The following is a 72,089-nucleotide window of genomic DNA, read 5'->3' as shown; positions in this document are numbered from 1 at the left end:
ATGTATGAGGATTTCAGTTTCTCCACAACTTTGACAACATTTTCTGTCTTTATGATTATAGCCATCTTAGGGGGCATGAAGTTGTATCTCATTGCAGTTTTAATTTATATTCTCTAATAATTTAATGATGTTGAGACTATTTTCATGTGCTTACTGGTCATTTGTATACCTTCTTTGGTGAAATATTTATTCACATCTGCTGTCCATTTTTTAATTGGGTAATTTGACCTCTTAGTTTTAAGATTTCTTTGTATATTCTGGATACAAGTCTCTTATTGGATATGTGATCTGCCTACATTTTCTTCCAAGTTGTAGTCCTGTCTTTTCACTGTCATGTTGGTAACTTTTTAAGTACAAAAATTATTAATTTTGATGATGTTTGACTTATCACATTTTTCTAATTTTTTTTGGTTCTTGATGTCAGATCTAAGAAATCTTTGCCTAACCCAAAGACACAAAGATTAACTCCTATACTTCTAAGCGTCTTAGGGTTTTAGGACTCATTTAGCTCTGTGATCCATTTTTACTTAATGTTTATTATATAGTTTGAATAAGGGTCTAAATTCATTGTTTGAATGTGGATATCCAATTGCACCAGTATCATTTGTGGTAAAAACTATTATTCCTCTATTAAATTGCCTTGGCACCTTTCTCAAAAATCAATTGGCCATAGTGTAAAGGTTTATTTCAGAACACTTAATTCTTTGCCATTGGTCTATGTCTATCCTTGTGCAAGTACTACACTGTCTTGATTACCATAGCTTTGTAGTAAGTTTTAAAACTGGAAAATTTTAAGTCCTCCAACTATGTTCTTTTTAAAGATTGTTTTGGCTATTTTTTTATGCTGTTTTAAGAAACATTGGTTTATCCCTTAGGCAATGCTTATCGCCTCTACCAGACTGTAAGCTTTTTTAGAGAGGGAAGTTTGTCTTACTCATTTCTGTATCCATAGCAGCTGACACATTGTACAGATTCCAAATATGTTTGTTGAAGCTGTAATATTCACATTATGCAAGATGACATTATGGCTACCCAATGAAATTTTTTAATATATGCTGATGAGATTCAATATGCTGCATTAGAAAGAGCGCTGGATCGGGAGATGGGCAACCCTGACTCTAGTCCCTGATTTATGATAGACTAGTATTTGACCTTGACAAAGTGAGGAGCTACCCTGAGTTAGTTTCTGCATCTGTAGAGATGAAGTTAGTGCTAATTGTTTTCTAGGATATCTTCTTACTCCAAGATTCTTTGTAGGTATAAGTTATCTTTACCAGAACAGTAGTCCCCCCTTACCTGAGGTTTTGCTTTCTACAATTTCAGTTGCCTGCAGTCAACTGTGGTCTGGAAGCAAATGATCCTCATTCTGACATATCGTCAGAAAGGCAATAGCAGCCTGATGCTACATTACAATGCTTATGTCATTCACGTCACTTCATCTTATGATATAGGCATTTTATCTTCTCACGTCATCACAACAAGAAGGGTGAGGACAGTACAATAAGGTATTTTGAGAGAAAGAGAGACCACTTTCGTATAACTTTTATTACAATATAGTATAATTGTGCTATTTTGTTATTAGTTGTTGTTAATCTCTTACTGTGCCTAATTTGTAAGTTAAACCTTATCATAGATATGTATGTGTCAGACCATCAAAACATCGTATATATAGGGTTTGGTGCTATTTGCAGTTTCAAGCATCCACTGGGGGTCTTGGAACATACCCCCAGGATAAAGGGAGACTATTGTAGTAGGAAGAATGATATTTTTCTAATCAATTGCTATGCGACAAGTAGTGTAATAAAAGGATAAAAGAAATGTAAAGGATGGGCGTACTCTCAAGGAATTTGTAATCCAGACAAGGTTGTGGGTTGTACATATTTAAAATAATGCTTTGTCTTCAAATTTCATAAACATCATTGTTATAGAATATTATATGTTCTTTTATGCCTTACCTTTGATATGGATGGCTTGCTTTTACATTAGCATTCAGGTATTGAATAGAATTCTGAAGAATTCCAGTTATATTTGGCAAGTCATCAGTACCTTTGTTTTAACACACTTTGAATTTTCTTATTACTCAAGCTTCATGCATCAAGCATAGGGATTTAGATATGTTAGCATTCTTTCTTCCTATGCTTTAACTTATGTGGAAGAACAATTATCTCACCTGCTGTATTTGAGACTTTGGAAATGAACATGGGTTGTTTAAATCCAGTGCATTTCCTCTGCCCTTTGGTCAGAAGTGTTGCATGCAATCTAAAAATGTTAGAGGAAGAGAGAAATGAGATGAATAACCCAAATATAGTAGCTTATTTCAGAGATCATTTACTATTACAGCAACCAAAGCAACCATTTCTCAAAAATTGCAAGTAGGCAGCTCTACTTTCATGTTCTGCATTATGATTTTTCAATGAGTATATTTTAGTCCAAGGTCCTGTGGTTCGTTAGCGTGTATTTCTGTAAGAGTTTGTGCCTGCCATCAGAAATTAATTATTTTTTAGTTAATTTTAAAAAAACTCCATGTGAGCTATTTAATTTTTCTTTTAAAAAAACTTACCCCTCTGTAGACATTCAGCCACAAGAACACTTAGAATGGACTGGAAAAACACAGGTTATAGGAATGAATCCGTTTATGTATTACCCACAAAAGGTACAGTGCAATAAGTAGAATAAACACTTTATATTCCAAGTGATTTAGATTCAACCTTAATGATAGTAATGAATGTTTCTTCTTTCTGTAAGGGAGATAGCATAGAGTAATACCCAAATTACCTGTTCAAGGAAGAGAAATTTGGTCTGTTTAATTAATTTATAGGTATTGCCATAAGGGTTTTACACCAATACCAGTTCTTTTAGTAAATTTACTTTCTTAGGTCACTAGGTGACAAGCAAAGATTCACAATCAGTTTTATTTGTGAGTGTTATGGGGAAGGGGAGGTGGACTGGGGGGAAGAGTGTAAGAGTCTGTAGCAACCAGGTAAGGCTTTGCAAGCCAAAGCAAAGGGTTTGACTCTATCCAAAGAACAAAGGAAAGCAATGGAAAGATTTTATGTAGAGGAATGATGTGCTCCAGGTGAAGATCACCTGGGCAACAGCAAGAACAATATATTTGATGGAGCATGACACAATTTCCAGGATAGTATTATTCTAACTTCCCATGTAATCTTCGAAGTCTGAAAATGGGATGGATATGAAAGGATAAGTGGCTTAGAACCAAGGCAAGTCCTAAATTCCTACCCATCAAGGCATATTGCTTTTTTCTTAAAGGACAGGGCAGGTTTCCATGTGGCCAAGCCGGGGACAGAACTTCTCACAGAATGGCAGAAGGCAGAGAAAGCATAGAGGGGTCAGAAGTAGGGTTGTGGCTGCTTTCCCCCTTACTAGATGTGATGTAGCAATAAATGTCTAAAAAGCCTAAAAACCACTGGGAAAAGAATAACATGGTATGCTTGAAGGAAAACTTCCTTAGGGAATTTTCAGAGAACTTTGAGTCCTAATAGATGATTCCATATTGAATAACCTCTGTTCCTCCTATAGAGCCTATTGTTTGGATGTCTGGTGATGTCAAACCTGATGGGCTTAGTACACAAATTAGGAAATCCCTTCATGGCCTGTCCCTGCACTTTGGAGACTTGGGGTTGGAGGGAAGGGAAGAAAGCGGAGAAGCAGCCCCACATTGGTGTACGTGCACACCCCGAAGAAAGGCTCACCCTATTCGGCCTCCTCTTCACTCCTAGAGCCTTCTGTGCTTTCAGAAGCATTGGGAAAACCAAGACCATTCTAGTAGTTCGTCACAGGGAGGGGTGTTTAAAGAAGTGGAGGATGCATTGTCACAGATATGAGTAAGCAATGCAGGAGTGGGTTAGATTAGAGATGTGCAAAGCACTTTTAAGAATGTAAAATTGGGAGGATTGGACAGACACTGCCTCCAGGACTCTCTATTTCCCTTCCTCAACCTTTTTTTTTTTTTTTTTCTGTCTTCCTTTCCTTCCATCCTGTCTCCTTTTTTTGGTTTCTCTTAAAAAGTATTCATTATAAACTCAATAGAATACTGACTCAGTTGCTGCTGATGACACAAATGATCTTGGAAAAAAAACATATAATCTTGAAGATTACCCCCAGAATGTGCCTCGTTTTTCATCCCATCCATTGCTGCTGATTAAAGTCTGACTGATGACTCGTCTCCTGGCTTCTCTGATGGGATTGATGGCTCTGAAGTGATCTTTGTATCTGCTTCTGGATTACTTCATGCTTATTTGTTACATGTGTACTTTTTTTTTTCCTTTTGAAAGGAAAGGATAATATCAAGATTTAATGGTGTTGAATCACATTATCATCCTTAACTTAAGAGGCCTGGGGTAATAAGGTGAAAGACCACAAGATGGGAAAGAATATTAATCATCTAATTTTTGAAGAAAAAAAAATCCTGTGCTTTGCATGTTTATTCAAAGTAACATGCCCCTAGATGTATCATATGGTCAATTAGAATTAGAGCTGATTTGAGGGACCAGCAGAATATTAATTCCTTGAGGTCAATACTGTATCTTTTTGTCCCAAATATTTCATGGAGGGTGCTATACTTAGGAGGCTTTCATTAAAAAGTGAGTGAGTGAGTGTCTTCATAGTGACAGACAATTTAGTACAGAGAGAGTTAAGATCAGTGTGTTTGAGTTTTAGGAGTAAAAGGTAATCATTGTTCTCTCCTTATTCTGAGGTCTGAAACAGCTGAGTATTCAGACACAGGAGACAGACGGGTAGAAATTTAAATATCAGCTTTCTCACTAATATAACTGATTTGGAGACTCTGTCTTGACCTGCAACTAAAATCTGGTTTCCTAATGCAAACCCCTATACCCTTGAATTAAAAAGACTTAATTAGTCTGTCAGAGATGTGATCACATTTTTCTCTTGAATCTTCTAACCCAACTCCTGCTTCTACTCCAGGTCTGGGCATAGACTCTGCTTCTGTAGGAGAGAAAACCTCAGATGAACTTTTTAGGAAAAGGGGATGTCCATGTGAGTGAAACCTGGGTTCACTGAGCTACAGGGACCATGTTCCTGTTCCCAATCTCTTCATTTCTGCTTCCATGGAGAAGAGTTCTGGTGAAGGAGACCTGTGATTTGTTCCTTCCCATTACGAAATACTTTCTTCTTCATGTAAACATAGGAAATAGGAATTAGGTACCCACCATTTTCCTGCTCAAAAATGTATGAAAAAGAAATCTGAAATTTCTTAATGGACTTGGAAGATACCAGAGAAAGGTCGAAATTGTGTTTTAAGGCTATGAGACGTAACCTTTAGGTTCTGAATGATTAGAAGTGGGAGCCACTTGTAACAAGCTCTGATTGTTTTTGACCTATTTTAAGAAAGTTTTTTATTCCATAGATAAAAATTTACTGAATATGTGTAGTTTCCATTCTAGGTCAGAGAGATGGACCTTTGAACAGAGGGATAACTCCTTTGATCTCTTATAGACTATATGTTAATGTAGAAAACAGAAAATAAAGAGAAAAAAAGTACATAAGTGAAGTAGTGATTAGTACAGTAAGTACTATGAAGAAACATCTGCGTAGGTGACATTTGAGCAGGAACAAGAATGAAATGAGGGAGTCAATAAGGCAAAGTTCTAGGACAGGTATGCCAAGTAGGGCTAACAAAAAGTACAAAGTAACCTGTAAGGGGAAAGTTGCTTATTTGGAATGAATAAGAATAGGTACCTTTGAAATAGAAGGAAGAGGGAGTAAGGTCTGGTATTCTGGATTTTAAAACAAAACAATAAATTCTTTTTTCCTGAAGGTCGTAGAAAATCACTAAATGGTTGGAACATAAGAGGAACATGATCGAATGTCATTTTAAAAATATCTCACTGGATGCTTGCAGTAAACTTGCCATAACAGTGTCAGAATGGAAGCAGCAAGACTCCATCAAGAGAATTCTCTAGGGGATGGGGCGCCTGGGTGGCTCAGTTGGTTAAGCGACTGCCTTCGGCTCAGGTCATGATCCTGGAGTCCCGGGATCGAGTCCCGCATCAGGCTCCCTGCTCGGCGGGGAGTCTGCTTCTCCCTCTCCTGCTCCCCCCTCTTGTGCTCTTTCTCTCTCTTACTTTCTCTCTCAAATAAATAAATAAAATCTTAAAAAAAAAAAAAAAAGAGAATTCTCTAGGGGAAAATGTGGTGTATGCAATCGAGAGGCGTTTGTGGACAATGTAGTCCTGTGATGTGCCAGTCAAAGGACTCGGTGTTTTTAAGGAGAGGATGTAGAGAAATAGCCTAAAAGCAGCAATGAAGAGCAAGTACTACACACATTCTACCTCCAGGTACTTAGAGAAGAGAGAAAAGAAAAAAGAACAGCCTCAAAGATAATAAGAATTTAAGGCAATTAATCATTGAATATTTGCCGTGCTCCCACCATGTATGTGATGACATTGTGTTTGGCTCACAAGTTACTGCTGCAAGATGGACTCATTTTCCAAATACAGTCGTAAAGTATTGGCTTGCAGAGTGATATTCAGGCATGTTGCTGGCGAGGAAAAATCAGTGTAGGTATTAGGTCTACCCCTGGCTACGTGTATGAGTTTTGGACAAATCTCTTAATTATCCTCTCCTTCCTGTGAAAGATGAATGGGCAAAGGATTGAAGCACAGAGGTTTTCAGAGTTTGATTGAGATGAAGTAGTTTTGCAGAACTGGTATTACATACTCCAGAGGTGCTTAGATGAATAAATGATAATCACTGTTACCAAAAAATTACCTCTATGGTTGTGTATATACTTAATGGGAACATAATATCACTACTAATAACTGTTTATTCAGCCACATACCGGATTCTAGAAACTGATGAAATACTTTCTATACATGAGGAACTCCTATGTGTATCAAATATTTCAGAGAAATCCAGTCATGCTGTGACTTATCTTTCTCTATTCTAGAATTAAAAGAACATCTTTGAAGTTATTTTCATGTTAATAAAAAATGCATTTCGTCATTGCAAGCATGTGCCATGAGGCATCTCAATAAGCATCATTTCGATCTGTTCTGATCCACTGCTGTCCCAATTATCGGTCTGGCTGTCAGCATGTTCAATAATTTTATAGTTAGACTAAACAGCAAGATATTGTACTGTCTGAGCTATGCATAAAAACCCCAGACAGTGCACTTGGCTACAAACTTGGGGAGTAATTCAGCATTGTCAAAATGAATGAATTACAGGCAACTGCATTGTTCTCGTCTGCTTTCAACTGTTACCCACCCAACCCCCATGAATCCCAGAGCTCACTGGCTTAAGAGAATGGCCAAGATTACTGTCTCTGATTCAAAGAAGCCACACCATCAATTAGCCCAGATGAGATGAGGATCATTCACTCTATACATATCTGTTGAGTGTTGACTACAATGAGTAGTGCCATTTTCAGCCCTTTCAATGTGTGGCAGTGATTGAGTATTCCTGGCAGAAAGCACTGACCGGGCATTGTGGAGAATTAATAGAGAATAAATAATAGTAACTGGGGGTGGAAAGCTTACTCTTTCATAGGGTGCTTTATTCTTGAATACCTCATGCCATTAGAGTAACAGAACAGTCTTTGAGTGAGCTCAGAAATATACACATAATACATATCATTTAGTGTGTGCATATGATAAATGTGTCTATAAATAGACATGTGTATATCTGTGTTAAATGTGTGTGAAAATATATATTCACACACATATATGTGTATATATACATATACACATATCATACAAATATGTGCTTTTGAAAAGAAGATCTTCGTCAAAGTTAGGTTGAACCATACAAAAATGGCAATATCCACACATTTCTGATATTGCAAATATTTTTAAGATTTAACCTAACAGTAAGCACATTTTCTTTGTAGAAAAAGAGAAAATAATTGAAAGAATTGAACATGGAGACAGTATTTAAGATCCCACCATGCAGAGGCTTTTATTTTAATTATACTTGCATAAATTGTCCTAGTCTTTATTCTATGCATTTAATGTGGTTGTGATAATACTTGATAGGCAAGATTTTATCCCACTTATTTATTACTCCTTGATTCAAACTCTGGCTCTTTTCCAACTTGTGTACATTACTAAGTTCATCTGTAGAATAAGGCTAATGGGTGAATCTAACACAGGACATTTTTGGGACTTAAAAGAGATAATCCCTGGAAAGTGCTTAGGACATGCCTGGAGCCAGGTTAGTGTTTAAAAAGAGAGTTAACTTCTAGTAATAAAGACTAGCCATTGTAATGGCTACATGGGATCTCATTATATGAATGTTTCTGTTTATTACATTCTTATTGTAGGGCATTTAGATTTTTTCCTAAGTTTCGCTCAGAGAGTAGCCAACACGCCTTGTCATTTATTGGGAGTGGTGTAAGACCTGTTCTGTATTGTCTGTAAAGGAGATATAGCTTGTGGGGATGTCTCTAAGGCATTCCACTTTTCATTCCAAAAGAATGGGAAGAATAAGAGTTTTAGTATTAGAAATTCCTAGATTCAAATTCTATCTGCCCTTCTCTTGCTTGGCGTCATTAGGAAAATCCTTTAACCCTGGCTCGGTTTGGTGTTGGTAGTTAACCCATGACACGGGTGATTCTCCTTATTAATGCCAGAGGGGCATCCTTAGGCGGCCGTGTCTTCCATTTAGGGGTAATGGAACATCGATAGGACTAAACCACACCTACTGCCCATATACTAATACTATTAGTTCTCCTGATCTGGAAGATTGACCAGTGTGCCATCTCAATTTTTACGAATAGCTGGTCACCCATGGTTTATTCTTTCTTGTGCTACAATATTAGTGATTAACATGTTTACCACTAAATGGCAGGTATCCAGGGCAGAGTGACTGCCGTGGTCAGTGGTAGAGAAGTTTAGTTGGTTAAACTTGTACGGTGCTGTCAGAGAGTGACATTCCTCAGTTACAGTTGACAAGTGCCAAGGGTATAGACTTTTTGAGGCTAAAAATATGTTTGTGTGTTTATAATTTAAGAAAGCAGTGCATGTTCATTATAAAGAAATTAGAAAGAGGTAAGCAATAATAAAAAAGCAATACAATAGAACACATAATTCCCTACCCCAGACATGAACACTGCAAGATGTATACACCTTGGTATATAATTCCTCCAGATGCAATTCCTCTCTCCCTCCCTCTTTCTCTCCCTCCTCCTTCCCCACTCTTCCCTATCTTCCCCTCATTCCCTCTCTCCCTCTTTCATATCATGCATACTTTTTGTATTTATATGTCTCACTATATAACCCATATTATGCATATTCTTCTTACACTGGATTCTGACTTAACAATAAACTGCAGATATCTTCCCAAACCAGTTAGCCTACAATTGCAGTATCATTTTTTAAAAAGATTTTACTTATTTATTTGACAGAAAGAGAGAGCATGAGTAGGCAGAGTGGTAGACAGAGGGAGAGGGAGAAGCAGGGAGCCCGATGCGGGGCTCCATCCCAGGACCTTGGGATCATGACCTGAGCTGAAGGCAGATGCTTAACTGACTGAGCCACCCAGGCACCCCACAGTATCATTTTTAATAGTTAAATACTAGTCTCTTAAATAAAGGGAGCAGAAAAGCTCCTATTGTTGGACATTTAGCCTGTCCATGAACACTTTTGGTGGGAATAGAATAATCCATTCTTATTATTAAATTTTGTGTCCAATCATATTACTAATTGCAAATATTTGTATCTTCTAGCATAGTACTTATATTTCTAGGGATCACTTATAAATGCATAGTTTATTGCATAATTCTTCATATTTCTAAAAATTGGAAATATATAATTTCAATATCCTCGGTGACTTTGACAGAACATCTGTTGGTGGATGGATAAGGCATTGTAGTTTACAAGAAATAGCTAAAAATCTATGACTCAAACTTGTTATGTGTCAGGTGTACACTTAGGGATATTAGATGCTGTATTACGAAAAGGAACATTGAATCTACTGACTCCACGCCAGGCTTCTTTGTAAAAATGCACCAATATTTTTAAATCATTATAGATTTCACAATCTGAACTGCACTTATGTTTGAATAGAAGATTACTTGAGCAACGATCCTCTGAAAACTGGCCTTTGCATTACCTGGGATTAATGGTCAGTTCCTCAGTTAATGTCTTGAGTTTTCTGGACCAAGTCAAAAGTCATCTGTACTCCTACTCACCAGTCATTAATTGGAGTAATGATGGATTTTGTGGAAGCTTCATTGCTGCCATGACAATAATTGGCACTTTTAAGAGCCATCTTGCTTGCTTGATTTTTCTTGATGGTTTACTTTTGGCTACTGATCAAGTGGCCATTTGGAGGAATTACTTGTTTTTAGCTCCATAATTAATTACCAAAATGCCATTTATTAGAATATAAACCTACAAACCCATATATTTAAATTCTTGTGTATAGCATGTGAACAAGAAACCATGTAAAATCTATACTAATTGGATCTAGGCTGTAGTTTATTCCTTATCTCTACAGATTCCAAGGCTATTTTCAGCGATGGTATTAAATCCTAACAGAAATGTGGGATTTCATGTTCAGCATATAGATTCTTGTACAAGAGGGGGTCGTATAACTACTTTCAAAGATGTATGTGTGTGTGAGATTGTTTTTTGTAGGTAGCCAGATTGTAACAATTAGCTCGGGAATAACATGAATCTTTAAAAGAGTTTCCTGTGTTTTCATTATTTAAAAACCAAAAGAGATAAAAAGAAGTTGGTTTCTTACCTAGACTCTTGTGCTAATCAAACCCTCAAACAAATGCTCAGTGGTATTGAGATGCTCTCCATTTGCCAGATAGTGTCTTTCAGGACTGAGCAGTAGTTACAGTTGTTTTTTCTTATATCTCATTTTCCTATGGCCTATTTAAATTATTACTGTTTTTTAGACTTTGGGGAAAATAAGGAATAAATTACCCGTGCCCTCTTCAAAGTTACTGTTAAACTTTTTTTTTTTTTTTTCTTTTCCTCCTCAAATTATCAACTTGGTTATGGAGCGTGGTTCTTGAGCCACATTTTCTTTTCTTTCTTTTTTTTTTTTAATTCCAGTATAGTTAACACACAGTGTTATATTACTTTCAGGTGTACAATATAGTGATTTAACAATTCCATACATTACCCAGTTGAGCCAAATTTTAAATCTGAAGACAATCTTAATGCCTCAACCTCCTATAAACTCTTCACCCTCCTGAAGAGGTCACCTGGTGATTACTTATGAGGAAATTCGTTTCAGTAATAGGTGTTGCCTGTGACTATGGAGGAGGCCAATGGTAATTACCATTCTTTATTGACGGTGTAATAAAAGTCAAAACACCATATTAAGCATTTTACATACGCTCTCCTTTAATTTTTACCAAAAAACCCCACAAGAAATAGGCATTATTTCTCTGTTTTTAGATGAAGAAAAATCAGAATTATTTAACAATTTGCTTTAGACTCAGACCTGACTCAACTCATTGCTTTGATATTTACTTGCTGGGTGAGCTTAGTCAAATTACTTCTCTGGTTCTCTATTTTTTATTGACAAAAAATAGAATATATATCACATAGGGTTCCTGTAGAGATGAAAATAAATAATATTTCTAAGGCACATATAATAATGAATAAGTAGTTATTATTCTTATTCCAAATCATGCAACTAGTTAGTTTATGGGAATGGGCTGCAAATGAAAATTCATTTTTTTCAGAGAACTCATTAATTCATCATGGAAGCTGTATAAAGAAAAAATTAAACATAGTGCACTATGAGTATTCAGGAACATAATAAGATGTATAAAGGCATGGTGATTTAAATTCATGGAGATTTTCAATAATTGATGAAGTAAATGTAATTATAATCAGATTATGGGGGCAATGAAGGTAAATTCAGTATATAAATAATTGTTTCTTTAGATGGTCTTCTGCTTCTTATGTGATCAACTTTTTCCTTTTAGATAATGGAATGATGTCTCTCAATTTCTTGGTTTTGCTAGGTACGCCTAACACAGTCCTGGGACATTAAGTGGTCATTAAATAATTATGATCAAGGGCTTTTAAAGGTATCTCTCTAAAAAAAATAGAAGTGTCTCTCTAGACCACAGAACTCCTGTGTGCAGAGAAGAGTTAATAGAATTGAGAACTACTATCCTCAGAAAGTCTTACTTGTGAAGTTAACCCTTCCCTGGCACCTAAACTTAGATTTCAGGAGAATTTCCACCATTCTCAGAATTGTGAAGAGTGTGTCACTGTGCCTAAACTGTTTGTACAAATAATGTGGTTTATGCCAAACACCTGCTTTCTTTCTGAGAGTCGGGAATTTTAGTATATGCCAGGCAGAGAGAGGGTGCCTAAGTGATCAGCCCCCAGTAAAAACCCTGGGCACTGAGGCTGTGATGAGCTTCCCTGTTAGCATTTCACAAGCATTGTCAGAATTTATTGCTAGAGGATTGAAGCACATATATTGTGCAGATCCACTAGAAGAGGATGCTTGGAAGTTGTCCCCCATTCCCCTTGGACTTGGTCCCATGTGTCTTTTCCCTTTGCTGATTTTGCTTTGTACCCTTTCCCTGTAATAAAGTATAACCATGAGTATGACTATATGCTGAGTCCCATAAGTCCTCCTAGCAAATCATCAGACCTAAGGATGGGCTTATGGATCCCCAAAACACCTTGGTTCAGGGATCACCACACCTTCCAAACATGCCACACTACCCCCCCCCCCCCCCCCCCCCCCCCCCCCGCACACATCCAGAAGCTCTAGGCAGTAAATTTGGCATGCAATGCCAGGGCATTAAAAAGGAGGGTAGGAGTGGAGTGGGGTGGGGTGAAGTGGAGTGGCGTGTGTGATAGAAAAGCCACTGAAAATAAGTTATGAGATAGAGAAGATAAATGGAGATACAAGAAAGGAGAAGGTTATAAGTGCCTTTGAATGATTAAATAATTATCTCTTCTCCCTCTAACCTGTTTCAGGGCCAATTGAGAAATAAGGCAAAGGCAGAATGTAGAAGCCAGATTACCATCTTTATGACTTATAAAGTCTGTGTTTTATGTTATAAAGGCATAATTATTGAAGTCCCAATGGGTTTGCTATTAGAATTAGACAAATTTACCTATCACATAAGATTATTTATGGCTTGTTCTGTCACCTCCTTCAGTTACTCTTATTGAACTCCTTACTAACACAAGGGAACACCGGTAATTGAGAAGCATTATCACTTAACATTGGAGGAGATGGCAAATGGAAGGACCAATAATTACTTCAAATGCTGTCCAATTACTAAGCAAGATAAAAGAGAGGTGGAGTTCAATAGTGTGGAAAATCAATGCTAGGAATTCACAACTGGTATGTGAGGGAACATACGTAGTCTCAAAATAAGTTGTTTCACAAGCTCCGAGACACTTTCAATCAGAAGTCGGAAATTTAGTCAGTTTAGAGACAAATCTGTTAGCAAACCAGAATGTTAAAGAAAGAGGCAAGGATTTTGGTATAGGTGGACCATATGGATGTCTGAAATATCCTTAGTATTTTGAAGTATTTCTACTATAGCACTAGTGAGGGTCAAGTTTGAGCTGTTGCACTAGAAATTCCAAGTAACAATGACTTGAAATAGAAGTCTGTTTTTGATCTCACATAGTGGTTTAGGCCAGGCCGGGTTGGGTCCGTGATGTTAGAAACCCAGGTTCCTCCTAACTTGTTCCATCTTTTCCTAGGATATTGTCATCCACACATGGTTGGAGATGGCTTATCACTTCACACAGATTCCTGCCAGCAGGAAAGACGTATAAATCCCTTCAATTTAAGAATATTGCCTGAAAACTGCACCTTCATTTTTCTCACATCACATTGTGATCTTAGATTCATGACCATACACATCACATCATGATCTTAGCTGAAAAGATAGGCCGAGGTGTGTGTGTATGTGTGTGTATGTGTGTGTGTGTGTGTTTCAGGAAGCCATCTATCCCGCTTTAGAAAAAAAATTGGGGTTTCATTACTATAGAAAGAAAGAATTATTATTGGAGACCACCCAGCATTTAGTTACACACCCAGCCCTTTGTCCATCTATCTGGATTCACCAATTGATCCCTTTACCATTCTAATGCACTTACCCACTTCTCTAATAAAAAATCCCCAACTCTCACCCGGAATATCTGATTTTATACAGCTCTCTTCATATTCCTGGATGTGATTGAGATTTTGGCTATGAGGTTTATAAGGCAGGAGGGAGACCTCAGTCCCACCGAGCGATCAGTGGCTCTGTAGGCGTAGAGGATTCATGTTGTGGATGCAGGCGGCAGCAGGTCCACATTTGCAGCTGCAGTTTGCTGAATTACGGCAGCTTCCCCGGCTGTGGCTGTTGGAGGACTGTGGGATCTTCTCAACATCAGCGGCATCCAGTGATAGCGGTGATGGTGTGGTTCGGGAGCCAGCAGCTGTACTAGGAACTTTCCAATTTCACAAGCAGCATCTTGATGATTAGGGATTCAGAAGCTTCTTGAAGTCGAGATGCTGTGTTCTAGTTTTAGGAATAATTTCTTAAAGCATAAGTGGGCCTCTTTTTTGCACCTTTCCAATGATCCCATAAGCCATTTATCACCCTGTAATTATTTCTGCTTAAACTGGCTAGTGTGAATTCTGTTCTTGGCAACTGAACCCTTCGGGCAACTTGGTAGACTGTCTTATAAATAAGTCATTTCACTTATCTGTTCAATGATGCAAGCAAAAGATCAAGTGCCCCCCAAGCAACTTATAGCCTCATAATAGATAGCTAATATTTATTGACAGTTTTCCATGTGTCAGGCACCTGAGAATTTTTCTAACACTATGATATTTAATGTCAGTAATCACTTATGTATTAGGAATTACTCTCCTTGTTCTGTAATGAGAAAACTGAGTTTTAGAGGAGTTAAGCAGCTCCTTGGATTTAAAAAAAACAAAAACAAACTACAGTTCAGACAGCATTTGAAATCAGATGATCTGGTGTGACAGTTAAAGCACTAGGGAGACATTTAGTAAAGTGATCAGTAAACATTGACTAGATTAATTGACATCCTGATAAAGGTGAAGTAGACGGACACACAAGGTATTAAGATGAGGTACAAACATTGAGCATGTTGACGGGTGCCATTGAACATGTTAGGCTTGGGGGGTGGGAGAGGGGCACTAGCTGAATCACATTTGCATTAAAAAAATTCATTCTGAGTGCTGGGTAGAACATGGTTCAAAGCATGAGCATGTCTCGATGGTCAGAGACCAGTTAGGTGGATATTACATGAGTGAAATGGGAACGGCCACAGCGTCAGCCTTTGCAGTGGTGGTAGGAAGGGAAAGAAATGCAAAAATGTGACTGACATTTGAGAGGAAGATTCAAGAAACAGTGATGATCAATTAAATATCGGAAGTGAGAGGAGGGAACTAGGGGAGAGTAATATCCAGTTTTCTGCTGGAAAAAGTAGTTTGATATTGATGCCATTTATTCCCTCTTCGTGGACTACAATTCAGAGATGCATCCTCTGGATCCAGGAATGACTCCTAGATAAAGGAGGAGAATTGTACTAGGAATTTAGATATCCCTGCCTTAAAAACAGAATGTTACATTTTTTTTTTTTTTCTGATCAAACAGTATTGGTGAATTCCATAGTATTGATCAAAAAAGACTGATCTCTATTCCCCTGGAGACTCACTAATCTTGTTTGGCCTTTTCCACACATCACCAATGATGAGCATTTAAGAATAATCCTTTTTTTTTTTTTTAAAGTTTTAATAACACCTTATGAAGTTGCTCTTTCATGGAGGGAATGGAATTTGCAACAGTAGCTTTGAACTGCTTTGAAGTGTATTCTTTTTGTCTTAATAATAGATTCTGAACCACAGATAAAGTCAACAGGTCATTAAGAAAGCACAAAGGAAAAAAAATAAATAAACTCCTTTCAGGATATGTAACTGTTCTTATCACTAGTTAAACTAAATATTTTAGATCACTAATAAGCCAATTAAAATAAAGCTGACTTTTTTATAATTTAAGTTGAGGTAGCATACTATATGAACTGTGGCCTGAAATTTTTAAAAATTAAAGTTCTGAAAACTCATATAGCAATAGTCAACAACATTTTCTCACTAATAAGTCCCATGGCTTGCAAGTATTTGTTTTTTAGAAGAACTGCTTTTATTAGGTAGGAATAGCTTAATTTTACTGTTCTTTTACCAAATAACACATTAGTGTCCAACAGAATGTTAATGAACACAATGATATTTTATTAGCACACTACTAATATAATTTCAGCCAAATGAAATAATTTTGATATTTTACTTAAAGAATGCAAACTTATTTTTATTATGGATCTATTGTTCTTTATTATTTATTTATTTATTTATTTATTTATTTATTTATTTTTAAAGATTTTATTTATTTATTTGACAGAGAGAGACACAGTGAGAGAGGGAACACAAGCAAGGGGAGTGGGTAAGGGAGAAGCAGGCTTCCCGCAGAGCAGGGAGCCCAATGCGGGGCTCAATCCCAGGACCCTGGGATCATGACCTGAGCTGAAGGCAGATGCTTAACGACTGAGCCACCCAGGCGCCCGGATCTATTGTTCTTGAAAATACAGGAAATCAGGGGTACTTGGGTGGCTGAGTTAAATGTCTGGCTCTTGGTGATCTCAGCTCAAGTCTTGATCTCAGGATCCTGAGTTCAAGCCCTACTTTGGGCTCCACCCTGGGTGTAGAGCCTACTTAAAAAAAAAAAAAAAAAAAAAAGAATACTGAAAATCAGGCATAAGGCCTTAGTGTGTGTGTATGGTTCATTTTTATATATTGAACAGTAAAATCGAAATATTGTTTTACTCTTTTAATGGGGAATTTGGGATTTGATATACAAAGATTCAGAAACTGTTGATTTGGAAGAGAATGAGTCTTTTAGTTTAAAAAGCAGAGAAACTTTTTAAATTTAGAAAGTAGAGAAAAAAAAAAAGAATGGTGTGTTTACATTTTGTTTGGTGTGTCTTAAAATCTCTCTTCTGAAAGAAAGGAACCCCTTCCTCCGAGGTTGACAATAATGAGACAGGAACTCGGCTTTGCACTGAGGTTGCCAGTTGTCTAAATATTCTTCTCCAAGGGCTTGTCTGCACACCTCCATGTCTGTTACCAGTCTGTCCAAAAGTCAAGGGGTAGGGCCTAGAATTACCATCTCTTAAGCCCACGTTTTGCTAATCATCATTGAGTTCCATAGGGAGGTGATCCTTGCTCTCCTGGAAACATTTCCCAACATTTAGAGCCTCAGCTAACTCCAATACCTGAAGCATAATAGGAATGGCTGTGAGTAATAATGGCTCTTCTGCATTAGGAATACTGGTGAGCACATCGCAAGGCACTGTTTGATTTGATTCTCCTAAAAGCATTGTGCGTCATATTATTACCCACATTTCATAGATAGCTTAGAGAGGTTAAGTAACTTTCCCAGAAACACGCATCTAGTAGAAGGTAGAGCCAGAATTTGGATCTAAATCTCTGAATTTAAGGCTCTTAAATAATATGCAACCCTTCTGCTTTATAGCTTCCTTTTTCTTAACTGGATAGTCACACCTCTGGTAATTGACAGCTACTACTCACATTTCCGAGGGAGTTTTTTTTATTATTCTTTACTTTTCTTTTCTTTTTTGATGTAGTGTTCCATGATTCATTGTTTGCGTATAACACCCAGTGCTCCATTCAGTACGTGCCCTATTTAATACCCATCACCAGGCTAACCCATCCCCCCACCCCCCTCCCCTCTAGAACCCTCAGTTTGTTTCTCAGAGTCCGTAGTCTCTCATGGTTCATTTCCCCCTCCGATTTCTCCCCCTTCATTTTTCCCTTCCTACTATCTTCTTCTTCTTCTTCTTTTTTTTTTTAAACATACAATGTATTATTTGTTTCAGAGGTACAGGTCTGTGATTTCTGAGTTTTTTTAGAGGCAACTCAAATTTCTGACATTTTAGGACCTTGAAATTTCACTTGGGTCTCCTCTGAAAAAAATTATAAATATATATATATATGTTTATATATATATTTCAGGTCCTCTTGCTTCTCTGAACTTCAAAGTTGCTACTGTTTTATGTGTGTGTATGTGTATGTGTGTGTGTGTGTCTTTAAGATTTGGACTTTGAGATGGTTTGCTCTTGAATTAAAAATAAAGTGTGTGTGTTTCTATGTGTTCATATATATAAATATGTGATTAGCATCCTCCAGTTCTCAGTGGTTCTATAAAGGAATTATTCCTTTCAAAAGCCATTGAGAAAATGATGATTCAGCATTACTCTTTAACTGGTTTCTATAAAGGCTGACAGTCTCTTTCAGGTAATTCATTCACAATGGCTATTAGAAATTACAAATTATTTACAACTTTGCATTCATTTATGGTTAAGAGGATTATGATACATTTATTTCCAACTCTGTGTTTAAATACATATTTTAGAAAGACACATTAACTTTGAAATACCTTTTCTGTATTCAGGTTCCGATATTTCAGTGGTCTTGTGAATCTATTGAAAGTTTTTGTTGTTGTTTTTGGTTCTGTTTGTTTTAAAATGAAATCACTCAGGCCACATTCTCTTTAATAATTTAGGATAAGACAATACTGGCTGTGATGACTTTGGGTTTTCTGGAAGGTGACTTCATCTTACTCTATCCCTAGACTCATAAATTCTACTTCAAGCAAATTTTAAGAACAAAAGAATATGGAATCATAGATTTAAGAAATGATGTTTAAATACCTCTAAACAAAATGAACACAAAGATGGGAGGAGTGACTTTCAGGGCAACAATACCATTGGCAAACTTGGGCGTAGAATCCTACTCCTTAAAGTCTGGTGAAATTCCTACTAAATAAATTGTTCTCAATTATTTTGTGAACTCTGTGTGCTCAGAGTTATGGTGAAAGTCTTGTGACTCATACACCACCAAATATCATGTATAGACAGACTAAATAATATCCTGCACATAAATACATTGCTGCTTCTTAAATGCTTGTAGAACATGTTATTTATTTAAAATTTCAAAATGTTACTAAGTTAATACTATATTTTATATAAAGTAAGACACCATCAATCTAAGATGCACTGTTACTTTTTGTACCTCTGGGAAAAGAAAATGCCGATTGTAATTTTATGACACCGTTGATGGGAAGATGCTTACTAATTTTAGAGATGTGGTGAAAAATAACATCATCTTAAAAAAAGATAAAATATAACAGTACTGTTTTGTCTATGAATACATTACATGTTAGGATGTCCCATAGTCTATATTTTATACCAAAGACTTGGAACTACTGGGTCACTTCCTACTGTATTGATTGACAAGACTTACCTTTCTGGTTGTGAAAAGCTGACCTCATGCACTGTGGTGAAGATTATCTGAGCAAGTGCATATAAAGCTTTTAGAAGAACGCATGGCATACAGCAAGCACTCTGTCAACATTAACTCTTACTGTTGAACCCACCACCACCGTTATGTTCATTAGGGGCAGAACGCTTTCCAGATACTTCTCCTACTTCTACTTCAGGGGTGATATGCTTGTTTAAAAAAAGGCAAAGACTAGTTATGGAATCTATATTTTTTTCAGAAGTCCCAAGGTGATTGGCTTGAGCAGCTGAGTAGGAGACCCCAGGATGAAGATGATGTGACATTTACTTTTTTCCCGGTCCAAATATTTATCACTGCTCAAGAGGAGTTGAAAATTAAGAATGTATTTGTAATTCTCATTCTTGAGCATTGGATAGATACCTTGATTTACCTTTGTGTATATGGAAATACCCAACTCTTGAGCTTCACTATGTTGAAAATTAAAAGTGTCACTGCTAGACTTGCAAGCTAAAGTCTGGGTGGTATACACGAAAATAAAATGCATGAGTTGATCTTTGCTAATGTCAGGACTTTGTCATCTAACTACTATTCACAGTATGCTAAGCATTTTGACATGGAATTCTAAATAAGCTTTAAAAAAATTAGGTTTCAATTACTTAAATAAGGATTAAAGCAAAGGATTAGTTTGTTTTGATATTTTAACCTAGAAGTAAATTAGAAAAAGACTTGATTTTGGATTGTGGAACATTTAGGTAGAAGGAGGCTAGAAGTATCAATAGCAGAAATAAAACAGTGATATTAAGCATGTATATTTGCCAGGCAATATGTTTAACACTAATATAAGAGAGGATTTTTAATCCTCCCAACAACTTTAAGAGGCAGCAACTATTTGTGTCTTTAAAATACAGTCAAGGACACAGGCTCAGAGAGATTAAGTAATTTGCCTGAGCTCACATAGCTAGTAATAAGAAGAGCCAGGTTTGAAACCAGACCACTTTGACTCCAAAGTTCCCTTTCTTAATCCCTACACCAGATGGTGTGTGTTTTTAGTTCACACTTAGAAGGGGTTAATTCTCTCTTTGCTGTTACTGGTTCCACTGTTTCATTTCTTGGTAAGATCCCTTGATAATGTTCTTTCCCTGGCAACCCACGGAATCCCTATAGGCATGAATTCACATCAAGCCCTATGTTTTCCTTTGGAAAATGTTATTCAACACATATCAATTAATATGTGAGTTATTGCATTGCATACTTGAGAGGTTTGCACAAAGAAAATGTGGGCACATAATTCAGTAGTTTACAATTTTGCAAACATCAAAAGCACATGAGAAAATGGAGTCATGCAAATTTAGATATACTCTACAGATTGAATGAAAGTACATATTTTATTCTCTTACATTTTTCCCCTGGCATACATCATACTGTTCCAAAGTTGGATCATCTATAATCTCTCTTGCCATCTTGTCTCAATAGGCAAATAGGAAAAATATGGCTATTATCTCTGCTTTAATATGTCCTGTCTAAATTCTGGTACCCTGGGGGGGTCTCCAATGTCCATATTGTCCAATGATTTGGAACCTGATATTGTAATCATTCCTTATTAAGAAGTTATATATTGACTACCACCACCACCCCCAGACAAAAGTCCCATTTTGCCATCATGGTGGTCCTGGAATAAATTTGAAATATGATAAAGAGTGCTTCTTATTTCATAGCTGCATCATTTTATTGACTCTGAGGATGCAGTAGGATTCTCTAGATGTGTGTGAATGGGAAACGCAGCTCTGGGCAGTCTGAGGAGTGTGGGTAAGTTAAGAAAGTCAGTGAAAGTTTTGTGATCTATGCTACATTTTTAATCACATTTCACCTATAAGCTTAGTTTTTTATAAGCAAGATGCTCATCACAATTCCCTTGATAAATAATTTCCCACTTACCTGCTAGTGGATATGTAAATTGCATTTGACAGTGTTCTATAAAATATTTTTCTTCCTAATCTGCTTGCAATTATAGGTTGAACAGTGAAGTGACTAATACAATCAGGTAAATAGCACTTTGTGGATTAGCTAGAATTTCTTTGTCAGATTTTGTCAAATCTTTAAGATCTTCTTCGTAGACTGCTAAATAATTATTATATTTAAAATATTCTTAGGGCTATCTTTCTTTGTATCTTGCACAACTGGTGAAAAAAGTGCCCCAACATCAGTAGGCCAATGTGACTTTTCTCTCATGCATTGTTTGATTTTGATGTTCTGAAACACGAGGTGTGGGCATTTTGTATTTGAAAGGGAAAACATATAATTTAGCAGCCAAACCACTCACTGGTGAAAAGGGATTTTATCTTTTGTTCAAACATATTATCACTATAATAAGCACCTAACCTAGCTATTTTTTGAGACCTCTGGTTCAAGGAGAATATTTAATGGGAGAAGGGGGTGGAGAAAATCAACAATAGGTCAAAGGGAAAGGAAAAAAAATGACAAGAAACCATATCAGAATATGAAAACCAAAGAAGAAAGAGCAAAACAGTAACACAAAGGATAAACAGGGAAGAGATATATAAAGCAGCAGGTAAGAGCACAAACTTTGGAGCAGACCCACCTGCACTGAATTGCTTGCCATGTCACTTGCTAGTTATGTGAACTTGGACAACTTATTTCATTTTATTTTCCTCATTGTGACAATGATGGTGATAATCCCTGTTTGTTTTTCATGTCATTGTGAGAATTCAGTGGTGTTTTATAAATAACACAGCTCAATGATTGGCACAAAGTCACTACTCAATCAATTAGGAACTTTCGGTAAGATTCAACTCTCTCTGGGAAAGGAAGAGCATGAGAGTTACAGCCATATTGGGAGTGGTAGGTGGGCAGGCACTGCTGTCTCTGATATTCAGGGTCAGCTATACCAAGTGCTTATAACCCCTGAACCAGTCTCTAACTTTGTGGTAATGTTGTTCCAACTGCATATTTAGAAACCAACCGAGAGAACGGTCTGACCCACTGGTCCATATCCGTATGTACCTTGCCTCTGAGATGAGTCTCCATCAGAGCTGATTCTACTATATGTATTTATCTGAGCTCATGCAGCTTTGTGGCATTTCATTCTTCATGGACTTGCTGGGAGCTGATTTAAGGTGCACACATCAATCAGAGCCTAATCAAGCTCAAAGCCAGCAGCTTCTCAGGGGATGAGACAAGTGACCGTTGAGACCAGTTCAATCAAGGTGGCCCTTGGGTTCAGAGGCTCCCACCTGAAATAAATCTGGGGAGTGCCTTTTAAATTCAATGAACACTGATGAAACAGCTGCCCATAGGGAGAACCTGACTGTACAGAATAAATACATCTCTCCCAGAGCAGACATAAATAACACCCTTTGGTTTTTATGCATAATTAACACTGAGTAGTAACTAGTAGCTTGGCTGAATTATAATGACACATTCTCTGGTTACTTTTGTGTGTCTTAGCTTCAGAATAAATAGTGTAAAATTATGAACCTATATACTATGGTGTGCATGTGTGTGTGTGAAAACACACTTTGTTTATTCCTTTATTTTATTCTCCGTAGGCCTATTAAGTGCAACTTTATTTCTTTGAAAAACATTGAGAATCACAATGGTTTAAAACCCTTTGGCACTTATTATTTTAAGCCGAGGTCTCCCTACAATAGTTAGATAATAAGATGAATTGAAACCAAGATTCTTCTTCTTATCCTGTGGGATGTGCTGAAGAGAGGGCCAGAAGCTCAGTGGGCAGAAATGGTTCCTCAAATACACATGCCTTTTGAACAATAATAATAATCCTGATGCTTGGATGTGGTGGTGTGAGGTGAAAAGGGCTGGGTGAAGAGTCTCTGCTGCATTCTTGTGGGACCTCTTCATTCAGGGCCTTCTTGTCTATGTAAAATAAAAACAATTATCTTTCATATTTCCATGGAGACGTTCATTGGCTCCATTAAAATAATGCAGTTTTAAGTGCAATCTGTTTCATATGGGATTCCTCACATGCATTCTGGTTCAGAGGGCAATTTATTTGCTTTTGTGTGACCCATTTGAATTAATAATGCACTTTATGGCTAATTGCAACTTCCCACTTAAAAAACTTGATTGATAGATAAAGTAATTCAGAGGTAATAATGTATCTCTTCTTATGACTCTCCAAGTAAACTCAGGGTCTGATGATTTGACCTCTAGTTTCATTTTAGGAGATGATTACTACCTTCAGGAATCCTCAGAAAATGCAATGGTGTCCAAGGCATGCAGAAGAGTATTCATTTATGGCTGCATAATAGACATTGTAAATAATGTGCTATTCAGATGAAACAATGCAGAGCTTCGGAAGTTACCACATTTTTGCCGAGGCAGGCAACTAAAATATAATTTTAGAAGTGTTTGGCTAGGAAAAAAAGGAGGCGATGAACAGGAATGCCTGTCAGGGGAAGTGTACCTCTCAATGCAAAGACATTTGTCCAATCCAAAGCTCAAATAAGAGCAGACAATCGGGGCACCTGGGTGGCTCAGTCGTTAAGCGTCTGCCTTCGGCTCAGGTCATGATCCCAGGGTTCCTGGGATCGAGCCCCGCGTCGGGCTCCCTGCTCAGCGGGAAGCCTGCTTCTCCCTCTCCCACTCCCCCTGCTTGTGTTCCCTCTCTCGCTGTGTCTCTCTCTGTCAAATAAATAAAAATAAAATCTTAAAAAAAAAAAAAGAGCAGAGAATCAAGAAGTTCCTGCTTTAGCCTTAATTGGTGATGATGATCATTTCCTAGAAATTTTGAGGGCAAGGTATTGTTGATAGAATGATGATGTTTGGGTTGACATCCCATGGTTGTAGCTGTGTCACCTTGGACTAATCACTTTACCCCTCTTCCCACTGTCTCTCCTTAGAAAAAGGGAGTAGTTATAGCTATAATATATGTTCCTTAGGAAATTCTTTGGAAATGCTGTTTATAAATGCTTCAGAGTAACATTTACAGACATAAACTCATTTTTTTGTTTTTATATATTTTATATATTTATATTTAAACATATCATAGTTTAAAATCTTAGAATCATTTGACAGGGAAATACTTGAAAGTGAAAAAATATATTCATTTTTACATAAAGGTAATATATCACTTATAAGGGAATCATCAGCTATCAAACTGTTTTTTTTTTTTGTTTTTTGTTTTTGCTAACATTTAGCATCACTGTGTTGTCTTTATCATAAACTCACTTTTAAAGTTAACTTCTGGAATCTTTTTGGATGTAGTATTAACAAACAGAAAGTTACAGTTACAAACTCTGGACACCAGAAGTCACCATGACTTCCATTATGAGTATCATTATGTGATGATGATGATGATGGTAATGATACTAGGTCAATACCTTGAAAAGAAATGGATACAAAGCCATTTGTGGATAGTGAGAACTGAGTGATCTTCCCAGTATCTCTGGAGTGTTGGGGGAGGTGGAAATTGCATTTTTCTAGTTACTTAGGTCTGAGCTCTCTGCTATGTTTTTTCACTGATAGAGAATAGCTCACTGATGGAGACATAGCATCTCTTTTCTGAACTTACAGACCCAGATATTGCAACATATCCTTTTGCCCTTGTATTCCTATCAACCATACACACACACACACACACACACACACACATATACACACACACAACCTTGTATTATATATAAAACAAAATGCCAGACGTTTGTGAAGATTTTTTTAAATCTATAGGCAAACACTTGAGTGATACAATTTAAAATTAAGTATTAAACATATCTATTCCTTCACACACTTGCACCTTATATCTTCCTAAACTCTGAACTTTTGTGTTCATGACTAACCACCCTCACCTTTGTGTCTCTGGGAGATACTGCTCTTTTTTAGGAAATATACAATGGAGTCTCCTTGTAACTCCAAAACAACTTCTCCAACTGTATTATACAAAGCAATATGACCCTCTCCAGAAGCTGTGTTCAGTCTCAGTTAGAAGACTATGTCTACATAACCAAAATGTGGTAGGAGTAAATGAGTTGTGGGAGATAACTTATGGCCAAACATATGGGCCTTTTAGACCATGTAAAGATGTTGGGTTTTATTTCTAACAAGTTGAGGAACTGGTAGTGGGTTTTGAATAGGGAGAAAGAAGTGATCCCTAACATATATTTTAGAAATATCACCTTGGATGACAAGTGGAGAATTAACTGTATGGGAGTAAAAATAGTGGGGGCAATAAAGTGAAGTAGGGGTGACTGCATTCATGCAGACAAGATATAATGGTGGTTTGTACACATCTGTCTATTAGCAATAGAGGTGGTGAGAAAAAATCAGATTTTGGAGATACAGCCTGGACGTAGGATGCAGCCTGTAACATTGTTTATAGATTGTGGATAGTATGTGAAAGGAACAAAAAATAGCTTTTTCAAAGTTTTTGTTTTGTTTTGTTTTTACTTCATCTGCTGGAAGGATGGAGTTGCCAATACCTCAAATGGGCGCTGTTGCAGAAAGACAAGTTGGAACAACGGGTTAAATAAAAGTTTGGTTTCAGACATACTGAGTTTCAGATGTGTGTTAGATATCCCAGTAGACATGTTGAGTAAAAACTGAAAGATCAGAATTGGAAGCTTAGGCATTAGATTCAGACTGAAGATTGAATGTGGCAATCATAATAATATAGGTGCTATATTTCCAGCCACAAGTTTGGAGAGAGGAGAGGAGATCCTCAAAACTATGCCCTAGGGCACTTCAGTGTTGAGAGAGCAGGACAAGAGGGTAGGAGGCTGGATGGAGCAGCAAGTGCATTGGGGAACCAGGAGAGACTGGTGTTCCTAAACCCAAGTCAAGAAAGTGATTCTAGAAGATAAGAATGACTTACTGATTCAGAAGTTGCTAAAAGGTTTGATAAGATGATGACCAAGATTTAACCATTGAGTTGGTAAACTAGTGTCCTTAACAAGAGCAAAATTTGTAGAATTGTAAGCTGAGAACCTGATTAGAGTGCATGTAAGGGAACCAAGGGCAGATGATGCATATAGAAAACTCTTTGGAGGATTTTGCTATATAGAGAGGAAAAAAGAATAGATGGTGACTGGAACAGAATGTGGAATTGTGAGAGATTTGAGATTTTTCACAATTTTGGGGGGATATTGATATGTTTGATGGAACGTATTATGTATTTTTAAAAAGATTTTATTTGTTTATTTATTTAGAAAGCACATGAGTGGGGAGGGAGAGGGGCAGAGGGAGAAGGAGATGGAGAATCTCAAAAAAGCTTCATGCTGAGCATGGAGCCCATCATGGGGCTCAATCTCAGGATCCTGAGATCATGACCGAAGCCAAAATCAAGAGTCAGGTGCTCAACCAACTGAGCCACCCAGGTGCCCCTGGAACATATAGCATATTGATGATGATTCAGGAGAGACTGAAAATTTGATTTTGTAATTAAAAGGGACAGTTGTAGGAAAGCAGCCCTTAGGTGAGTAGGTAACGGTAGTACTTACTTCTCAGTGACGTCATTTGTGTTACATGTAGGCAACATCAAAAAGAAAAAAGGGAGAGAGAATGAATGGCCCATCATAGAGGTTTAATAAAGCCTGGCTCTTACATTATCATCTGAAAAGTTGCACATATCGTTTATTCACATTCTGGTAAATTTATTACAACAGCGTTTTCTTATTGGAAATTGAAGTTGTTGAAAATATGTTGAAAAAACTTCTGAGAGCCTTTGGCAATTGTCACTCTTACCTTCACTGCTGGTATCGATTCTCTTAAGGAGGAAATGAAAAGAGAACAGCCTGTAGCAAAGTGACTCTTGAGCCTGAACATCTCCTGCAAACTGGCTTCCCATGGCTTCATTGAAAATTGATGGAGGTAGGAGACAGATCTGGAGCACTCAGCACCATTCTCTTCTCCAAGGCCAGACTTGGATTTCCATGTCTATTGAAGCCCATTTTGGGAATTGGCTTTCATTATAAGTCTTTTGTTTGTTGGTCTAATCTATAGACAACCATGCCTGAAATAAGCTTAACCTGCAAGGTAGCGAGCTTGAAATCATGCTACTCTGTAATGAAGGTCATTGCTGATGGACAAGCAGAGAGTTGGTTGTTAAATTGCAGAGTTTTCAAGGACTTTCTATGAACTCCAGCTGTAATTCCAAACTGGTATTTCAGTAAGTCAGAAAGGATTTAAAATGGCCTATTTCCCCTGTTCTTTTTGGCAATTTGCTCTAAGCACTGATTATTTTGTCAAGCCTTTTGAGCTCAACGCTCTGCCTATAATATCTGCATCCTCTGATGGACTGTGGTTAGGGCAGTAAGTGTTGGAAATGAAATGTCGTGTTTATTTAAGAAAAGAGTTGAAAGTGAAACAGGGTTTGCTCTGCTTTGGGGAAGACTGAGTAAATACTAAGGGGAAGTAATTGGGAGTCTTTATTTTAATATGAACAATCAAGTGCAGATAATCCCTACATGCCCAGAATGGCAAGGCAAATGATTTCATTATAGAATAAGGAGCACCCTTAAAATGAAACAATCTCTGTTTATATTTTATTCAGGAGTTTTAAGAAGAGTCGCATATTAAGTATGAATCTATCATCCTTCATGCTTCTGTGGTTAGGAAATGTATTGACTCTTAAGGAAGAGTGGTTTTACTTATTAGCACTCTAGTATTCTTTTTTTTTCTTTTTTAGCACTCTAGTATTCTTGATCTTGTGAAGTTTCTTTTTAAAATCTAAGTAATACATTTTTAAGACATTGGACTGAGGTCAAAGAAAATCCTGACAATTTGTTATTAATGGCAGCTGATCTGAAATATTCTAACAATATTTTAAACATTAATTTATCTCACAGTTATGACTGAAGTAGTATCTTTTTTTTTTAAGTGGAGCCCAGTGAGGGCTTGAACTCACAACCCTGAGATCAAGACCTGAGCTGAGATTGAGTCGGGTGCTTAACAGACTGAGCCACCCAGTCGCCCCAGTATTTTTTTTAATATTACTAATATCAAATCCCTGGGGAGAAGGTGTTCACATATCCTACAAAACTTCAATTACCAAAACAAAGCAAGATAGCAAGGGTTTCTTTTTTCTTTTTTTTTTTTTTTAAAGATTTTATTTATTTATTTGACAGAGACACAGCGAGAGAAGGAACACAAGCAGGGGGAGTGGGAGAGGGAGAAGCAGGCTTCCCGCCGAGCAGGGAGCCCGATGCGGGGCTCGATCCCAGGAACCTGAGATCATGACCTGAGCCGAAGGCAGACGCTTAACGACTGAGCCACCCAGGTGCCCCAAGATACCAAAGGTTTCATTTATTATGAGTATAAATGTTGGATGCAGGACTATTTAATTCCATTTAATAAATATTCTTATGCCCCTTATTGTATGCTCAGTACTATACCAGGTTGGCACTGAGGGTGAACAAGGGAGGGAGGGAATGAAATGGTGAGAATTACAAAATAAATAGGATACAATTCATTTTATACTTCAACCATGCCAGTGTATTCTGCCAACTGTGAGCATGCCAGGAAGAATCACGTATGGACCAATATTACTTTTCCTTATATTGTTACCATTTCCCATTTATCAAACACAAACAGGCTACTTTACATTTCAAAGACACACATTGAACCCAAACCGATAGAATATAGGAATTTCGTGAAGGCTTAATAGAGAACAGGGATTTTTGTCCTAAGCCCAAAGAATCGAGTGTGAGTAAATAGAATAGCCTCATGTATCAAGAACTAATGATATTATTCAATGCTAAAATACAGCTTTGTCAGCATGCATAATGAGGGTTACGTTGCAGCATGTTGGGTGCCTCTCTGGGTGAATTAGTAAAAAAACAAAACAGTTTAAGTGGTTTAAGCAACTGAGAATTATGAAACACTTTTATTCCCCCCAGAGCTTTCCTTAAGCGTGTAGAGAAAGCATAAAATTTATTTTTTTTTAAAGATTTTATTTATTTATTTGAGAGAGAGAGAATGAGAGACAGAGAGCATGAGAGGGAGGAGGGTCAGAGGGAGAAGCAGACTCCCCACTGAGCAGGGAGCCCGATGTGGGACTCGATCCTGGGACTCCAGGATCATGACCTGAGCCGAAGGCTGTCGCTTAACCAACTGAGTCACCCAGGCGCCCGAGAAAGCATAACATTTAAAAATTAGAACCAGCTGGGTATACATCAGATTTTTCTTTTTAACTGTATGGTTTAGAGCTGTCAATTCCACCTGCAACCCCCCTCCCCCCCACCTGCCAATGTCCACAGCCACACTCTAACCCAAGGCAGCTGCCGCTCTCCTCCATCACATGGTTGATCTTTCCTAGATCATTCTCACCATGGCAGCCAGAGCAATCTTTTGAAATGTAATTCTGACCATGTCATTCCCCTGCACAATGTCATTAATAGCATTAAAAAGAAACCAAGCTCCTTATCTTGGCTTCCAAAGCTGTTTCCTGACTAATTCTCTCACCTCATTGAAAACTACTCTCTTTTCATTTGCTCCATTGGGCCACCCTGGCCATCTTTCTGTTTCTAAAATGTACTAAGATTATCCTGTCTTCAGGGCCTTTCCCTTCCCTTTCTTGTCTAATTGGAGCATTCCTCCATAGCTCTTCAAAATGGCAGCTCCTCTCATGCTTTAAGGGGCTTATTTCAAGGGGCCGTTCCTGGCCATTCTGTCTGTCATGCCCGCTCTCTGAGCTATAGCATGCTCTCCATCACTGCATATCGTATTCCTTGATTTGCCCCTTAGCACCTATCACTAAAAGAGAGAATTTTTATTTGCTATTTACTTGATGATTATGTGTCTCTTGCACTCTCAACAAGATCCTTAGCTCAGTTAAGGCAAGGATCGTATTTAGTTTGTTTACTCTTATATCCCCACCCCTGAGAACAATGCCTAGTAGTATTATTTACTGAGTAAATAATAAAGGTATACTATCTCTTATGCAACACTGGGACATGTTTACTTCACAGGATTGTTGAAATTATGTGCCTGGCATACTCCCTGTCACAGCACAGATGCTGCTCATCAAGGATTAATTCCCTTTTTCTGACCTCTTACGTATGGAAATATATTCTGCTTTAAACTATTGCTGTGGGTTGTCTATTAGTTTTCTTGTGGCATCATAACAAATTGCCACAAACTTGGCTGGCTTAAAATGACAGATTTATTATCTCACAGTTTTAGATGCTTGAAGTCTTAAGTCAGGTCAGCAGGTCTTTGATCCCTCTCTGAAGGCTCTGGGGGAGGATCCTTTCTTACCTTTTCCCAACTTCTGCTGGTTGCCAACAATCCTTGGAGTTCCATGGTTTATAGCAGTAGCATTCTAATCTCTGCCTCTGTCTTCACATGGCCATCTGCCCTCTGTGTGTTTGTGTACCCCTCTTTTTTCTTGTAAGAGCACCAACCATTGGGTTATGGCCCATCCAAAGCCAGCATGACTTCATCTTAATTAGTTACATATGCAAAGACTGTCACATTCAAACCAAGTCACATTCTGAGGTTCTGGGCACATATGATTTTGTAAGGAAATTATTCAACTCAGTACTGAGTGTTGGGCCCATAATATTATAAATTCCTTGAGGGTAGGGACCCTGGATTTCTGTTCATCCTTATACTTTACAGTACCTAGCAGAGTTATTTCCTGGGTTTAATGCAATAAATTTTTATTTATTCTTTTGGGGAAAGTTTTGGTGGTCAAGCAGTAAGAGAAAGAACACATTTGCACTGAAATATGTAGCAGAAACTTTCATCATATAAAGGAAAAGACAATAAGCCAATCAGAGCAACTAGTCACATGACAGATTAATTTCTCCCCATAGGAAAATGTAACTCAAGACTTAATTTCTATGTAATACTCTCAAAGCACCAAAGGAATGTGTTAATAACAAGAAGATTATCCTGAGTCAAATCTGGGGTATTTCCAATCACTTTGGAAAACTGAAGCATCTTTTTCCTTCTGTATTATTACCTAAGATATATCTACCTTACTATCAATGTTGATTTTATTTTCATGGAATTATAGAATCTTTAGACCTGAAGGAAAGTTTATAACACCGGACGAAACTCTTTCAACTTACTTAATACTTGAATCCCCCTATGGCATCCCAGGTCCTTATCGAGCCTACAAGTAGCAAGGGTTTCTTCCTAGAATATAAATACCTTGAAACAGGGATTATGCTCTCTTCTCATCTATTTTATGCCCAGCACCTACTATAGTAGGAGGCATAGGATAGGTATACAACACTTATCTGTTCAATGAATAAATGTATGTCAAATCATAGATTTTTCAGAGGGTGCTAGGGAGTGGTTGGGTGCTGGATCAGATAATATACAATGGGGATTGGTTCCAGGATTTGTTGTTAATACCTCTACTTTTGCACTGTTTTGGCCACACACATACACTAATGTAATGTAAAATTGCAAGCTGTAACAGTCCCTGACTCTGATCCCAATTTTAAAACATCCATCCAAGGAGGCAAAACTAAACTTTTATCTGTGCTTTGTATTTGCAGTTTTCCCATCTACAGTAGTTCCCCACTCAGGTGACCTACAGTTCAGTTTAATGGTCCCGTGCCTACAAGAACTGGCTGGGGTGGAGAGTGACAATTAAGAAGGGGTAAGAGACCAGTTTGATTCCCCAAAAAAGGCCTGGACTAAAACACTATATTCACTCTCTGCTGATGGCACAAGGGAAGTCTAGTGGTGAACACAGGAAGCCTTCTCTTTGGGATGGTACCTACCTTGACAGCATTTTTAGTAAATGAACAAAATTCACAATTGCCATGTGGGGTTTCCCTCATGCATGAGAGCATGTGACGTGTCCTTCCAACATGCTCCCATATCTTGTGCTTCTCTTTTTACAACACTCTTCACACTTGTGATTATTTTAATATCTGCCTTCCTTCTAAAGAGTACACTCCACGGGACAGGAACTCTGCATGTCTGTCCACGGCCACATCCCTAGTGTTCAGCATAGGGCACAGCATGTAAAAGATAACCATATGTTTTGTGGAGTTAAATTTAACTGAGTCTCATTGTTGATCCCAAAAGGCAGGCTTCCCTCCCAGATGAATCAATCAATCAATCCAAAAGACAAGTTACTTTCCAAATTACAGTAGAAAAACACCAACTCCACATTTCCTTAAAATGGTTCTTTAATTGGGCTTCTCTGCAGCTTTTCAGTCTTCTGCAAAGTATGTTTTATGTTGCTATTCTTTATGCATCTTGACAGATAAAGAAAGTCACCCCAAATCGTGTATCTTCTGAGAAGCAATTTAGTTTGGCTCCTTTACTTATAGATTAGAAAGTGGTCTTGATTAAAACACTAAATATTAAACAAAAACAATAGAGATTCAAATTATCTATTAGTAAGTAAAGAAGAAGCAGCATTCAATTAAATAAGTTTAATTGATTTGATGGGAGATGATTGCTTATAAGTTAAAACCACAGGTTATTTTGGGTTTTAGACTGAAAATGGAACAGTTTCTTATTTTAATCAGCAACTTTGGCCTTATAGGCTGGTGTGGAGATGTGAGAAATAGTTACATTTGGGTATCTTCCAACACCACCACTGGATATTTAGCATTTTCAAAAGGCTTTGACTTATTTGTTAAGGAACCAGGAAAAAAAAAAAAATCACATTCCTCGAAAACTCCCTTCTCTGGATGTCTTCCTTTGGATAGGGAGCCAGTTTTATACTCTCTGTTCAGTTTTCGACCTTCCCTCCCATGTAGTTATAAGTTGCCTGGTAAATGTTTATCAGATTGAATTGAATCTCTTTTTCTGCAGAGAATTTCAATATTATTCATCTCGAAAATGTAAGAAATAATAGCTTTACTTTCTATTCCAGTCAAAAGTCAATATGAGGGAAGGGGTAACTGGGAGTGAATAATCAGTCATGTTCATAGGGGTTCCAAAACAAATGAAGATCAGAAAATGCATAGGAAGAGATTTGATTCAGACCTGTGATTCAAAACTGGATTAGCAACTCATATTTGTGATCACGCATTTTTGTCTGATGACTATTCTGATCTTAACTAATGAGTAGCTCCAGTCACGCTAATATATGACTCAGTGAACAGTGCAAATGACTTAATGTGACAGTTAAGATCTAGAACTCTCTAACTCTGCGGTTGCCGTAGTATTTCCCACAACACAGGAGACAAGTGGAAATTATTGTGCTCAACATTGTTTCAGTTAAAATGCACTAAATATTCTTTTGAGTTAAAATCATTATGACTGTGAAGACTTGAACATTTTAAATAGGAAAAGGATGAAAAGAAACATATTAACTCCTTTTAAAATCACCTCAACACAGACTTTTATTGAGTTGAGTGACCCAATACTTTCTAGTCTAGAACTTTTTCAGAGCTCTCCAAATCTATAGTTCATTCAGTTTCTACTTGCATTAGTTATCTCTTCCTGTATGACAAGACTGCCACAAACTGAATGGTTTGGAAAACATACATTTACTATCTCACCATTTTTCTGGGTCAGAACTCCAGGCTTGGTTTAGCTGTATCTTCTGCTTTAGAGTTTCACAAGGATGCAAGAAAGGCATCAGCTAGGTCTGGAGTTTCATATGGCTTTGGCTGAGGAAGGATCCTCCTCAAAGCTCATACCGTTATTGGCAGAATTCAGTTCTTTACATCATCTAGGGCTGAGGGTCTCAGTTTTGTGCTGTCAGCCAGAGGCTGCCCTCAGTTCCTTCCTTGCCACATGGACCTCTCCATGATGGTCACTTGCTTCATCAAAGTCAGCAAGGGAAAGTGCCCTAGCAAGAGGGGCATTTAATCTTGTATAATAAAATCAGGGGAGTGACATCCTTTCACTTTTGCCATAATATATTGATTAGGAGCAAACTTTTAGTCCTGTCCACACTCAAGGGGAGGGGTGACACAAGGGTGTATACCTGGAGGCTGGGGCAACTGGGAGTCATCCTACAGTCTTCTGCCACATGTGTCCATGAAGTGACAGTCAGTGGCTCTTGCCTGGTTTGTGGCTCTGGGCCAAAAGAGCCAAGAAACCTGTTGCTTGATTTTTAGGGGGAGCAAATTTTCAATCCAAAGTGTGTGTTTCTAGTGGTCCCTAGAATTAGGCTTCATGGATTGGTAAAATTTGGTTGAGAAGAGAGAGAGAGAAAAAAAAAAGGAAAAATGAGGAAATGATATAGGATTGCCAACTTTTATTTCACTGAAAATATATAAAGGTAAAACAAAAAGCTAATACAATTTTTTAAACAGAATGATCAAATACCAACTAAACAGTAAAGACAAAATCTCAGAATGATGAATATTTCTTTTTAACAAATGCACTTTTATTTAAAAATTACAGATTTTTATTTTTCTCTTTTCACTAGAGTGGTGAAAAGTACGCCCTGCTCTTCACCATTTTTCAGATGGTCATTTGAGAACTATTGTAATGTAGAAATGAGATTTTTTTCTTTAATAATTTAGGAAGTTTAACATGCTTAACTCCTAAAGAAATTAACTAGATTTATAACTTAAATATGGAGCAAAATGAAACTTTTAGATATGAAAGTGAACAGAGACCATTAAAGGAAGCAGATGGAATAGACGATAGCAGATGCCAAAAAGAAATGAGCAGAAAGTAGGGCACTGAATTTGGCTCTAAGGTCTTTGGCCATCAAGTTTCCTTATGTAGATGACAAGTTTGGATAAGAGAATGTGTGACTCTAACTGAGAAGAGATTTTTTTTTTTTTGAACTCGATCAGAATTTAGCCCCTAAGTGTTTCTGTGAAGGAATCATCTTCCTTGTAGTTTTACAGAATTTTTAAGCAATGCCTTTTAAACAGAGGAAGTAATATTTCTTCAGACTTCTCCCTTCTCATTCTTTTCACCCTTTTATTAATTATCATATTACTCATTGTAGGTAGAGTGGGTACAAGAGAGAAAGGCTGAGTAAGTGCTCAGAGACAATGTCTTGTCCCAGGAATACACGGTTTCTGATGATCCTCCCCAGTATAAAGCAGAACCTAGAGGATTTAAGTAAAGGTGTTGGGGATAGAAAGTGGCTTAATTAACTATGATTTCTTCTGTCTCTATGAAATATGATAATTTAGAAAAACCTTGTTGAAGTACAATTAATATATGATAACCTTTTAAAGGCTAATTTACCTTCCTTTGCTTTTAATATATTATATTGGATAGGAGAGCATGTTACGCAATTGGCCTAAGGCAAAGAAAGAGGAGAAAGATTCAGTGATGAAGAGGCCAGTGGTTTAGAGTGAATGAGAAAGGCAAGAGGAAAATGAACAAAGAGTTCCAGGCAGGCAAGAGAAACACAGCTAGAAAAACTCTCCTGGGAGAAAAGAAGAGGGAGAATCACAGAATCAAAGCTTAGCCAGTCATCATAAAAAAAAATCAAAACCAAAAAAAACCCAGAAGAGTGGAATTCAGATAATCTTTGAAGGGCATGAGTCAGGAAGGTATTATAGGGGTCAGTTAAAAATTTTGTATAAAAAACAAAACAGGTTATTAGACATTAATTGATTTTTTTTTCTGGCCCTGAGACTCTTCGAGGGGCTGGCTTCCAGATGTGCTCTTTGATAAGCTGAACTCTTTGTGATAGAAATAGTTGGGTGAATCATTTGATTGCTATAGCAATTTAAAAGTTAGACTAAAAGTGGAATTACCTTTGTTCCATTTCTGTATGAGTGGGAATTGGATTTGGTAAGGCTAGTAATGATGTATAAAAGACTTGCTATTATATTCATTGTTCACTTCTTTGCAATCCAAACATGCAAGGTAGTACAACAAACTAGCACAAGATGATCTCTATCAGTAAAATCACCAACATTTATATGTTCACTGTTCCCAAGATATCTTTATGAGGCAGAACAATAGAGAACTTTTGGAACTGAGGACACAGATTTTTATCAAGAACTCATAAAACCAAAGTCTCAAACTTCAGGATGCATAACATTTTGTGGGAGATTGGAACCTTTTTGATGTAAAGAAGAGACTCAGAGATTCCAACTCATTCAGCTGGGAGAAGCTCTAGAACATAAAAGTGTTACAGACTCTCAGGGTGAGTCTAATGGGTTGTAGTCAAAGGCTCACACTCTGTGAGACATTTTCTTAAAAGAAATACCACCTTAAATTAGTCTGGAGGTAATTCTTTGGTTGCCAATTTCTAGGTAGGCAAGGACTCTAGAATTCCTTTTAAGAACTGTCATTTATTGAGTACCACTATACTTGGTATTTTTCATATATTTATGTGCAATTGGATCTCACTATAGATGTTTAAGGACTGTCATAGTATATTAAATTTTCAGACAGATATACAAGCTGAGAGAGGTTTAGTGAATTTTTCATGGCCACAGAGATATTAAGTGATGAAATTATTATTCAAAGTTAGTTCTGATTCCAAACACTGTAATCACCCTGTACTATGTCTCCCAGAATGCCTCCCTGATACTAACTGCTAATATAAGTGCATTTGGAGTTATCAGAGAAGATGGTAAAAATAAATCTGTAAATTACTGCTTACCCCAGGTAATAGAGTATACCATCTGATGAGTTAATCCCACATCCCATCTGATGAGTTAATCATGCTGTTATGGGTCATTGGTAAATTCTATTTTATTCATTAAAGGCTTATTGAGTGTCAACTATAAACAAACATTGTTATGGATACTGGACAGTCCAGCAAGACAAAGTCCATGCCTTCTGGAATTTTCCACAATGCATTTATAGCATCTCTGTCATTAAAAGCCACATCCAGATCTCTGGATTCCCAGTCTTAGGTCTGCAGTACTATTCAGAGCCAGAGTAATATTATGTTAATGACCAGCAAAGAGCATTTTTCCATCTTGGTAAATGACACAGAAAATCTATTACTTCTAAATACAAAATTCAACTTCTATCTGTACGCTTCTGCACTTCCACTTGGTCCAAGCCGCCATTATCTCTCACCTGAATTAATACAATAACATCCTACCAACCATTTTTTCTGATTTCACTTTTGTTTCTGTCCAAAGCATTTCCTACATAGCAGCATACTGAGTTAACAGAATTAACTTTCCAAAGGCTAGATTGACTCTGGGTATGTCACTACTTCAATCCCTTCAATGGATTCCAATTGCTCTTAGCATAGAACTTATACTCCTTACAAAGGCCTACCAAACCCCGTATAATACAGAACCCAACTCTTCAAACTCATTGCAAAATGTCTCCCTATTGCTTGCAATTCTGCAGTCATTCCAGCTTCTTTATTTCTGATCCAGCAAGCCAAGCACTTTTCTGTTTTCAGGGCTTTGGATTTATTTCCTCTGCCTGGAGTATTCTTCCCCCAGCAGGATCCATTTTCCCCATGCAGAGTTCACTATAGTGCCCATGGCACCCAGTACAATGTCTAACACATAGAAGGTACTTGATTAATATGTACAGTGTGAAGGAACAAAAGTTCAAGATTTTAAATCCTTACTATAAATCTCTACTCATCACAAAATGATACCATAGAGCTTTCTGAGATGAATAAAAAGGCAAAATGTCTCCAGGTAACTTATCAATCACCGTATAAGAAATGCTGGAAATTTTCAAAAAGAACTATTTCAGGCGCCTGGGTGGCTCAGATGGTTAAGTGTCTGCCTTCGGCTCAGGTCATGATCTCAGGGTCCTGGGATCGAGTCCCGCATCGGGCTCCCTGCTCCTTGGGAGTCTGCTTCTCGCTCTGCCTCTCTCTCTCTCTCATGAATAAATAAATAAAATCTTAAAAAAAAAAAAAAGAACTATTTCAAGGTGAAAAAAATAAATAAATGAAAAAGGAATTAAAGCTAAACTGAAAATCTTAGGCAGAACATTTCCCTTTTCCCCATTCCCAGCACACTTTGCAAGCTTATTCAAATTGCAATTTATTCATCTGCTCACTCACTTACCTTTACATTACATTTGTTTTTAGTATCTACATCTAAAAAAAAAAAGAGAGAGAAGATTAAGAAAAGTATTTATTTTGCTTTGCTGCCAAGGATTTTTTTTTTTCCTTCCAAGAATTTTAGCATGAAGAAGAAAAGTTATGACAGGGACAAAAATAAGTCTCAGTGCAAAGTTGAGAGGGGAATGTACCATGTGAGAGATCTATTGATAAAATGCTTTGGGAGATCAGAAAGGGGAGAAGAACCCTACAGAGGAGATGGGGGTTAGTTTTATAACTTGACCTCACAAGACAAAGGACTCAAAGAGCAAAGATAGATACATCCTAAGTAGAGGGACATATGAGAAAGGTAAACAAGAAAGAAGCCTGGGCAAGTTTGGTTTTTCTGGAAAATAAGAGGTCAAGAGAAGTAGTGAAAAATAAAAACAGATAAGGATTGAGTTTGATTATATACCATCCTGACAAAAATTACAGGGAACTGAATTTGAATTCTGTGATTAATAAACATTATTTTGAGCAAGGAGTGGGGTTACTAATGCTCTGCTTGCAGGAGATAAACCTGGGTAATCTCTCTTAATTAAAAAAATGTTATTGGGCGCCTGGGTGGCTCAGTTGGTTAAGCGACTGCCTTCAGCTCAGGTCATGATCCTGGAGTCCCAGGATCGAGTCCCACATCGGGCTCCCTGCTCGGCAGGGAGTCTGCTTCTCCCTCTGACCCTCCCCCCTCTCATGTGTTCTCTCTCAAATAAATAAATAAAATCTTAAAAAAAATGTTATTATTTTTCATTGACATATAATCCACAAAATATGAAATTCATTATTTTAATATGTGTAGTTTGGTGGTTTTTAATATATCCACAACCATTACCATAGCTAATTTGAAAACATTTTTCTCACCCCAAAAAAACCCCAAACCCATGAAGCAGCCACTTCTTATTACTCCCATCTTCCCAGCTCCTGACAAACACCAGTCTACTTTCTGTCTCTCTGGAGTTGCCTATTCTCAACATTTCATATAAATGGAATCATATAACATATGACCTTTTGTGACTGGTTTCTTCCACTTAATATAATGTTTTAAAGTTTATTCATGATATGTTGTGTACCAGAACTTCATTCCTTTTTATGTCTAATACTCCACTGTGTGAATATCCTACATTTTAATTGTTTATTCCTCAGTTGATGGACATCTTTTTAACTTTTTGTCCATTATGAGTAATACAGCTGTGAATATTCATGTACAAGTTTTATATGAACATGTGCTTTCAATTCTCTTGGGATTACACTAGGAGTATGCTGTGGTCAGCATGTAGAAATGGGATGGACACCACCCACCCAAAATTTGGTTTGCATATCAAGACAGATAACGCAACACACATACTGAGAAGGTATAAAAAGTTTCATTATAATGAGGCTTTCTAGGAAGATCAGGGCAGATCTCTCAAGCTGGTCCAAATATTGCTTAAAAGAGAGAGAGAGAAAAGGCTTGGGGGTTTGATTGTGCTTAGGAAGTGGAGCCAAGATGATGGTTTCCACAAGAGGTAAGAAGGATGAGTGGTTTGAATCTCCCAGGGGTGCCAAAAGAGAGGATAGTCATGCCTTCGTATCTGTTTACCCAGATGTGGGGTATAGGGGGAAGAGGGAGGAGTTAAGACTTAAAAGATGTCAACAAACATCAAAAAAATGGAGTCAGACTCTATTACAGAGTAGAGTTGCTTAGTTAATACGATGATTTTTTGTTCAGCTTTTTAGGGAATTGTCAAACTGTTTTCTACAGTGACTGCACCATTTCAATGATTAGTGATGTTGAGCATCTTTGTATGTGTTATTGGCCTTTTGCATATCTTCTTTGGAGAAATGTTCATTCAAAGCCTTTGATGATTTTTAAATTGGGTCATTTGTCTTTCTGTTGTTGCGTGGTTAAGTGTTCTTTGTATATTATGGATACAAGACCCTTATCACATCTATGATTCACAGATATTTTCTCCTATTCTGTGAGTTGTCTTTTCACTTTCTTTGTAATGTCCTTTGATGCAAAAAAGTTTCAAATTTTACTGAAGTCCAATTTATTTTTTTCCGGTCATTGCTTTTGTGGTCATATCACAAAAGTCATTGCCTAATCTAACATCCCTAAGATTTATACCTATGTTTTATTCTAAGATTTTTATTTATAATATTCACACTTATACTATAATATACACTCTTACATGGTCTTTTATCCATTGTGAGTTATATTTTTTATATGGTTTCAGTTAGGGGGTCCATATTCATTATTTTGCATGTAGATATCCAAAACCTATGTAATCTTGATGTTCATGAGGGTTATATCATCAGTTTGCAAACATCCTTATTTCTGTGATAGTCCCTGTAAACTGTAACTGATCCCTTAGGTTCTGCCAAATGGAAGTCAATTATAGAGAGTTTTATTTTGTTTGCTTTCATGGCCAAGACTGTCATAGTCTTAGGCTACTTAATTTTCTCTGTAGTACAGTAATGAGGATGGGTAAGTGGCTTTTTTTCTAAACCACTTTTCTTTTTTTTTTTTTTAAGATTTTATTTATTTATTTGAGAGAGAGAGAATGAGAGACAGAGAGCATGAGAGGGAAGAGGGTCAGAGGGAGAAGCAGACCCCCCGCCGAGTGGGGAGCCCGATGCGGGACTTGATCCCAGGACTCCAGGATCATGACCTGAGCCGAAGGCAGCCGCCCAACCAACTGAGCCACCCAGGCACCCCTAAACCACTTTTCAACAGGAAACTAAGTTTGTCATTTCATGAGAGTTACTGATCATAGCAGTGACCAGCGGAGAATGACAGACTATTCTGGGTGTGTCACTAGTCTCGCTCCCAGCTAACTGGTTCATTGATGCACAGTGATCAGCCTCAAGATGTGCACAATTTAAATTCTTGTTGAAAGAAAATTAAAAATAACTATAAGCCATGGATCTACAGAGTTGCTTTGGAATACTCTAAACTGTGACTGTTCTATCCTCATTTGCCATCACATTTTAACAAGCGATTTCTTTAATCTCTTCTCTTCTCTGCCCTGGAGTCAGACACTGTTTGGTATAAGTAAAGCTGGTCACATAACACATACATAGCCTCTAAGCAGTGTTCTGTTTTCATATTCCCTCTGGGGCCTAAGAATTAGAGTCGGAAAGGCATAATAAATGGTCCTTTCACTTATTAGTTGTATGACTTAGTCTCACTAAGTCTTAGACTTAGTCTGACTAAGTCTGTGTCCTTGTCTGTAAAAAAAAAAAAAAAGAAAGAAAAGAAAAAAAGGCAATGATACTATCCTTACATAGTGGTTATAAAGAGGAAAAGAGATGAGCCGTGGTACAAAGTACTAACCCAAAACCTAACACTAAAAACACATTGGTTAGTGTTAAATTCATGTTGCTATAAGGATGAAACATAATTTTTATTAGCATTTCTAAGAACAAATTAACCATTAAAGTTTTTGAAATGAAGATGTTAACCATGAATATAGCCAGTTCAAGTATTATACTAATAAAGCAGAACTTAGTTTCTCTGCTCTTTTTCTTTCTATTCATCAGCTTGCTAGTCTTTAGATTTTAGGTTTTTATCCTGGATAAAAAGTAAAAGGCATATGTAGTTCTGTAAATTTTGTGTTTATTACTTTCTTCTATTAGAAGCAACGACCACAAATTGAGAAGGGTATTGTGAATTTTGTATGTACTTAAAATTTACCATCTGGAAGGTAACAATATTCCCTGGAGTGGAAAATACCCACAGGGTGCTCTTTGACTCATCTCATCAAAGGCTCACCTCTCACTGAGCTAGGAAAATAATTTCCAGATGGAAGTCAGCACCCTACAACAGCTGTGCCTTCCCTGCATTGTGCATAGAGATTGCTAATCCAGTCTGGACAGGGAATCCTTGAGCCCTCACATCACATGAGATATTTGTTTTTTCCCACCAAAGCTTTATGAACTCATCATTTGCCTTCTCTAATCCATTCAACACCAAGGGAACATATATCTTTACTTGAAGTTAGCAGGGGCTCCCAGAAAAAGAGGGACATTTGGACATGGCAGATTAAAGACACAAGCATCCAACCTATCTTCCTCTCTCCATGGTCTGGATTTCTCTGTCCACTCAGTAACAAATGTTGAGTAGTAATTATCTTTCTCCTAACTTGCTTTCAAATGTCTGGAGAGTGTACATATTCCCATGGGAGTGCAACAGGGTGGAGAAGTATAAAAAGGGGAAGGAAAGAGTGGGTCTCTTCTGATATCAGCCATTAACGAAGCTACATGGGCTTGCCAGGTAACAAATCAAGCTGCCTCAGTTTCCTCACCAACAAAATGAAGGAAGTCAAGTAGAAAACTTGTAAGATTTCTTCCAACTCTAAACTCCAATTCCAAACTCTAAATTCTGTATGTAATTAAGAAGAAATAGCCTTTGTCTTAGCATAAAATTTATGAGATTAAATGACATCAGTATACAGTCTTGGCCAGTAAACAGCAGCCAAAGTGGGGGAAAAATCAGTGATGAGTAATGATTTTCAAGAAATGCTTGTAGAAATGGATGACAGGAAGCAGCTAACTAAAGCTCAAGAAAAATGAATGTTAATTATAAAGAAAGTTCAATGCTAAATATTCAAGAGAGAAGAACAATAGGCTTCAGGTGCTCTTTCTTATCCCACATGCTGAAATGCCCCTGTAGCTTTTCTGGTACAGTAAAGATATTCCAGAAGAGACTTGGCTCAATACAAGTACACTGAACCACAAAATAACATGAAATTCATAGGCAATTTAAATGTCTTTTAGCTGGTGGATATGTTAATTTCAGTGGAGGCATCTTGAAGACAGTTTTTCTGTACCAATGTGTCATAAGATTGCATTCCAAGTAATTTGCTATGAATTGGATAAGTATTTACTCTGTTCTGAACTTTAGACATCTACTTAACACTTTTATATCTGAGCATGGTTTGTATGTGTGTATTGTTACCATTTACATGTGTAAATTCCCTGATGGCCGTTAACAAATTTGATTCTACTGTTATTCCCACTGAGAACTAGCTCCAGTCTGGTCAAAGGGATATCATTCCAAAAACTATAACCAATTTTCTCTCATTATTTTGGAGTCAAGAAACTAGTCAAGATAAACAATGGACATCTGGGGAAAGACTACTCTGATTGTGCTGATTTCCTGAATTCTTTTTCGATGCTAAACCGTTGTCCAGATGATTTTGATGAATTCTTTGGCAAAAACATTATCCTACATTTACACCAAAGATTCCCTTTGTTTTATTTATTTCTACCACTATGGCATGGTGCAAAGATTTTCTTCAGTTCTTCCTTTTGTGAGTAAAATGTATATACTTCCTCTTGCACTTCTGTAATGTACTACCAATGACATTATTAATCAGCCTGTCTAGTTCAGATTTTCTTGAGGACATATGACACCTATAGCTTGTAAGATATCACCCACAGGAAATGGCAGTTCACAGATTATCAAAATGCAGGAGTCTTCCTTCTACTGCACCATATTATGTTTGCATGACGAGGGGTTGGGGAGTTCCATATATGTTGTGATTTTGTAAAGTCTTTTGACCTATCATTTCAAGGTTCTCATCCATCAAATGGGGATGATGAAACTTTATCTATCATTCTTGATGGTTGTGCGGATCAGGTAAGAAATGTGCTAAAAAGCCATGGAAACTATATAACCCTGAACAATGTCCACTAATGATTTAGACTCTTGTTATGCACGATGATTTAGTATCTATATGATTTTGCCTTTTTTATATCGTAATGGTAAAAAAAAAAAAGACGTCATAGTTTAGTGTCAGACAGCTGTGCGTACAATGGCTCATTTTATCACTATTTGATCTTGGGTAATTTGCCTTGTTTCTCTAACCTCAGCTTTCCCATCTGTAAAATGGACATAAGAATGACTAAGTATTCTGAAGGTATAACTGGGATAATGCATACTTAGCCTGACACAGAGTAGGTATTGTAATACTAGATATAAATATCTATGTAATAGATATATCAATAGGTAAAGATATCAATAATAGACTTAGAAAGTAAGTGGGGAGAATAAGCCTTGATACATATTTCCTTAAACAGAAGAATACAAGTGACATTTAATGTTTTCAATTAATAAAATGCCTTACTCACATCCAGCATCTTATTGGGACAGGGAAGAGTGCTTATAATTCAATAACATGCTTTCTAGGCATGTTGATGGTTTGGTCTAAGGCCATAGGGTGCAAGAGCCAAGAGGGTTTGAGTGTCTCTTCCTAGAACTTGCCCATTTGGGGATCCAAGTCAACCTCAGAGAATTATGTCCTCCCATGTCCATTCTAGGTACTGCTGAAACATGAGAAGGGACAGGTCAACCCTATCCAGTCAGACACTCCAGATGAAATCCCTTCCCTCAGATCCCTTCTTATCATGACAAAAGGTTCCAATCTGTGTCATCCTTTTGGGTTTCTCTGAGGCTCAAATAAAACAAAGAAACAAAAAAGAGGTGGCAATAGTTCAGTGGAATGCAAAGGTACAGACCAGGGGATCCTTTTATCTAGTAGTTTTTCATGGCTCACAATTACTATCCATGCCGATTAGAGCAAGATAAATGTCTTTCCATGTGGTAAGAACTGAGACACAGCTGCTCCTTTACTACTAGTCGTTTGTGTCCCTGATTTGTCTGAGGTTTTTCATCTATTATTTCACCCAGGATAGAAACATTTAACAGAAAAAGAAGGTATCCCTGTGATTGACACAAATTAACACGTGAAATATGGGTCAGCATGCAACTCCGACTATTATTCTATTGCACATTAGCAAGCTGGAGATTTCATTACCCAGCACAGTTCCCTGAAGATCTAAGAGAAAAATGATGTGGGTGAACCACAGAGAAATATTAGAGAGAAGATGATGAAGAAGGGAGCTCAGGGAGGTGGAGAGAGCAGAGTTGCAGCAAGGAAATGTGCATTAGACAGTGAATTATGCTTCAATTTTAATCTTTCCACCTACACTCCGTATGGTCTCTCCATGTGGCTCATTTTTGCTCTGACTTTTTTTAAAGTAACTTAAAATTATAAATTGGAGAGTTTTGTTTTCTGAAGGGACATAAAGTTAGATGCCTATAAAGGGACTGAGAGGTCAGATTTGGGTGATTGTTCATTGTATCAGATGACAAACAGACCTTTAAGCAAATCCTTGTTCTCTAGAATGCCACACCTGCATGCTCCTCGCACTGAAGGTCTTTGCCTCTGTTTAAGAGCATTGTAACTACAGCTCAGGACCCAGGTATATCAGAAACCCAACAGATATTCTATCGTTTGACAAAGACTTACCACCGTGGAGCAAGGAGCCTGCCCTTTATCAAAGAAGAGACATTCAAGACACAGAGAGGTTAAAAAATAAACTCAGAATTACAAATCTTTTAGTTGGAAATGGATTGCAGCTCTTTTTCTTCCTTTTCTTTAATTTAGGGATTTATGCTGGAGCATTTAAGTGGGTAAATTCTTGTCAGCCTATTTTGATTTGGGGAATGAATCTTAGTACAGTTGTAGAAAGCCAACAAACGGGACCCCTACAAATTTCAAAAGCATACACATGTGATATATTTCATGGGTGAGTGTATTTGTGAGTGTATACCTGCATATAATTGTGAGCATGTGTGAATGTTGAATGTAAATGTGTAAGTATGCATGAACGGTGTGCATCTACACATTCCAGTGTGTGTGAATTGTGCAGGTTTGTGTGTGGGTATATGAGTGTGTGTGTGTGTCTCATTATGGATTATAATTCAGTCACTGACTGTGACTTATCTTCACTTGTAATGATCATGTAGCAGGCATAATTTATATGATAATGTTTTGTGAGATCTACAGTGCTATACATTTCATTATGATGAAAACCTGCTTAAAACCATAATTTTAAAGTTTTAAGAATGGAACAGCACAAGTCTATCGTCCTACCATCTGAATGTCTGTATGTGGTTAAGTCCCATCTAGAACATTTACATATGTATACGTATGAAACGGAACTTTTACATACTCTCTGTCCTTCCTAGCTCATGAGCTTTGCTTTCTCAAATAATCTGAAGAGACATCTTTAGTAACATTAAAAATGAACTCCTTTGCCCATTTATCCCCCACCCCAACTTGGCATCAGTAACCATAGCCATTCTTGCTAAGATTTCTCTGTTAATATTTTTCAGTTTTGGAAGAAGGTACTCCTTTCTGTGCAGAAAACTGGATTTATGAAGGTGTTTCAAATAGTATGGTTCTCATTTCTCAAAACATATTTGCTATAATATTTCAGGAAAGCACATCCTCTTGTTGGTGACCTCTTAAATTCTCTTAAAAGATAAAACTGAGGTATATTAAAAATTTTAAGGATTTTTAAGCAAAAATCGATTTGAATGGGGTAGCATTCAATCTAGCAGACAGGAAGGAGCTCTGAGGAGCTATAGAAAATGCAAGACTTTTATAGGCAGAAAGGAGCAGGAACAAGGAAGTTATACTGTCAAAAAAATGGGTTGGCTATTGCAAGGGTTACTTTCCTATAGGGGATTGCAGAGGTTAATCAGGCAGATTACCTAACTAGTACTGATCAGGCTACTCCTGATGGAATGGTTTAAGATTCCACTTCTGGGAGAGCCAGAAGTGTAACTGGGGACATGCAGCTAAGCATAGAAGACTCCATTTGGGTCTGTTACCTTGTTTTAACAATTCTATAATTTATTTCAATAGCAATCCTTTCAGTGCAATAAAAATTTCCCCTAGTTTTAACAGATCTTTTTCAATCCCAGTGGCATGAATATATCTGCACAGAACATAGATGCTGGTTGGGGGTATATGCAGCTTACTCTAAAATATCAAAATGAACAAACAAAAAACAAGTTTTAAACAAAGGAGAGGCTCCAGCTTCTTAGGAAATTTCTTAGGAAATTTCATCTAGCTTCAAGGGTCTTTAAATACCAAAGAAAGTTCTTATATGTTTAATCAGAAGGAATACTTTGGATTGAGTTGAGTCAATATTAAACCCTTTGATTTTCTCAAATGTCACACTTTGTATAAATTGGACGTGTTTAGAAAGAGGATGGCAAGCAGTGTTTGGAATTTTAGTTTATGGTTGGGAAGTTTTTATCACAAGCCTGAAGGCTTTTTCTTTATTTGGATTCCTTTTTGTTGACGTATGGAGGCTAAGAGTCTATCAGAGACTAAGAAAATTGCTGCAGCGAAATGTGTGTTTCAGTTGAGAATTGTTATTGAGAGAGAACCATGCACTAAGTCAGGGTGCCTTTGAACCCTTGATTAATTTTTTGGTATGTGTGCAGTCTTTGTTAAAGCCAGTGTATGCACACCTGTATGTGCATGTATATACACCTATATACATAATTTAAGAGACTTAGGTTTTGAAGGACCTGGGAAATCTTAGGACTCTGCATACAGTGGATATTCCCTGAATTCTTGCTTATTGATTGTCTGACTGGTCCCATGGTTCTTGATTTTTTTTTTTTTTTTTGAGATATGCATTCTTTAAAAAATGTGATAAAACTAATCCTGAGAAAAAGCCACATATAAACTTATACACAATTTTATATAAAATGGCCAAGGAATTAAGGATCCACTAAAGCCTATCTGCACTCTCTCCCATACCAATTCAATTCCTTTTTTCACACAAGCAGAAGCTGAGACCTAGAGGTCAAATGAGTAAAGGGCCTGGGGTAAATAACAGGGAATAGGGAGGCCTGTGGCAAGTTGAAGAGCACATAAATCTCCTAAAGGGGGGTCTTCACTCCAGCCAGTTGTTGGCAGGTGGGAAAGCAGACTCAGTGCCATCAGATTTCCTGGTAAGTCAAGAGAAGTCTCTAAGAAACATTTGCTTGAATGTAAAATTTCTTAATTTTAAATAGCAACAACTCATTCCAGTTATTAAAAAAATATATTGAACTAGCCAAACAAAGAAAAAAAAAAAAAAAAAACAGCCTGTTTCTAGATATAGGCCAACAGTTATTTCTCTTTCAAATACTGTACTTCATATATGGTGAGATTGTCCCATTCATATTATAAATATTCATTAAGCTTTATTATATTCAAAACCCTGGGCCAAGCTCTGTAAAAAGAATAAAGATGAGTACAAGAATATTTGCTATCCCTGAAATTAATGCAGGAATCTTAATACATAATAGACAAAAAAGGTCATGAAGATGTTAATGTGGAGAAAACATTTAGTAATATAGGAAAAAAAAAACACCTACAGTGTGCTGGGTCCTTTGATGGTTTGCTGAATTTCTATCATGTTAACCCACTTGACCTGGCATGCAGCAGGGTTATACCTCCTGCTAAAGTCCACAATTGTTCTCTCTTTGTTTAGTCTGAAGCCTACTTCAGACCCTTTTGATTTGATGGTGGAACTGGGGAGGGATACATGCTCCTGTGGACATATGAAATTCTATGGAAAGAGACTTGACAGGAAAAAAAAAAAAAAAGTCTTCAATCCTCATTTTTTTTTCCTTTACCTACCCCATAGTGTTACAAATGGAGAGATTCCCCTCCAGCCAGAATCTTTACAACAATAGTAGTGCATGCATAGATCATTCTGCAAATGAAAATATCCAATTCATTCATATTTTAAAACTGACAGAGTATGTTTAAATTCAGCTCTGCAATGCCTGCCCTACACATTATTATTAAGACAAGTATTTGTGAGTGGACTTTCTTTATGTGGACTGAATGTATATTTATGTGTGTGTATGTGTATGTATGTTTCCTTCATGTTTCCAGTTTAGGGGAGTGAATGCATATTTCTTTTCTTGTTTTCTTGGGTTTATAAACTTGAACTTATACAAGGCTCCTAGAGACCATCTCCAAATGTCCATGTGGCCAAAAGTTGACTTAGGTCCTCTCTATCACTCTTCTTTTTGATTCCCCATCATCAGAAGAAACTACCTCTCACCTTGTAGAGTACTTGGTAGTGACAGATTTAGGAGTAGGCAGGAGGAGAAATTCTAGCTGAAATTAGAAGGATTGGGGGAGGCAAATACAAGAGAAGCAAGACTAAGGAAGTATCTCATCCTGGGATTTTAGAACCTGGTGGGAAATTAGCATTGGAGATGTAAATGAGGTTAGGGAAATTAAGAGGATTAACTGGCTTGCAGGGATTTATATAAAAATAAAGAAAAGATCACTGAAAACCTTTGGGATCTGCTCCCCCTCAATAGTTAAAGCTGGTTTTGTTCTAGGTAGGGGTGTGTGTGTGTGTGTGTGTGTGTGTGCATGCATTCCTCTTGTTTTGCCACGACTTCTGATTTGAAAGCCTTGGACCAGTAATTACAAATTGTTCTCAGAGCCTGTTTTGGTTCTTTCTTCCTCACTGTGCACCTATGGCCAGAGGCTAACATCTGGGGAAGCCTGTCTGCCTCATCGCTGTGTTGTAACTTGTATTGTTATTAATGGTCACCGGCTGGAATCTAAGGGAAAGGTGTATTTACAGCCTTCCCAACCATCTAAACTACAGACACTGCCTTAGAAATAATTATTTTTATGGACAATTCCTCTGTCGTGGCCAGACAGGTTTCGCAGAGCTGGCTGTTCTTTAGTCATGGACTTAAGGGTAAAGTTGAAGCATTGATTGAGCTTTGGATTGTATCGTCTAAGAAATTTTAAACACCAAAATAGTAGGAAAATTCATGTGAGCAACAACATAGACAACCTTTAACATTTTCAGGGCTAACCCAAGAAAGTCTCAGGTAAACCAGGATGAGATGGTCAGCCACTCTGTAGGTGAGCCCCGAGAATGTAATGGGGTGAAAACACAGGGACTGTTGAGATCTATCCCAACTCCATCCTCTCTGTTAGCCATCTATAACGTGGTGACTGCTCTCACACCTGTCTCGCTGCACTAGCTTCTAGCTCTGCTCCTACTTCCTCTCTTTGGTGCTTAAACTTACCTGAGACTAGTTAATGCAGCTTGCCATTTCATCTTCAGGCTGGAGGCTGGTTTCTTCTTCCTGTGTTCTGGTTTTTCAGGCCAATATCACTATAAACTAACCTCTGAAATGACCTTAGAATTCTTCTGCCCCAGTCTTACCCATGAGCGACCTAAGCAAGTATAACAACTCAGCTAAGTCTTGTATGCATCTGTAAACTAGTCTTACCTAGGTTGACTGGACAACCAAAAGAATGCGGCTTTGACTGGGGACAGAGCCCTGCAGATATGTATATCAAAAATAGATGTTTCTGTTTTAAAAAGTGTACTGGTAACATTTCATTGTATCCAGTATGCAAAATTTTTTCTAGTCCAGAGGATGGGGGCATAGGCTTTATAAAATACCACTGTTTATGGGAAATGATGCTCACCTGTATGTTGAGTATGGCTGAATGGTGATAATTTAATGTTCTACTTTGATGGAATTATCTTCATAAGTACTTAATTAAAATGAGTAAAGCAAATGCATTAACCGTAACTAATTTAAATTATAACCCAGATGTGAAAACTTATTGCAATATATTATTACGTTATTTTTCTTTTCTTTTTTTTCTTTCAGTTACTAAATTGTGACTGACATCTACAGTGTCTGTTGAATGGAAAGAACTAGGTTTTCTTCTTGGGCTAGATATTTTCAACACTTTGTACCATAGAGTAACGTTGGATCTGTCAGACCTATTGATAAACTGTTTTGGGAGGAAATGATGAACTGGTTCAAGGATTCTAGTAATAGCAGACAATATTGCAAATTTTTGTGACACAGTTTTTATCAAAATGGAAAGGTTAGAACAACTGATAAGAAAACCAACTGCAGTGGAAGGTTTCAATCAAATCTTTCTCTTTGGGGATTTACAAGGAATTTTCAGTTTGGAGAAAGATTTTCAAGTCTGTTTTAGGGATCATATAGGTAGGTGTGTGTTAACTGCATGGCAGAGAAAGAAAAGTGTAACAGATTTCACTTCTTCCCAGAATTTTTATATATATTACTTCAACCTGAAGATCCAGCTCCATAAGAATCAAGCCTGACTATTGCCTCCCTTGGTAACCCAGTAGAAGTTCTGGAATTAATTTCCTGCCAAAGGCTTGAGGTTTTTAAGTCTGGAGTGAACTTCTAATACTTACAAGTCCATTAAGCTGTGGCTTTTCCCAAAACTCCCACTGTACATCTTATATGCCTAGGTTATCTTTTCCTTGTGTTTAGTCCCTCCCTGGTTTCCTGATGGAATTAAAGACCTCCCTGAATCCCAGCTCAGCTGGGGATCTGACAACCTACCTGACCCTTGAACCATTTTGTCTCCAAGGAGATTTTCTGAAATCGTGGGTTTTTCTTTCACTCTGATGTACTTTACTAACCAAAGCTATAATGGTATAACCTACCGGTATCACATCTGCTCTGAGATGGTGCCTGGCGTGTTTTCATAACAGAGCGTTCTCTTTCGATATGGGTAACAACCCAACTTATGCTGTTACTTTCTGGAACTTGGCTTCTTGGACGGCTCGTCTTCCAAATTGACGTGTATCGCTATAGTATCTGAATCCCAGTCTTGCCTGGTCTTAGTTTTCTTTTTTCTTTGTACTGGACTTCATGAACACCCAGCATGTCCTAATACTGAGCACACCTAGGTTATCAAGATGTACCTTTAATAGTTTATTTTGCTTTGGTGGGCATTTTACTGCATCCAGAGAGGGCCTCAGGTATAATGTTAGATCTATGATTTGTTAGCTGTATAACCTTGTCAAGTTATTTAAACTCTGAGCCACTTTTTCCTCATGTTTGAATAATAATAATAATAATCCCTAGGACTTTTGTTTTACAAATTAAAAAAAAAGTGACATACATAAATAGTCCTTTGTAATCTGCATTAGATAATTCTTTTTGATTTAGGAAAGATATAGTGGATGCTCACAGAAATATAGGTACTACTCTAGTACTTGCAGTGATGGGGGGAAGTGACGTGATCACAGCCCAGAGATTTTACGGTCTGGAAGGGAAGTAGGATGGTGGCAGTGTTAATTTCAGTATACAGTAGCGGTTTCTGCAGTAACTGTGAGCCATTGCTTGACCTTTGGCCTCTTCAGGCACCTGGTACAAATACCTATTAATCATTTTCAGTGATCAGCTTCAGGTGGAGAACACTTCAGCTCTAAGAAGTCTTGTGAAAAGTAAGAACGTGACTTTTCTTAAAAGCTACTCGGTGTAAGCAGTATCGTAGACAAAGTTCTGCATTGGTAATTTATACCAGTGCATCTTATATTTCCTTTAGCGAGCCTAATTAAACTAAGATGAGGAAAAAGCAAAAGAAAGGCATAGGATTTTCAAACACGGGAAAATTTTGGGAATGCAAATGTACTTTTAAATGTTTTAAACCTAATAGCTGGCCCTGTGTATAATGAGAATTTTAGAATGTATGTATATTCTCTCTCTTTACCTCCCCCGCCACACGCACGCACACATACCCATACATTTGTCCTTTCTCTTATATTCTGATGTTAGCCTTGTTCCAAGAGCTCTTTTTTTTTTTTTTTTTAAGATTTTATTTATTTATTTGATAGAGAGAGACACAGCAAGAGAGGGAACACAAGCAGGGGGAGTGGGAGAGGGAGAAGCAGGCTTCCTGTGGAGCAGGGAACCCGATGCGGGGCTAGGTCCCAGGATAGACACTTGACGACTGAGCCACCCAGGCGCCCGACTGAACAACCTAGGCGCCCATGTTCCAAGAGCTCTTATGCGAACAAAATGTAAGCAAGAAATTTATCTTGAAATCATACATGATGGTAGAAAACAAGGTCTCATGTTTGAAAGGTTTCCCCAGGGGCTCATGGTTTAGTTTCACAGCCCATGTTTTTTTGGTGTTCAATGGCAAAAAAGACATTATGCTTGTCACTGTAGCATGTTCTATGACTTTTGGTTAGGAGATTTACACAGTATCTTTGGTACCATGGGAAGCATCCTCCTGCAATTCTGTCCAGGCTTTTCATACAGTGAAAAATCAGTCCCTAAGGGTATCACTGAGGTTATGATACAGGTCTGAACTTGATCAAATACAACATTGCGAAAACCTTGAGGATTCCTTTTGAGGCTTCTGGCACTGAATGACTCTCCCATTTTCTCCCTTAAGTTCAATATTTTAACTCTGTTCTCTTGAGGAATAAATAGTGGCATGCCTAGTACAGTTTGGCATGCAAAAGTGAATTAAAAACTTATAGAAAGTGTGTCCCATTGTTTTCTGCATATCTATGCCTTTTTCACTGCTATGCTTTCCATATTTTAAATTACCAGTATTAACAGCTATTTATTGCAAAATTTAATTATGCATGTTTTTGCAGCCTTTATAATACATGGCCATTTCAAAAGGCTTATGAGCACTGAGTTGCAAAAAATACATACCAAGTTATATTTCTTGATGTTATTTCCTCTTTTCCCCTTCCAGTACCCCAGCTTTTCTTAGTTTGACAAAATATTACTTGTCCTCAAGAATCCTCTCTCCTAGGAACCTATTTTTTCTCTTCCGTCCTACCAAGTGTGGGTTGTATGACCCTCCTCTGTGTTTCCTGAGCACCCCTTCCACAACTACATCATTTATTCTTTTGTTCATTCACTCACATATCCTTTCCTTAAACGTATATTGAATGTTTACAATGACCTAGAATTTTCTATATTGATGTTACGTGTTTACAATAGTCTTCCCCACTGTTTTATAATCATTTAAAATGCAGAGATCGAGTCTGATTTATCTTCTAATCCCCAGGTACCAAGCCGATTCTAGAGACGGTAGATGCTTTTAATAAATGTTTGTTGTACTGAGTCACTGATAGAAGCTGAGAGTAGTTTTACCAAAGGTAATCTAATTACAAGGGTAAATGAGCCAGTGTACTGTGTATTACTATTAAATCATTCGATCGTTACGATTTGTAAATATATTCAAAATTGTTCTCTACACTTTCTCTGAATGGGAAGCATACTTACCGCATAAAGCTAAAGCGAAAAAATGGTAGCAGCCTAAATGAAAATGCAAAAGAGTTGGAGGTCTCAAACCTGCAGTTCTTGAGGAATCTACTCCTCAGAATATATTTTGTTTGACTCTCTGATAGGCCCACATAATGTTTAAGTAGGCAGGTGTTATGCTTACGTAAGCATACACACAGCCCACCATCCTGCCTGCCTTCCAGACTGCATATGCTAAAACTACATTCCCTACAGGTGTTTGAGTTTGGGTCCTCTACTCTGTGGTTTACAAAAGGGCTGCCACGAATAAAACCTGCTGCTTTGTCAGCACATCTGTTCCATCGTGATGTCATGGACTTGTTTGGGCAACATCGTACTACCCAAAACAGGCCTTTGTGTCAATGTAACAAATCATTTCTCAGTTAATCTCTCTTTGGGATGAAAGATACAGTTCATTGGTAAAATATTTCTCAGCAGTGTTTTTCATAAGCACATATGAACACCCAAATGCATATAGAGTGGTTTCCCCTTATCTGCTCTTTCGCTTTCCATGGTTTCAGTTACCTGTGGTCTCAGTTACCTGCAGTCAACTTCGATCTGGAAGCAGCTGAGTTTCTTCTGCTTCCATAGTATCAGAAGGTCCGTAGTAGCCTCACGTTAAGTCACAGTGCCTGCATCCGTCCCTCACTTCATCTTATCACGTAGGTATTTTATCATTTCACATCATCACGGGAAGGGTGAGTACAGCACAATCAGATATTTTGAGAGAGAGAGAGAGAGACCATATTCACATAACTTTTATTATAGTATATTATTATAATTGGTCAATTTTATTATTTGTTATTGTTAATCTCTTAATGAGCCTAATTTATAAATAAAATTTTGTCATAGCTACGTATGTAGAGAGGACAGAGCACAGTATATATCGGATTCAGTACTGTCTTCAGTTGAAGGCATCCACTGGGGGTCTTGGAATGTCTCCCCTGTGGATAGGAGGGACTACTCTACATGAATGGAGATATGTATATATATTATATATATATAATATATATATATGCATGATGCCAATTCTCAAAACATGATAAATTATAAATATATCATATAATTTTGTGTCGACTCTAAATCTCTATATCAGTAGAGGATCTTTTGAATCTCATAAATCAGTTCCTATGAAAATGATAGTTTATTTCAGTTTAAAAGATCAAGTAATATATAGGCACACATAGGAAAGGAAAGAGGCAGGGCACCTGGGTGGCTTAGTTGGTTAAGCTGCCGACTCTTGATTTTGGCTCAGGTCATGATCTCAGGCTTCTGGGACTCAGCCCTGCACAGGGCTCCCTGCTTAGTGGGGGGTCTGCTTCTCCCTGTGCCCCTCCTCCCACTTGTGCTTTCTCTCTCTCAGATAAATAAATAAAATCTATTTAAAAAAAAAAAAAGAAAGGAAAGGGGCATTCCAGAAGAGATTGCATGAACAAAGATTCAGAAGGGTAAAACGATTTGGCCTGTGAGCAACTAGGATGTTGAAAGCAGCTGGACTTGTTGAGATCTTATTAAAAAGACTCCGAATGGCATAGTAAAGAGTTTGGGTTTGGTCTGTTGCATAGGCCACTGAGTGTGTGTTTTAAATACTAAAAATAATTACCATTTTAGAAAGGGAGGCGACAGCATTGTGGAGGATAAATCGAAGGTGCGACTGAAGGAGGTAAGTGAAAAGGAATTGCAAAAAAAAAAAAAAAAAGGAATTGCAGTAATACTGGTGGGGAGGGGATTGGCAGTAGATGAAGAGCAAAGAGATGGATTTTGAGAGACTGCTCCTTTGCGGAGAAAATGGGAAGGATGTAGATGTAAATTAGCTTTTTTCTAAAGTCAATTAAAAAAAATTCAAGAACTTGGTCCCATCTCCTCCCAAATATTTTATTTTTTTTTTAAAAGATAGTTACACTGGTACTGATGTTAGTTACCAGGTTGGTTACAAAACATTTAAATATTTGTATTTCAGTTACACATAAAAAACCAGATGGTGCCTAAGAGGGTTTGCATTTGGTTAAAATGATGTGAATTGGTTTTATCAACAAATAGCATCTCCTTTGTGTTAGGTACAGTTCTAGGCCTTTGCCACAGAAGTGATTAGGAATTCCCACTATTAATTTCTAATATGCTTTCTTGGATTGTAAATTAATACTTTAATTTTTATACACTGTAAATAAAGAATACCACTCCAGTAGTATTTGAATGTGAGAGCAGCACCAAACAAAACTAAAGAATTCAAAACTGTTTCATCTCACTCTCAAAAGTGGTTGTGAATGAGCAATAAAAAGCCCCAAGTCCAAATTATTAAAAGAGCAAATGCCAAAAGCACATGGCCCTCAGCATGCAGACTGAGTTACCGATATTTTAATTAATCATACTGAGTTTGACTGATTTAAATCTTATCCTATCTTTAGGAAAATTCTTAGAATCTTCTTATGATTATCTATTTAAATAAAATAATTGTTTTCCAAAGAGTGAGTTATAGTAAATAAATAAGCTAATTCACATTAAGTATTTGGAGAATAATGGTGTGCATGGTCATTATGAACTAAAATTATTGTAAAATTATTGTGACAATTCAATGCTTCTTTCTAACCATTCTTTGTTTGGTGACCTTATTAGTTGTCTGTGTGGTAGGACATGTGAGCGCATTATTTCATAACCTTCTGAGTGCTAAGTTTCGGATTGTTTTTTAATTAGCATTTTAATTGCTCATCAAAGTAATTGAAGACAGAGTCAGAAAATGGAGCATTTGCTAATCCCTTTGGTACCAGTCAGTGCTAAGTTTTCTCAAGGTCAAGTGCCTTTCCATAGTATTAATGGAAGCTTGCATTGCTTTGAGCTCCCTGACACATGATATAGCAATTCTGGAGCTGGCATTTTTGAGAGTAAGGGATTTTTCTTCCTTTTTCCTTTCTGAGATTTTAGCTTATTAAGAAAGAAAGCTGAGTTGATCACTCTACAATGAAAAAACAGGAGACAGGGAATATTCCCTGTGGTCAAGATTAGGTCAGATTAGAGTAGACATTTGCTACCTTAGTTGAGATGTGAGCTTGTTGGATCAATGCTGGGCTGTTTGTGAAAAAGAGAGATTTGACATGATTTATTCATTTTTTTTTTTTTCTTTTTAAAGAAAATACTTAGTGCCTTCTGTGTTGCAAACACTAGGTTGGCAACAAGCAAGATATACATTCTAACTACCAAAGGTAAAAAGCAATAAGTTTTATTATTTTATAGACTACACAGGGAACTGCACCCACTCCCACCAAGTGGAGAATAAACAAACGGAAGACACACCTACAAATGAATCCTAGAAAGTTGAGCAGTGTAGTGCAGTGGCTAAGCGCTTAGACCCTGGCATGAAGTTGCTGAGGTATGAATAATAGGATTGCCATCTACTTGCTATGTGATCTCTCTGTGCCTCAGTTTCCTCATTGATGACATAGGGATATAGGGATGTGTCTCCGAAAACCATTGTGAGGATTCAGGGAATTAATATTTGTAAAGGTTTAGAATCATCCCTGGAACATTTCAGTAACATTTTACTTTATTATTTTGACAATGAACACAAGATTAGTCCAGTGTGATGCCCATGGCATGAAGACCAAGATTTCATGGCAAAATGTGTGTTGCTGTTAAAAAGTAAACTTCTCAGTCCTGAAAACATGATCCAGGTCATTCTTGCTGATTTAACCTGCTTAGTTACTCCTTCACTAGGATGTGAAATTTTTCTTTCTTAATCATATGCCTGTGCTTACCTTCTGGCTAATGTTCTGGCTGGTATATCTTTCCACAGAGCTTTAAGGAAACCGATATGCCAGCATCCAGACTTGGAGTGTAAATAAATTAGGGAATAATTTGGCTTTCTGAAAGGACTATCAACTTTACCAAAGGTGGATGATGAGGAAGATAGTCACAAACAAAACACTGAAGTATTAAATAATTGATCCATACCCAGATGGAAAAAAATATTAATTGCTTACCTAATTTTGATTATGTCGATTCAAGCCAGTCATTTTACAAAATTACAGGGGACAACTGTTGAATGTCCAGTTTGCCCTAAACAGTAGATCTGTTCTGGGGACAACAGAATAAGCCATCCCTCTCTCTCTCTCTCTCTCTCTCTATTTTTTAATCCCAATTCTTCTTCCTGCTGTTCTGGCCACTGATCTTCTCTCTCTACATATAATCCTAAATATATGTACAATATATGTTTTTAATATGGACAATTAATAGCCTCTCAGTCCTGTGTTAAGTGTGACGTAAAGTGTTTTTAGAAAACTTGACTTTTTTTTAAATTTGTAATATGCAGTCTTTATTAAGTCTGCTTGCTGTGCAAACACAGGTTTAAAATATTCCCCTAGCTCTCTTCTCTAGCCGCATCACTGTTCCTAAACTTCTTATGTCTAGAAATTTTAGAGTTGTTCTGCTTATAATTTTGTTCTGTTGAGTTATTAAAATACCTTTAGGGATGTTTTTGACCATATACTTTTTCATATTTATATCTTTAATTAGTTTTTCATCTTTTTAATTTAAAGATAAACTTTATCCCATTAAGTGCTTTTACCTTGGATGTGATTTTATGTGATATTATTGCCTTTTTTTTCTTATTTTATTTTTTTTTGATCCTCACTTATCTGTATTCTTAATATATTTATTTGGGTATCATATAAACTGCATATAGTTGAATATTGACTTGACCAATATGATAATCTTTGTCTTGTGATAGTAGAGTTTACTCCTATTTAAATTTGTTGGTATAATTGATATATTTGGTTTTATATCTTTCAACTTTTAAAATTTCCATTTGCAGACTCCATCATTTTTTAAAAAGCAGAACAGGGACTTAGCATTACGTTTCCTACTGATAAGAGTGGTTCTTGTTCTCTTTTTCTTCTATGTATTTTATCTTTTAATCAATCAAAATATATTTTAAGCTTTATATAGTTAGACTATAGAGGAAGGATATATGAATTTGTGAAAATCCAGACAGAGAAATTGGTGAATCATCCAGACACATGAGAACAGTGCATTCCGGAAAGTGCACTTGTGCTAACCCTTGATCCAAAGAGAATTTACACTTACCTGTGCCTTCTGTAGTTTATCATTTTTCCACTCTGCAAGAATGGAAAGAATTCTGCAAGAATACAGTTTTAATTTTGAGGCATTTACAGCTTCTAAAATGTATTTTCCTTGGTTGTCAAGTTGATGATGGGAAAAGAGGTGCATTTCTGTTTTTAAAGTCACAGTAGAAAGTCCCTCCAGTTGTTTTGTTAAAGTAATGATATCATCTCCTTTCAACCTTCGAAGTGTCCATTATTTTAAACCAAAGCCAGGCCAGTGTGAGCATTGACAGATTATGCACACATACAAATGCACTTCTTGTCCTCTGATGAAAAGAGGATGTGTACTGTTATACCTGGGATTATTTTTTTCTTGGTACTAGCAAATGGCCTAATGACCTGATGTAGGCTTAATTCACATAATGATCTGCCATCCATGACCTGACAAGTGTTTTCAAATAGAGCCCATAGAGCACTATGGACCTCACTGTTGCTCTTAGAACACTCAATCTAGTTCTCCCAAAATTCTGTGCAAAGGACAATTACCTTTGCTTACCTGTGTCCCAGGCACTTCCAGAACACTTATAATTTTCCTCTAATTGAAGGTTTAACAACAACCCCAAACTCTTAGTACCTATAATAATGTTCTTCTCAATAGTTTGCTTCTACATGTTGTAATTGTATATACACATAAGTACATATTCAGAAAAAAAAAATATATATATATATTCAGAATATATATTCAGAAAGGTGAGTTGCTTTTGGTTTGGTTACACATATACTAATAAAATTCTAAGCTCATAAAATAGAAGTTAGCACAAGTGCTCAGGAAGGCATTCCTGTGGAGAGCTAAGATAACATATGGTGAATATTGATTCAGTCAACATGGATTGTTTAAGCATATACTGTGTACTCAGCACTGTACTAGCACCATGGAGATATAAAAAATTAAAAAAAATTGATTTTCTTTCAAAAATTTCAGTGGAAAATATTGATGCAAGCAAGTCTTTATGAGTGAACATACAAAACTTTTGTTGAAAAGATTCTGTGTTTATGGTGCAGTTACGATTTTGTCACAGAATTCATTACGTAAGAATGCACAGGGCACCTTCACCTATGTACAAGGCTGTGTGTGGGGGGGTCTTTTCTGAAGGAATACTCATTCTTGAGGTCACTTACTAGAAACAAACTATGTTTCTCAACCAGAAAGCAAGGACTTTAAGGAATAGCCCTTATTATGTAAAGTGTGGGAATCTTAGTTTCTTTATCTGAGCCATGGTGTTACCATCATGCCTAAAATAGAGCTCTTACAGGGTGTTTATTCTGATAGAGTTAAAATATCTACAGTGGTGGTTATAGGATAGTTTCGAGTTATAGGATAGAAACAGCATTTTGTGTGTCAACTTCTTATCAACCAACTATCAAAAAGTATTAAAATCTCTTATTCCCTTAGGGTTTGTAGAGTCTTTGAAATATTCCACTGTACTTCAGCAATATTAAGGGAAGCCAGGGGAGGGTTTTGTTTGGTTTTCTTTTTGTTTATGTTGGAACTACAGGGGAAAAAAATTAAAAAATTAAAAAAAGCACTCTAGAACCGGGATAGAATTGAAGTGAGAACATCAAGGGTCAGGCTTTCCTCATTTCGTGGAGATTCTCTTCCAGCAATAAAAGCTTGAGATTTAGGAATTAAATTTTCTTAATTAGATACACACATACACACACTCATAAACACAGGATAGGGACTAAAACAAAATGGGTCTGGTCCTCCCAGCTTACAATTTATTGTGAGGAATAAACAGTAAATAAATAAGTCAACAGATATTTAATTATAAATTGAAATGAACGCTGTAAAGGAAAAGGTCACAGCAATGCAAATCAGCCTAATTTATTTTAAAGGATCAAGGAGTTCTCAGAGAAAATGACATTTCAGCTGAGCCTTGGTAGATGAGTAGGATTTTAACCAGGCAGAGAATAGAGGAAGGAATGTTCCTGGAAGAGGAAACAACCAGGATGAAGGCTTTGAGGTGGAAAAGATGCAGTGCATTTGAATAGCTGAAGAAAATCTGAGCAGCTAGGGAGTAGCCTAGGAAGAGGTACTAGGAAGAAGAGCTGCCTGAGAGGGGGTTAGGCAGATAGGCAGCTGTGTTAGTCTCCTGTGGAATCCATGAAAAAGTACCACAAACTGGGTGGCTTAAAACAATAAACATTTATTCTTCCCTATGTCTGGAAGCAGGAAGACTGAAATAAAGTGTTGGCAGGGCCATACTCTCTCTCCTAGCTTCTGGTGGTTGCTGGCAATCCTTGGCATTCCTTGACTTGCAGCGCCATGACGCCAGTCTCTGCCTCCACCTTCCCTCTCCGTGTCTGTGTCTTCACATGGCGCTGTGTGTGTGTGTGTCTTCTTATACACCAGTCTTGTTGGGGTAAGGGCCTACCCCGTTGCAATATGACCTCAGCTGAATTTACCTCTTAGTTACATTTGCAGAGATCCTGTTTCCAAATAAGATCACATTCACAGGTACCAGGGGTTGGTGCTCCCATATATCGTTTTGGGAACACAACTGAACCCACAGTAACAGTCTACAAACTATGCTGAGGAGTTGTTGTATTCAATGGGAAGCCATTAGAATGGTTCAAGCAAAGGACTAGCATGATCGATTTATTTTATACTGTATAATGCCATTTATATGACGTTTAAGAAAGGTCCAAAACTGTAGAGGCAAAAATCAGTCCAGTAGTTGCCAGGGGTTAGGAGTCAGGTTAGGGGATCAAATACAAAAGGACACTAGATAATTTGGGGAATGGATGGGAATATTCTGTATCTTGATATGAGTTTGTCAACGTTTATAGATGTGTGCACTTGAAAAGGGAAAATTGTACTGTATGTAAACAGTACCTCAGCATCAGTGAGAACAGACTAAGAGGGGCTCCTGCTTCGGTGGTCTAGTTGAGAGGAGGTTCTTGCTTAGATGAGGATGGTGGTACGCTCTTGGTACTCCACTGATGTGCAGAGCCTACCTGTGGAATCAGGTATTAATTTGCCAGCTGCTTCCCATTGTGGCAGCTTTGCTGAAAAGAGCTTTTGGTCACAAGAGAGGTGAAGAGAGAGCGTCAGAACCCAGAGCGCCTGCCAGAGAAGGGCCTGTGAGGAGGTCAGGGGGCCTTGGTGTCAACGGAAGAGAAGATAGGAATTGCACCGCTTTCCCAAGGGTTGTTACTGCTCAGAATAAGTAAAAGGAAAGAAAACAAAGGTGCCGAAGAAGGGAGTAGAGAGCTAAATGAAGTGTCTCACTGTCCTGTGTAGTTGAAGGTCAGTTGGCTGAGGTGTGGTGGGGAGACAGTGGGGACCCTGGGGAGTAGGGATGCTCTCCCCCCACTCGGAGGTTGCCGAGCAGTAGCTGCAGAACCTTGCACTCCTGCAGCTGTGCTTTGCAAGTTAATTCTCCAAGAAAGAATTAAGTGCCGATCTAGAAATGTTGAAATGGCAATGAGAGAAGAAATTTGCAAAAACAAAAAGTGAATATAAGTAATTTTTTTTCTTATCATAGTCACTTCCGTTATTGGCATATTTTATTTGGGGCAATGAAACATTTTCTAACTTGTTTTTGTTAAATAACAATATGCACTTTCTCTTTTTTTTTTTCCATTTGCAGTCTTGTTAATCTCTAGCTATTTTACTGCCATTGATTTATGGAATAGGCTAAACTCTGATAAATCTTAGTGGAGATAATGTTGTGCCTGTGAAATGGAATATCATTTTGAAGGCTATTTCTATTAAGAGAAAACATACCATAAATACGTTAAAAGTCACACTAATCCCAGACACTGACATAGTAAAAATCCAGAGTTTAATTCTAGCCCTCTGAATTAACAGTTAGGTGATTTTGTGCAAGTTAGTGTAACTTGCTTGAATCAGGTATCATCTCTGTAATTTATCATATGTAATATATACATATAGTATCTACTTCCTAAATTTGGGTATTGAAATGATTCTATGTAGAGCACTTAGTAGTGTCTGACACTTATTTTTCACTTCATTAATCCTTACTCCCCTTTGCTTTTCTCCATAACATGTATTATATAGCATATATTAAAGCTTATTTGTCTTTTCTCTCTCTCCACAATAAAATGTAGGAAGCATGAAGAAAAGAGTTAGTTTTATTTACCCAGTGCCCAGTATAAGCCCAGTGCCTAGATCAGTGCCTGGTAGGTGACAATAAATTATTGTTCAATTCATGAACAAACGATTATTAGTAATAATACTACTGTCCTCTTCCTTTGTTTAGCATTATGTAAGTTAACAAAGTGAAGTTTCTTAGCAGTGTGACTTCCTAGCTGTTTCTTGGAAACAGTCAAAGGCTTTGCCTTAGGTACAAGTGAAAATAAAGGCTTCACAACCTAAAATTGGATGAAAACTCTTGTTCTTGCCCAATCAGGTGAAAATAACAGAAATTCAAGGTATCAGTAGTTGGGAAGGGGGAGCAAACCCTGGGAGAGCATCCTGACCCAAATGTTTGTTCAGCTACTTTACTCTGGACATTGCCTGACCCTCCAAAATATAGAGATATTCATGAATAATGGAATGGGAACATGAGGAAGAACTTTTCTTTATTTTTACCCTGGTTCACCATAAGAAGCAAGTGTTCTCAGGATAAGGCAGGGTGAAAGGCTCTCTTGATTTTAAATTCTGGCTCAGATATCTACTGATCCTGTCCCTGGAGCAAAAAATAGACAGCTTTATTTATTCATTCCTTTGATTGATCTAATCTAAAAATTCTCCGAGTTGTGTGAGTTTGGCATTGCTGAAAATCCTTCCTGTTCCTTCAAAGGTGGCCATGTTTTACTGGCACATTTAATTACACAGCACCTAATGATGCTGTGGCTGGAGAATTTTAGGGGCAAAGGTCTCCTCTGGAAGAAAGTCAATTCACAGGACAACACATGCACTTCTGGTAATTCTCCCATCATTCAAACTGCTTAGTGAGTTGGTAAAGGGAAGCTGTGGGCTTAACCCTCTGATTCTCCAGTCTGAAAACCTCTCTTTGTGCTCATTCATTAGTAGAGCGAATAGAGATAGTGTGGCCTCCACATCGTTAAGGCTGAGCTGGGCTCATATCCTCTAGGATTCACCACTGGGACGGCACTCTAATAATTCCTCCTGAGCATTGCTTTGTTATGGGAAAGACAGTGTAAAAGGACTCAATACTTGTTTTAGCAAGATCACAAATGGGAAGACATCTGTTCACAGGAATATTTTTTTATTTGCAGTTGGGAACATGATGGAGTCCAGTTCTGCTCTTCCTTGTTCTTTGTTTTGTTTTGTTTTGTTTGTTTGTTTGTTTTATTTGACAGAGAGAGATAGCGACAGCAGGAACACAAGCAGGGGGAGTGGGAGAGGGAGAAGCAGGCTTCCTGCCGAGCAGGGAGCCCGATGTGGGACTCGATCCTGGGACTCCGGGATCATGACCTGAGCCGAAGGCAGATGCTTAACGACTGAGCCACCCAGGCGCCCGCTTCCTTGTTCTTTTTCTTTTCTTTTCTAGTAGTTACATAGGATATAAGACCATACTTATGTAGAAATGCATGCTTTTCCCATTCTCACAAGCACTTCTGCTCCTGAGGCTTTGATCCTCAGTAGAGTCACTCTTGAAAGTCTATACTGTCTTCCAGAAAACATCATCTCCACTCTTGCCCAAAGTGATTGGAGATACAGAAATGCATAAAGCTGTTGTCTGACTTTTCCATATTCTTGGGGGAATGGTCCTGAGGTGAATGGTCTGAGCTAATAGTTTCTTGTTTTCTGTCCTGATGTCCATGTGTATGTTATTATTTTATATCTCTTTTCTTTTTATGTCAATGATATTCCATTACTGCTACGCCCCATTCTTGAAAATGTAGATTGTGTTGGCAGCCCATCTACAGATTCTTGAAAATTTTTAAAGAGAAAGAGGTTCACATCACTAGTTCCATTTGGTTGGAACCACTCCAGGGGATTCCAGGAGAAGGAATAGTGCAAGTTTTTTTTTTTCTATTACCTTCAGTTCCCTGCCTTGCCCTAGTGTAGAAGGACAGATACTGCTATTCTGAGTCATTAGCACCTTCTTCACTGTTTCGGTGGTCAGTTTCCCTAAGGTTGACTCATTCTACTATTGATTTTATATTTGCAATAGGATCTCTCCCTGAATTCCATGCCCCACTTTGACACCTTTGGTATTTTTTTCCCCTCAAATTTAAATAACACCAATCATATCTTAGGTCACTCTCCTAAAATATATTTGCATGCCCTCACTGACATAATACCTAAAGACTATATAAAAATGTCTTTTAGTAGCAAGTTATCATCAAAACATTACTTTTATTAAGTGCAGGTAAAATCATTTATGTGTTATGGTATATAATAGTAAAGACAGATGATTATTGTTATCTCTCGTAGAACTGGTCGACTCCTGACATGTTCATTCTATACTTGCCATTAGGAAAACAGAGAAAAATCAAGTCTGAACAGGAGTTAACTGTTTAAATAGTAATATTTGTTCTGGCTGAGAAAGCTAGATGACTCCGTTAGTCTGTTGTATCACATGATGACAGTCATTGAGCTCCATGTAATCTGAGATTTCTCTACTAGAATGAGGTATTCCTGGTCATGTGGCAGATTGTGTCTTGGACCCGAGGTCAGAAAGCTTCAGTTCTGTGTGGCTCCAGTCTGGTCTCCTCATCTATAAAATGGAAATGATCCTCTTTCCAGGGTAGACAACGTGTTCCAGTTTCCCCCAGAACTTTCACTGGTTTTAGCCCCAAAGGCCCCAGTGAGAGGCTTGATTCTTTTCAGTCCCAGGCAAACCAGGCTGGCTGGCTTGTTAACTTTACTCTTCGCTCTGCTTCGCAGACTTGTGGTAGAGATAAGTATATAAGAAAGTATTTTTGGGGGGAACAAGAATAGTCTCTATACATGGAAGCAATTAAAGTCACAATTACAAAAGTAAAGTATTTTGATGGAATTTATGGGCCTCCAAGTTCATTTTGCTATATAAGCAAGTATGACTTCTACAGCGTCATGTTATCCAAGTAAAACGGCTGGGAGCTCTGGTGCCAGACAAAAGCCTGGGGTAAGGCAAATAGTTTCAGTTTTGGTCAGCAACATGCATGTGCTGCCCTCCATTGCTTCCCATCCTATGCAGATTCTCCTCACTGTGGAGGTGGAGATTTCTTGGGGACAGCTCTACCTGGGTTGCGATTGCTGGCCCCCCAGTTCCAACTCCTATAACTTTAAGAAATTTTCATAAATCGTATACATTCTAGTGTCATATATGTAAAATTCAGGGCTCTTTAAAGTCTACCTAAGACAGTGTCTATTAAGTATTTAGCATAGCACTGACCTCGAATTAGTTTTATCAGAAAGCTGTCTAGGTATCATGAGTAGTCATTCGTGTAACTAGTGATTAGTAGTTAAGTAAGTAAGCAACATTCATAGGAGGTAAGCATTGAAACTGGAAGCCCAGGTAAGAAGTCAGGTCACAGCAATGTAAAAAAAAAAAAAAAAAAAATGTTGGACCTTTCAGGTAAGTGTATTTTCAAAGCTAAGGTAGAAAACAGGTTTAAAGAGTGGAGTGGATACAATGAGTAACTAGATGTTAAAGATGAATCCAGGGACTCAGTTAAGAAATAGCTCAATAGCTCAATTGCTGGTCAGTGAATAGTTTACTCACTATCTCAGCTGAATGCCACTGAGTGGTCTGACGTGAGTTCTTGTTCCCCAAAGGAACTGTGGGGACATTATATCTACACAACACGTTCCCAGGCATCGTTTTGCTTCTGGGTTATGCATTCTTTTTTTCAAGTGCAAAATTGAGGCTCCCAGAGAATAATGACCTACCAAAATGACAGTTTGCAAAGGGTGGGATCTAGATTCAAACCCAGGCTTGTGACGGCGTAACTAGTGTGTGGCCCTCTCTGTCACAGGAGGCATCGAGGTGATCTGCAGCCGCATGCCCACTTTGTCTGACAATGCCAGAAATACACTCAAGCTGGACAACATTTCTGCAATAACTAGACTCTCTGTCTTGAAAGACAGGTTAGCAGCAACTCCTGCTTTCTGTTTCTAAAAGCAGTACATTTTCAGGTGTGTTTAATTGCTAGTGCAAATCACAAAATAAAAGGAGTACAAGTTTGCAGAATCAGCTGGACTGAAGGACCCAAACAGCTATAGAACATTAGAACAATTAACATTTGTATTTAGCTGACTGTTCTCAAAAGATGTACTATATAGATGTTCAGTTATTTTTTTTAAGATTTTATTTATTTGACAGAGAGAGAGAGAGGGAGAGAGAGGAGCACAAGCAGGGGGAGAGGCAGAGGGAGAAGCAGACACTGAGCAGGGAGCCTGATGCAGGGCTCGATCCCAGGATCCTGGGATCATGACCTGAGCTGAAGGCAGATGCTTAACTGACTGAGCCGCCCAGGCGCCCTAGCTCTTCAGTTTTTATTCAGCTCTGAAGAAAGCCTAATGTGGATAAACTTTTAAAAATTAAAAATTAACATTCCAGTGAATAAAGGTGTTAACTGCCATCAAATACATTTCCATGAAGTAGTAGTGATGATGATGGTGATCATGATAATGAGGACGACAACAACAATTATGTCAAACACCTTGTTACAGAGTTTATGAATCAATTTAAAGTATTTTCCTTGGTTGAACACGTATGAAATAGAACAGATGGGTGTTCTATTTGTAGCTTATGCAGGTAAATTTCTTGTTCCCCAGAGAGGTCAAATCACTCATTCAAGACGATAACAAAAGCAGAGACAAATAAAATACTGGACTTTTAACTGTCCATTTCGTGCTATTTCCATGATACTGTTCCTTCCTTCTGGCTCCAACATTTTTAATCCTTTCAGCTGATGAAATAGTTACATTCACTCATTTGGCAAAGTTATCTTTTATTCTCAAGAGTCAGCCTGTTACTGTGTTTGAATATGTTTGTTGGCTCTCTATAAGGTGGTGATGGCATCCACAGCCTTAGCCCTGTGCTGACAGCAATGGGGAGGGGGCTAAGCATTCTTGATGGAGGAGTAAACTCTTAATGAAGTGATCACCTTTTGTCTCCTTTCTGATCTCAATCAGTAATAGGATTTTGCACGCTTTCTTTAGCACCCTCGTCTTAACATTAATCTGGCCATCATAATAACTGAAAAATAGTTGGGAAGCCTCTTTTGGACAAATTCTAGGCAAAATGTTGGTTCCCAGCAACTGCCCTTCTAGCTGCATCCTTTGTTGCCAAACCAATTCCACTTTCTTGCTCCATTTATACAAACTTATCCAAGGACTTTGCCCGTGTGCAAGTGTTCTGAGTTTGGTATTTGAAGGCCTGGTGCATTGTCACTACTTATTTTAAGATGCTGTTTTCTAAAGTGACTTTTCAAATGTAAATTGTGGGAAAACAGAGATTATGAAAGCAAAAAGAAGGCACAAAATTCATCTAGCCTAAAGGACAAGGTACTCAAAAGACTGTGGGGGCTGGAAAGGCCACGCAGGTGATGAAGGACCATCTAATGGGTGCTGGGATTATGTTGCCTTCCCAGGGCTACTGTAACAGACTGCCAAACCTTGAGGTGGCTTACAACAACAGATATAGATTGTTCTATAAGTCTAGAGGCAAGAAGTCCCCAATCAAAGTATCAACAGGGCCATGCCCTCTCTGATGGCTCTTGGGGGAAATCCTTCTTTGCTGACAACACTTGGCATTCCTGGGCTTGTAGCTGCATCATTCCTGTTACATGACTACCTTCTCCCTGGGTGTCTACATTGTCTTCTCTCTTTGCATGTCTGTCTCTGTGTCAAAGATCCCCCCTACTTCTTTGGGATCGGGGCCCACTCTAATGACATCATTTTAATTCGATTACCTTTGTTAAGATCCTTTTTCCATATCATGTTAACATATGGAGGTACTGGGAATTAGGACTTCAACATATCTTTGGGGGAGGGACAATTTCACTGTAAGAGAGATAAACTGGGGTGTATATGGTCTCTCAAAGGGGGGGCAGTTGCTCACTGCCAGCCTATTGCTCTAATTTCAAACCTTATTTTTTAAGGGAAACTGAAAATCTGAATATTTCCAGGCACATGATTCATCTCGTTTTGTGATCACTGAACTAAGCATGTCTTAGGGTCTGATTGAGTCCTCTGCAGGCCCCCAAACTCTCTGTATGTGAAAACAGTGGCTCGGGCTGGCTGTCCAACTCGTCTGTGGCCACATAGCTCTTACAGGAGAGCACAACTCAAAATCTCCTCCTAGTTTGTTTATTTGTTTGGACAAAACAGCGGTATTTCTAATCAATTCCTACTTTTTAAGCAAACAGGCTTCCTTTTTGCATTCAGTTACATTAAGTCCTCTCTATTTATTTATTTATTTTTAAATATTTTATTTATTTATTTGACAGAGAGAGACAGCGAGAGAGAGAACACAGCAGGGGGAGTGGGAGAGGGAGAAGCAGGCTTCCCACAGAGCAGGGATCATGACCTGAGCCGAAGGCAGACGCTTAACGACTGAGCCACCCAGGCGCCCCAAGTCTTCTTTATTTAGAGAAATCTTTTTTGTTTCCCTAATTTTGCCAGATAATGATATAAAATTTTTTAAAGCATCTATTCAAAAAATTGTGCATATATTTTATCATATATATATATAGTTGTATCTATAATGAAGCTATTTAGCTTTCCAAATATCTACCTGAATCAGATAGATAAAAATATGTTTTTCTTTTTGCAATTTTGTGAATCATTTCTCTTTTGCTGTCTTTTAAAGCTTGGGATCACACAGCATATAAAGTTTTAAATTTTACTTTTTGTTGGCATTTTCTCTTTTATAAGAATAATTTAACTGAAAAAGAGACAAGTGTCCAAGGTTAAAATATAAAAAAGGCAAACAGTAACACAGAACATACTGTGGTTACAGTGAAAAGGATTTGGGAGGGATGGCAGAACGGTGAAAGAGTTTATGAATCTCTCCTGAGTCCTCTATTAAAAAAAAAAAAAAGGAATTGGGCAGAAAAATCTAATACTTAATGAGAAAACATACAATTCACTTAGGTGACAAGAGAGCCTCCAAATCCCACGTACAAGTGAATGAGGGAAAACCATGATACCATGATGGCCACAAACCCTTGTGGTCTCCAATTTGAGAAGAGCAGCTAAAGCTGAGAGGGGTTTCTGCAGGATCCATGTGTGAGTGAGTGCAGGGACCAGGATGGAAACGTCAGGGCTGTCAACTCTGAAAAGTCAACATATCAAAGTAGCTCTGAGTATCACTCTGTTATCAGATTTCTGTGTTTGCGATAAATTGTCTCTGCACCAGCAAGGAAGGAGTTGAGGCCAGAGAGACAGGCAGGGGCCAGATAATATAGGGCTTTGTAGGCTAGTAAAGAGTTAGGCTTTCATTCCAAATGTGATAAAAAAATATTTAAGGATTTTAGCCCAGCAGTGACTTAGGTGTGAAAACATCACTCTACCTACTATGTGCAAGAAGTACTATAGTGAAAACGAAGTGGGGAAAAAAGCCTATGAGATAAATGTCAATGGAAGAGACTGATGGCTTGGATTGGAGTATTATTGGAAAGAGACCAAAGTGGACAGTTTTTAGGTATGTTTTGGAGGTTTAGGGAATAGAACATGCTTACTGGTTGGAAATGGGAGGAGGATGGAGATTTGGGCCTCAGTATCCTCACTTGATAGATAGTGCAGCTAATTAATGGGAAAGTCATGGGAGTAGGTTTTGGGAAGGAGGGAAATCAAGTGTTCTCTAAGGACTCTATGAAGCTGGATATAGATCAAGACTGTATGTCTATATTTCAGAGTCATCAGCATTTACATGGGATGGCTAACTTGTTTTTACACAAAATAGAAACCTGGTTAAAGAGTATTCTACATTTTGCTTTTTTTTTTTTTTTTAAATAATCTATTTGGAAAGATTTCCATAACAATATCCTTATTACACATCATCTGTTTAATGACAGTGGGTTTCCATTGTATTCTATGTATAAGCACTTAACGGTCTGTGGTGGCCATCTTTGTACATACATCTCTGTACACATGTGGGTGTTTATCTGTAAGAGAAATTCCTAGAAGTGGGATTGCTGCATTCAAGCATATGGGCATTTAACATTTTGATAGATATTGCCAAGTACTCCCAACAATATATAAGAATATCTGTTTCCTCACACCCTTGCCAAATTTCATCATCTTTGCCAATCTGATAGGTTAAAAAAAAGTATTTTTGTTATTTAATTTGCATTTTACAGAATAATTAGTGAGGTTGAGCATCTGTCCATATGGTTTTAAGCTACTTGAATCTCTTTTTCTGTGAGCTGAACTGCCTGTTTGCCTGTTCCACTCTTTGCCTGTTTTTTCATTGAGCTGTTGTTGTTTTCTTCTGGAATTTTTTTTTCCTTTCTCCATTGCACACAGTATAAATATTTTCCAGAATTTCACTTGTCTTTGTACTTTGGCATGTTTTTGGCAGCGGGGTTTTTGAAACATTTTTGTTTTTTAATACAAGTTTATGACTTATGTGATCACAGTCATATATTCAGAATGACAACACTGGAGATGAAGGGATGAAAGTAGTAAGACTTAATATATTACAGTTCTCATTCTGCTGCAGAGTTGCTGGGTGCCACTGGGACACTCATTTAATCATGTGCCTTAGTTTCCTCCTTGTAAAATGGAAATCACAGTCTCTACCTTACCTTCAAGAACTTAATTTAAGAAGAACTCTATGAATAAATATAATAACTCTCTCTTGGGTTTTAAATAATCTCAACATATGAATTTATGCATGCAAGGTGGATTCAATAACATATTGAATGTACAACATTACAAAATACTAAGAATTTCCAG

Source organism: Mirounga leonina, unplaced genomic scaffold (assembly GCF_011800145.1).
Source record: "Mirounga leonina isolate KUSES-001 unplaced genomic scaffold, KU_Mleo_1.0 Mir_166, whole genome shotgun sequence".
NCBI classification, from domain to species: domain Eukaryota; kingdom Metazoa; phylum Chordata; class Mammalia; order Carnivora; family Phocidae; genus Mirounga; species Mirounga leonina.
This window is presented reverse-complemented; position numbering follows the sequence as displayed.